At 42.2% G+C, this 72,089-nt stretch overlaps 2 protein-coding genes across 2 annotated transcripts; both read left to right on the forward strand.

Annotated features, from left to right (window-relative positions):
• Window positions 1-649: 649 nt before the first annotated feature.
• Window positions 650-44,490, forward strand: LOC147449596 (Ribosomal protein S24e family protein). The gene is made up of 6 exons (XM_086522019.1): window positions 650-1,018; window positions 42,454-42,586; window positions 42,766-42,862; window positions 43,505-43,567; window positions 43,897-43,997; window positions 44,072-44,490. The coding sequence occupies exons 1-6, from the start codon at window positions 745-747 to the stop codon at window positions 44,226-44,228; spliced, it is 825 nt and encodes a 274-aa protein (XP_086378145.1). The 5' UTR covers window positions 650-744; the 3' UTR covers window positions 44,229-44,490.
• LOC147449597 (uncharacterized) lies at window positions 37,650-41,574 on the forward strand. Its single transcript, XM_086522647.1, has 4 exons — window positions 37,650-39,287; window positions 39,440-40,513; window positions 40,604-40,765; window positions 40,886-41,574. The coding sequence occupies exons 1-4, from the start codon at window positions 38,445-38,447 to the stop codon at window positions 41,342-41,344; spliced, it is 2,538 nt and encodes an 845-aa protein (XP_086378773.1). The 5' UTR covers window positions 37,650-38,444; the 3' UTR covers window positions 41,345-41,574.
• Window positions 44,491-72,089: the final 27,599 nt, after the last annotated feature.

Raw genomic sequence — 72,089 nt, forward strand, 5'->3', positions numbered from 1 at the left:
AGAAAAGGGTTCAAATTTTAAAATTTATAAGAGATTTTCTCATTATATTACTAAAGATTTATTGCCCTCCACCTTTAGGCCAAAATTTTTTGACCATTCACTTTTAGACCTTGCCGTGCTCATTATTTCAGTCCACAACATCCACATGCTCATTGTTCTTCACTCATTGAATACTGAAACAACATAATCACAACGTAGCAGAAGGAAAGCATTCTCAAATAAATGACAACAAATAGATGAAACCAACAATTCTCCCTCTTTTTTTCTCAATTATCTTCAGCTCCAATTTAGTGCACAATGCTCTTGATGAATGTTGAAGTGAAAACCACAAGGTGGCAAACACATTCTTAGAAAATTAACAAGAGAAAGGCCTGCAGGGATTGAGTCAAAGAATACTAATTGAAACATATCATCCTTTTAGTGCAGCCCAAGAGTCTACGTCCGGAAAGAAACCCTCTCTATAGATTCCGGAAATAACCCCTCTCTCCACATTCCTTTAAATTGATTTTTAAGATAGAGACATATTCATTTTTGCTTGCTCTTGTCTAATTCATTTGGCTCAGCAATGCCACTGCATCTAACAAAGCATTCTAATTTTGTCTTTGGTTGAAGGTAACCTTAGAGGCAGCTACGGTTTACACTATGGACCTCTCAAAGGGACCAACTATGCGGACCTAGACGTTTGAATGTTCTGGCAGTTCATTTCATTGTTGTGACAGAAGCGACAGCAGCAATTTGTCGAGAATGTTGGCGAAGAAAGCTCTGCTGAGCAAGAGCACAGACCTTTGCAAGCATCGCAGGCTACTGCTTGCATCGCGCTTCTCCTCCAAAGCTGGCGATGGAGCTCCAAATGTCACCCTTGACGAACGCCCTAAACCTCTCCTTCGCCAAACCAGAAACTACTCCTCCGGTGGGTCCGCTCCCCCTGGGTCCCAAGCTCCTGCAGCTGCCCCCGGCACAGACTACCTCTCTCTTTTCCAACCGGCTACAGCTGGCGGCCTTGCTCCTTTTTCTCCAGGTATGCCTAACTTTCTCCCCACTGCTTCTTGGCGTTCCTCAAGTTCTCACTTTGTGCACACACTCAGGCAATCTTACACCTCTCACATGAAAAATGGGAATGCACTTACATCAAATCAAGTATAATTTACAAGACACAACTCTAACAGTCAAGTGGTTGATGTGAAGTATGCACATGACTGATTGTTTTAGAGATCAATGGGAGTTGAAATCGAATGGAAATTGAAGTATTGATGATTTGAGTTGCTATTACATTCCATGGATTTTCAACCAATGTGCACAACTTGTAAGGGTTTGATTGATTTTTTATCTCAAGTATTGCAGACTGAATGGAGTCCCTTGTTAATTCCTTGCATTGTCAAGTTGAGCCATGCAAACAAGAGTGCGGTCTTATTAATGTCCTCTTACTTCATGCAGTATATAGTAGTAGGAAATGGGACTTTAGTTCTGACATCGTATTTCATGTGCATGTCACAAAAAACAAGTAGTGAGAGACCCTCTATAGGGCAATACATCTCTCCTCAACTTGGCCTGCAGCATCGAAGGGGTGCTCTGCTCTGCTTGAGATCGCATGAGCAAGGGATGCCTTGAGGAAAAATGATAAGCTGGATCTGCTGCCCATCATCGCCATCGGTGTGCTGCCCTCATGCTGGTGAATGCCAAAGGTGGGATGCCAAAAACGTTGGGATGCCCTGTTGAAAAGCCCTAGCTTGGCTACCTGCCGACCGTCCATGGCGACACCATAGGGCTGTCCCAAAGGGCGGCCCCTGCACCGAAGGGCCTGTGCACTACACTCTCCCCATGGTACCCTACCCCCTCCTATATACCAAAAAGCATGCTGGTTGGCCAAGTCTCAGCCAGTCCTCACGACCTTGTAAATTGCAATATAGGAGAAAAATAGGCATAAGGGTGTCAAAAACCAGAAGGGCTAGTGTCACCAGCGTGTGCCTACTATCTATCCTTTTTGTTGATTTCTTTCTTATTATCTATTTACTTTCACTTTTTGGAAACACCCCTCGGGAAATCTAACTGCCCTGCATTGCATAGCTAGTGTGGAACTGTCCAGAGGGAGTCCAGGCCTGAGGGCAAGAGAGCACTAAGGTTGGACAAGGACTATGGTTAGCCAAGTGGGGTCATTGACTAGCCAAAGTGGAATCCTTTGCTACAGAGGCTACATTTTAGTTCTGCATGTGGCCGCAGTGTACAAAGAGGGTCGGATGACCTAGAAAGATACAATGGCAGCATCTCCTAAAATTTAGGGAACTGCTATTTTGGGACTTGAAAATGTGTTGACGTTATTACCTCCGGAATGACAAGGGGAACATTTTCTTACTCTGCCGTGAAGTCAATTGGGCAACCGGTTGGGATATTTTTAGACGGCAACCCCGAAACGGAAAAATGCTTATAAATGTGCCAAGTGGCACCTTCTGGTGCACTTGCCTCATGCAACAAGAAGTGGCGCTGAATTTAGGAGGGGGAGAGCCTCATTTTCAGATTTGTCACAGGTTAAGAGCTATGGAGTGCTTGCTTTCCCTCTTATGCACAGTGCGGTGCCAGGAGTGATGCCCTGCGCGCTACGCACTGCCCTCTCTCTCCCCTTTGGCAGTATGCTATGCCCCTCTAGTGGGCTTTTCATTTGACCAATGTACAGTTGTGTGGGTTCATGCGCGATTGCCGAGGCAAGAGCCTCTTGCACAGGTACTGGATTAGCTAGCGGCTAATCCCCCGCAGGTACAGGTGAATTCGGAGAGGTTTCACGCCAGAAATCTCGTCCGATTCGAAGGGCAAGTAGCCCTACAGGTGCGGGAGCTCGAGGACTTGCTACGGATGCGACCGGCACGTGAAACGGAGCCCGAAACAGTGAATTACAGCCTGCTGTGTATTTTTGCAGGTTTAGGGTTTTGGCCCTAAATGGACCCTAATACCCCCAGGAGGTTCGGGGACGCAAGGGGACCGCTGTATAGGTGATCTGGCGCACTTTCAGGGCTGAAAACAGAGAATTCAGCGTGCTGCAGATTCTCGCCAGGTTTTGCAAAGTGCCCGTATGCGTCAGGAAAGTCAGTCAATGCGTGGGAATACTGACTGTGAAGGGTCCTAATACAGTTATGCTGCCGAAATCAGGCCGGAACAGTTGAAATTCAGCCAAATTTGTGCGGGGCAGCTTGTAGGGATCCACAACATTTATTCCCTCTTTTAAAGAATAAAGAAATACCGAAAGGGGCGCCTAAGTTAGGGTCCAATCTGGTGTCCGTCTACTCATACAGGTGCAATCTAGCAGCCTGTATCCCTCTCCCCTTTGTTGTGTCTTGAAAGTACAGGTAAAATAGACGACTAATAATGGGTGAAAGCTAAATCAAGGTTTAAAGTAAAGTCTACCGCTCTTTTTGGATTGAACAGGCCGGTTTCATGGTTCCATCGACAGGATTAAATCACTTTTTCCCATAGAAGTGAGCCTTGGTCAGTTTGAGATTGAAGACACAGGGGATCATAGACCAGACACAGGGAATTGCAATTATGACTGACAGACCAAATGATGTGACTGAAGAGGTTTCCTCTTCACAGGGTCAACAGACACATGAAGTGGGTGAGTCCTCAAGACCACCACAGACAGATGACGATATATTCAGGACCCAGTTGGCTACTGTTGTGGCTATGTTCACACAAGTAATGCAGAACCCGAGGTTTTAAGCCTTTCTGCAACCTCCTGTTCCGTCTCAGCAAGTTGGGTCACTGGATCATATTCAAAAGCCTGTTAAGGCTCGAGCACAGGTGATTCATACCGCACAGTCAATGGAAACACCTGTACACTTGACGGAGAACATGCAGTCTCCACAACCTATGCCTAAGGTGCAAGAACAGGTGGTTGAGATGCCAGTCTTTCAAGCTGTACCAGTTCAGCCCGCCACCTTTCAGCAGCCTATAGCTGGTTCTAATGGGCAGGGAAGCAACCTACAGGCTATGCAACAGGTCTTCCCACCACCTTCAGTACACCCTGGCTATTTTGGAGGTGGATTGGTATTCCAGAGCATGGCTGGTCATGCACCTGGAAATCAGTTTTACACGCCAAGAACAGTGTTCGGGGGTGCTCAAACAATGATGCCTAACCCCATGTATGGTGTCACAGGCATGCTACCAGGGTTTCAAAGCACTCAGGGCCAATTTGGGATGCCACAGGTAAATTTTGGTATGGCTGGAATTACAAATCAGCAGCCAAATATGGCATTTCCAGGTCAAGTTAATAGCGGCCAAGGAACACAGATGAACCCTAATAGTGTTCCCATGTTTCAGTCACTTCCATATGACAATTTAACGCCGCTGGAGAGGCCAACTCCGTACAAAGAAGGTGGCAAAGGTGTGTCTTTCACGACCTTTACAGGGTTTGATGACAGGAAGAAGGCTCTCTCATTCCTCCAGCAGTTTGACAAGGCCTATGCAGGGGGAAACTTTACAGAGGCTTCAAAGGTCCGCAAGGCAGCCACTTTCTTGACAGGGAATGCGGGACAATGGTGGACAACTTTATTGCTTCAAGGGCAAGCTCCGTCCACATGGATTTACTTCAAGCAGATTTTTGCAGCAGCATGGTTATCTGATGACTTTGAAGCAGATGTCATGACAGAATGGCGCCAGCTAAATGCTGCCACTTGCAGAAATCTGGATGATTACAATCGGAAGTTTTGGAAAGCTCTACTTCCAGTAACTTCCTATAGGTTTGTGCCATTGACAGAACAGATTGAAAAATACTGTTGTGGCCTACCTAAAGGATTGAGAAAGTACTGTACGAAGACAAAAGTCACTACTTTGACGCAGCTCATCGAGGTAGCAAACACTGGCAATGGTTTGCTCAAGGGAGAAGATTGTGAATTTAACATTGGCGTCAAGGCAGGATCAGGCAAGAAAAATTCAGCCAAGAAGCACGTTCCCAATGAGGCTCCTAAAGGGACTCAGGAGTCGGCCAACGCAGGGAAAGACAAAGCTACGGTTGAATCAGAAAAAGGACCTGCAAAGAAATGGAAAAGACGTTTTCCTCGCAAGTCAGAAGAGTAAAAGAAGGTCCTGAGGGACAGAGAACAAATGCTTTATATGTGAGCGCCTGGCCACATTGCTTACAATTGTCCTACAAAGAAAAGGCCAGCTGATTCTGAAGACAAGGAGGACAGGAAAGGAAAGAAGCCCATGGCTGGTCTAGTACCAGATATGGTGGGCGATAAGCCAAATTCAGATGCAAGTGAGCTTTGTAGAGCATGGGGAAAGGTCAGGGATCAAACAGTGCTTATCTTCTTTGATCCAGGTGCCAAAGCCAACTTCATTTTCCTAGAATTGGCTTCAAAGTTGGGAATCAGACCTGAAGAGATGGGGTATACAGCAGAGGCAGGTTTGGCATGTCCTGGCCATACAGAGGCTGGGACACCCATCATTGGAAAGTTGCGTCTACATATCTAGTCCTATGTAGATGCTGAAGAATTTTACATCATGCCACTGGACGGATGTGATGTGTTGCTAGGTATTCCTTGGTTGTTTCGTGTACAGGGAATCATGGATGCCTACAACAAAAAGATCACTGTACAGAGCAGGGGAAAGACTCACATTCTGGATGCAAAGCTTAAAGGGGAGTCTATTCCCACTGTATCAGCTTCTGCTATTACTTCTGTAATGAAAAAGCATCTTTCTGCGTACTTGGTTTTTGCACGTGAAGTGTCAGATTGTGATGAATCAAATTTATCTGTGCTAGATAAAGAAAGGTCAATGTTTTTACAACAGTATAGTGATTGTTTTTCCGATTCATTACCGTCTCAATTACCGCCAGAGAGACCCGAGGACCATGCGATAGATTTGGTGCCAGGCAGTAGCCCACCAAATAAGCCTCCGTACAGGGTTAGTGCGGCTCAGCAGAAAGAGATAATGGGCCAAGTACAGGAGTTGTTAGAAAAGGGGCTGATTCAGCCCAGTTCATCTCCATTGTGTTCTCCAGTGTTGTTGGTGCAGAAAAAGGATGGCTCATGGCGTATGTGCATCGACTACCGTGCACTGAACAAGAATACCATCAAGAATAGGTTCCCTATACCTAGAATTGATGATATTATGGACAAATTAGAAGGAGCAGCTATGTTTAGCAGGATAGATCTAAAGAGTGGGTACCATCAGATTCGCATTAGATCAGAGGATGTACACAAGACTGCTTTTAGAACGACGTTTGGCCTTTACGAATTTTTAGTGATGCCCTTTGGTCTCACAAATGCTCCTGCTACGTTCAATAGGATGATGGACAGAATTTTCCGTCCACACCAGCAGTTTGTTGGTACATTCTTTGATGACATGATAGTCTACTCAAAGAATGAAGAGGAGCATAGGCATCACTTGGCCATTGTGTTCAAAGAGCTACGCAGTCATAGGTTGCTCATCAATGCAAAGAAAAGTGAGTTTTTTCTGGAAGAGATTCACTTTCTGGGACACATTGTCTCAAAGGATGGTGTCAGAATGGATCCTGCAAAAGTTGAAGCGATCAAGTCATGGCCAAATTTGAAGACGGTGCATGATGTCCGAAGCTTTTTGGGACTATGCTCCTATTACAGAAGGTTTATCCGAAATTTTGCTGAGATTGCTTCACCTTTACATGCTCTTCAAAAGAAGGCAATCACCTTTAGATGGACACAAAAAGAGATTTTAGCTTTTAATCTCTTAAAGGAAAAGATGACTTCAGATCCAATCATTGTGTTGCCAGATCTTAGGAAGTCATTTGTGGTCCAGTGCGACGCCTGTGGTAGTAGCATTGGTGCAGTGCTAATGCAAGATGGCAGGGTAGTAGCCTATGAGAGCAGAATTTTGCAAGGGCCAGAGATGACCATGCAGGTCTATGAGAAAGAGTTACTGGCTGTGATTCATGCGCTCTTAAGTTGGAAACACTACCTGCTAGGTACAGATTTCGTTGTCCAGACGGATCATTAGACCTTGCGATACTTCTTGACACAAACAAAGTTATCTGAGAAGCATATGCGATGGGCAAATATCTTGTCCATGTTCCATTTTCAGATTGTGCATGTGGAAGGCAAGAAGAACGTTGTGGCTGATGCCTTGTCAAGGAAGCCACAAATTTCAGCTGTGTCAATTCCTTATTATCATGAACTTGATGATATAACAGTATGCAAATGATGAAGATTTTGCAAGGGTCTTCGAGTAGCTAATGGATGGACAACGTCATGAACACTATCTTCTTAAAGACGGGTTCATGATGATGCATGGCAGTTTGTCTGTCACAAAGCCATTGCGACGCAAAGTTATGGATGAGAGTCATGTCCCACCGTATGCAGGGCATCGTGGTATCGATGCTACAGTTAAAGCGGTTGAGACATTCTTCTACTGGCCTACATTGAGAAGAGATGTGGATGCCTTTGTGCGAGAATGCCTAATATGCCAAAAGGTCAAGTTTGACAGGCAAAAGGCACCAGGGTTATTGCAACCACTACCTATTCCAGATAAACCATGGGAAAGTATTGCTATGGATTTTATCTTTGATCTTCCGAGAACGCAGACAGGAGACGATGGTATTTGGACCATTATTTGCAGATTCAGCAAACAGGCTCATTTTATTCCTGTCAGGAAGAAGATAAAGCCAGATCAGATGGCACGCTTGTTTATGAGCAATATTTTCAAGTATCATGGCATGCCACAGTCGATTGTTAGCGACCGTGATCCACGCATGACAAGTTTATTTTGGAGAGGCTTGTTTGAGAATATGGGCACCACACTCAATTCTCTTCGTCATTTCATCCTCAAACAGATGGGCAGTCAGAAGAGGCAAATTCTACTTTCCTAGATCTGCTGAAGTGTTATGTGTCAGAGCATAAAGGAAAGTGGGAGCAGTATTTGCCATTGGTGGAGTATGCATACAATAATACTGTGCATTTATCAACTGGCAAGGCACCTTTTCAGATAGTTGAAGGTGGCAAGAAAGTTCCTCCCATACTGCATACAAAGGACAAGATATTTGAAGCAGATAAGTATGTTCAGGACATGGATGAAATGTACAAGAAGGTCAAAGTGGCCTTGGAAAAGACTCAGGCAAAGCAAAAGAAAGCAGCTGATTGTCACCGTCATGAAGTGGTATATTCACTTGGTGATTGGGTGCTTTTACGCTTTGAAAAGGCAAGGTTAAAGAAGATGAAGGGCAAGGAAAGACTGTTTCCAAAGCTCAGCATGCGTTACTATGGGCCTTTTCAAGTGTGCGACATAATCAGTGATGTTGCATATAGGCTGAAATTGCATGACAGTTGGAAGATTCACAATGCGTTTCATGTGAGTCTTCTCAGACCCTATGTGGGTGATGTGCCAGAAGATATGCCAGCTGAAGATCAGCCGGAAGTCGAGGAACTTGACGAGATCTTGGTCCCTGAACAGATTTTGGCACACAAAGAAAGGAAAGTGAAAGGCAAGGTTGCTAGGCGTTACTTGGTAAAGTTCAGAAACTATCCACCAATGGATGCTAAGTGGATGGAAGAAGGTGAACTTGCAGAGTCACCAACTGTGTTATCACTTTACTTGGAAGCCTTCGATTTGCAACCTACGTTGACCCCTTGAGTTTCAAAGCTAAATGGATTGTCAGTGTGACAATGGCTTCTGAAACAAATGATGTACATGGTATTTAAAGTGAGCTCAAATGAAATACCTGTTACATGAATGTTAGAGCTGTACAGATTGTCAGTTTGGCAATTGCTCTTATGGAATGTCCAAAAGTTTGGTTAGTGCTATAGAAGTGAGTATTTCTTGTCAGTTTGTCAAGGATACAGTGGTTGCTTCTATTGAAGAGTACATGTGTAACTGCATTCTTAAACTGTCGGTTTGGGTATGCTCGAAAGTGTTACGGGATCCAACGTGTACTATAAGACAGTGGCAAAATGTGCAGCTACCATTTTGTCATTGGAAAGTTAGTGACTCAAAGCAATGGCAGAGTGCGAAGCTACCACTATGTCATTGGGACAGGGTTCACATGTAGGCAATACATGAGTCGACGAGGTGTTGAATACACTAGGGTTGACAATGAGCATGTATGTGTCGTATATGTGTCGACAGGTGTTGAATACATCAGTGTTGACAGTAAGCATGTACGACATAGACGCAAACGAGGACGTTTGAGATTTCAAGAGAGGGGTATGTCACCAGCGTGTGACTACTATCTATCCTTTTTGTTGATTTCTTTCTTATTATCTATTTACTTTCACTTTTTGGAAACACCCCTCGGGAAATCTAACTGCCCTGCATTGCATAGCTAGTGTGGAACTGTCCAGAGGGAGTCCAGGCCTGAGGGCAAGAGAGCACTAAGGTTTGACAAGGACTATGGTTAGCCAAGTGGGGTCATTGACTAGCCAAAGTGGAATCCTTTGCTACAGAGGCTACATTTCAGTTCTGGATGTGGCCGCAGTGTACAAAGAGGGTCGGATGACCTAGAAAGATACAATGGCAGCATCTCCTAAAATTTAGGAAACTGCTATTTTGGGACCTGAAAATGTGTTGACGTCATTACCTCCGGAATGACAAGGGGAACATTTTCTTACTCTGCCGTGAAGTCAACTGGGCAACCGGTTGGGATAATTTTTATACGGCAACCCCAAAACGGGAAAATGCTTATAAATGTGCCAAGTGGCACCTTCTGGTGCACTTGCCTCATGCAACAAGAAGTGGCGCTGAATTTAGGAGGGGGAGAGCCTCATTTTCAGATTTGTCACAGGTTAAGAGCTATGGAGTGCTTGCTTTCCCTCTTATGCACAGTGCGGTGCCAGGAGTGATGCCCTGCACGCTACGCATTGCCCTCTCTCTCCCCTTTGGCAGTATGTTACGCCCCTCTAGTGGGCTTTTCATTTGACCAATGTACAGTTGTGTGGGTTCATGCGCGATTGTCGAGACAAGAGCCTCTTGCAGAGGTACTGGATTAGCTAGCGGCTAATCCCCCGCAGGTACAGGTGAATTCGGAGAGGTTTCACGCCAGAAATCTCGTCTGATTCGAAGGGCAAGTAGCCCTACAGGTGCGGGAGCTCGAGGACTTGCTACGGATGCGACCGGCACGCGAAACGGAGCCCGAAACAGTGAATTACAGCCTGCTGTGTATTTTTGCAGGTTTAGGGTTTTGGCCCTAAACGGACCCTAATACCCCCAGGAGGTTCGGGGACGCAAGGGGACCGTTGTACAGGTGATCTGGCGCATTTTCAGGGCTGAAAATAGAGAATTCAGCGTGCTGCAGATTCTCGCCAGGTTTTGCAAAGTGCCCGTATGCGTCGGGAAAGTCAGTCAATGCGTGGGAATACTGACTGTGAAGGGTCCTAGTACAGTTATGCTGCCGAAATCAGGCCGGAACAGTTGAAATTCAGCCAAATTTGTGTGGGGCAGCTTGTAGGGATCCACAGCATTTATTCCCTCTTTTAAAGAATAAAGAAATACCGAAAGGGGCGCCTAAGTTAGGGGCCAATCTGGTGTCCGTCTACTCATATAGGTGCAATCTAGCAGCCTGTATCCCTCTCCCCTTTGTTGTGTCTTGAAAGTACAGGTAAAATAGACGACTAATAATGGGTGAAAGCTAAATCAAGGTTTAAAGTAAAGTCTACCGCCCTTTTTGGATTGAACAGGCCGGTTTCGGCTAGGGAGAAAATCTGGCAAGGCTGGGGAAAAATGCCCTTAGCCTACAGAAGCTTGTTGGCCATGGAACAAAGCTAAAAACCCGTGCTAAACATGGCTAAACACAACACGACATGAGAAAACTACCTCATACTGACCGGGCATAACGACAAAACAGCCCTCACTCCCTAACACTTGTTGGGACGACTGGACAAATCCTGGGAGATGCTTGAACGCCAACACTGAGGCCGCTCAATATCTTTATTCATCTTCAGCTTCCTATTTAGACAATGGAAACACCGGCGACACTAGAATCTTCCTCTCAAGTAACTCTTGCAACTCCTCGCTACTATGAGTAGACTTTCACAAACGCTCTAAAAGCATCATCCAGGGTAACTATGAATTCTTTTTTAATCTCCACATCATGAGAACTCTCTGCAACATTCTTCTTCTTCTTTGGTGCCATCGTTACGACACTTCCAAGTTCGCAAAGCAGTCCTCTATGGTCAGGCACAAATCAGGATTCAAGGCTACAAGCGACCTCCCATCAGGTATACATGCTGAAATTGGTCCAGAATCAGTTCCCCTCTTCTGCACAAAAGTTTCCAATCGCCTGGCCAAAAGTCTCCAATCGTACTGAGCACAAACCATCGCACTCAAATCACATTGTGGTCTTCAAAACACAGTCCAGATCTTGTCCAATTCCACACTGAAAATCAGCATTACTCCTTTATCATCTACCAGCTGAAAAACGCATGTTCACAAGGGTTCTTCACAACAGAAATGCAACAAACATCGATTAGCTCCCCCCCCCCCCCCCCCTCTCTTGATGCAAAAATGTTGATCCACAAGATTTTTCTCTGACGAAAAAGCAACCGCAACTTTCCCTCTTGCTGACTTAGAAATGCAACCTCCAACAATCCCTCCTTGTGCTCTTGATCCACTAGGCGTAGTGAAGCCAAGGCTCTAATACCATGTCAAAACTGCAGTGGAACATGTTGTGACTAGAGAGAGAGAGAGAGAGAGAGAGAGAGAGAGAGAGAGAGAGAGAGAGAGAGAGAAAACAAGCTCTACGAGTGTCAGGTGTAGTGGAATTGAAATGGTGAAGATCTAGGTTTTACACTTCCACATGGCACAAATCCCTTTTCTTTCTTTCCTTGCGTTAGTGATTCCTTTTAGCTTGAATGATGATAAAGGAACCACCACAGTCCCAAACCCCCCTCCAAGGGCCCCCCTCTCCATTGCTAGAGAGGTGTTTGCTTTAGATTGCACAAAGTCTGGTACAATGGGTCTAGATGCTGTGGTACTTGACGACGACCATGACGTCGGTGTCGGCGACAAGGTGGAGGCTAAGGGCTGAAATCTGAAAACGCTAGGGATGCTAATGAGATCTGGATCATGTGGCGAAGATAATGGGCTGAACTGTCGTTGGTGACGACGACGATGGCTGAAAACTGAAAAACGCTGTCCTTGTTGCGATGGAAAGATTGAATGCGAAGAGGGGATGTTGATTTACTAAGGTACCAGGGTGGAAAGCTGAGGAATTCCAAGCGCTGCTGTTGTCTGAAAACGCTGAAGCCAAAACGCTGGATCCTCTTGAGAAAAACGCCAGTGGAGACTAGGTATTGCGGGCATGGCTTGGTACCACTTGGTGCTACTGTGCTCCTATGTGTTTTTGTTAGATTCTTCATCCCCAGATGCTTCACACACTGTCTACAAGCTTCACACACATCATGTGCATTGGCCCTTGGTTGTGGGTTGGCCACCCGTACACCTGCTGGATAGGGATCTCAGGCACACTTAGGGTTGTTCAACACATTTCCCACTTTAGACCTGTTTTGGTCACATATTCCCCCATTTATATTGGAGGGTCATATTTTTAGGTCATTGGGCTATATTGAGGATTATTGCCCGACCAGCCCCTATTCTCCTATATATAGGAGGGGGGGCACCCTCTTTCTCATTGTATTCTCACACCCTGTAGCCATCTAGATTTATTGGGCTGCCAGCCTTTCCACCATCTGTCTCATGTCATGTCTCTTCTCTCTCTCTCGTGCCATTGTCTCTTTCTCTCTCTCACCTTCCGCTGCACACTCTGACATGGGATGAGAGCTCTAGGCTTGGATCTGCCATTGCCTATACCTGGGAGGACTCTGCAGAGATTTCTATCTTGAAGAATCACCTCTTCCCCATTAGCGTTTTTGGGATCCAACGTTTTTGCTCTCAGCCCTTGCATTTTTGGTGGACGGCATCTTCCTCTGCACCCTTTGCTAGTGCCCTCCCTCCCTCTGCCTCATCGCCACCACCTGCCCTCTCCTTTGTATTAGCGTTTTTCAGCCAGCTTGTGGATCTAGCGTTTTTTGCAGGAAGGCAGCGTGCTGATCTGCATTTTTCAGCCCTAATCCCTAGCGTTTTACTGCAGCCAAAGCTTCTCTACTTATTGATCTTGGACTTTGCCGACGATTCTCCGGCTTCTACCTTGCTGATTTTCAGTCTGTTTTGTGTATTTACAGCCCTCACCTTACACTCTCGACATCCGGTAATTCCATCACCTGGCATTTTGTTCAAACCCTTGCGTTCTGGCGGTGTTCCGAGCTCCCTTTTTGCTGCGTTTTCAGGTTTTTGACAACACCTCTACTTTGCCCCTTTAGCATCCCTTCCGGTTTCCCTTGCCTCTACCGTCACTTACACCCTACTTCGCGGTCATTTGGTGTTCTATCCGGTGCGATTATTCAGATCCTCTTCTCACCTTTGCTTCTTTTTGGTTCTACAATGAGACGTTGTCAAAAAGTAGGCAGTCTTGCCAGGAAGGCACCGGGCCTTTTGCTGTGAGAGTTTGTGAGGAAGCTTAAGGGTTATGAGAAAGAGCTAAGATGTAGATAACATAGCTTTTAGAGCTAAAGAAGAAATGTAGCCAAAGAAGCCGCTCACTTTTCCTTACAAACACACACGTGATGGAGAGATCTCATGAAAGATAGTCAGAACAAAACAAAAATGAAAACATCGAGATTACGATCATATCGTATCATGGGTAAGATAAAAGGGTTAATGGATGAGTTAATGATATTTAATCTTTGTTGTCCAAATAAGCCGCGGATTGCTCTTTGGAACTGTAGCTTTGTGCTTACTATAATGTATATGTTTTGTCTAGCGATTGGGATTAGTTGTGAGTACAAATCCTCTTGATTCATAATAAAATAACCACATTCACATCAAAAGAGAAGTCATAATCAATAATAGGTAGTATGATGGGATCTGGTGAGAGAAGTATTTCGTTGAGCCTTTCAGGACCAAATAGAAACACTATGCGTTGCTGAAAGTGAATCTTTCGACTAATCCAAATGTTGACCCTAATAGATTGCACTGAATGGAATTGAAAGAAATTCCCTCTATGTGGATTATGGTTATTCATCAATGATATACTTAGTATGTTCAAAGATAAAGGTGCGAAAGAAGTGAAAGGAGAAAAAAAAGAGAGTTTCTCTTCCAAGCCCTATTGTTGCCCTTAGGCAATAAGGATATTGCGGGGAGAGAAGTACCTGTAGCAAGGAGATTCTAGAGTTTGTGGAAGAGAATGAGAACCTTAAGAGAGAGAGATGCTTGTGGAAGATGAAGATATGGTTACTAACCTTGTGCTCATAATTGTTTCCCGCAAGAAGGTTGTACTCGTTACATTGACAAGATTGTTGCTTGAATACCTTCCAATGAAACAATTAGGACACAACAAGAGAGATGAAAGGAGGAGTAAAGATAGAATTAGAGATAGATCTAAGTGTGGTGGTGGTAATAAAGATAAATAATGAGAGATAGAGAAGTAGTTAAAGACAAGTATTGGACTAGATATGCAAATGAAAGAAAAACTAGCAACATATATCTTACATGAGAGCAATCGCCACCACTTTAATGGAGAGAGAAGTTGAGGCAAGACTTCAGCCTTTCTTCAAGAGAAAGTGTGGCACTAAGATGAGTGTGACACAATGGAATTGAGCTATTCTTACTCACTCATAACTTACCTCGATGAAGAGAAGGTTGCCCTTTTTATAGGTGAGGGAGCCATGTTTTACATAATCACTTGATTAGGCTAAAGAGTTATCCCAAATCAAATGTTCTTTGGATATTTCTTAAAATGGGCAATATTAGGACTCAAAATATCATGAAATTCAGTATTTTTGGTCGTTGAGGCTCCATGTGGGTGCATGATGTATGTAGGCCCTACCTAGGCAACTTCTTTGTGGCTGCAGCAAGGGGTCCCAACTTGTGTGTCTTGTCCTTCAAGGCATCTTTGAGGTGTCACATTCACATGCTTGTGTCTTTTATCCTCCAAATATCTTATTTTATGGAAAAAGACTAAGATTACCTCTTTTCACTTGATTCGCTTGTTTACCATCTCTTCTTGCAGTGTAGTTGTGAGAGGGTTTTTCACTGGTTTCCTTGTAACTTTTGACCTGTAACTCGGATTGACATGCTTCAAAAGGCAAAATTGGCCTACTAAAAGAGCTTGACCTGGTTTTGGTCTTTTCTCCACGTCCTTAGGTCGGGATTTTCAAATTGGGATGGTCCAAGAAGCTTTGGATCTTCCTTTTCATAAAGTCTTCTAGTAGGCCCTTCCCTCTTGTATATATCCAAGAAGGTATGCATTATTGAAAGGTTATATTATTAAATAAATGTGAAAAGAAGAAAATAATTTATATACGGTAGGGTATAGCTGAGATATTAGAAGAAATATACAAATGCTTTTCTCCCAGACAAAAAGAGGCACAATCATTGATACTTCTCTTGCAGTACTTTCTAATAGTAATGTAAATTTATATTACTTCAAAGGTAATACTAAGGTATGGTAGAAAGCTTTTATTTATGCATATGAGTATTATATAAAGTATACTTATGTGTCAAAAAGTCACAAGATAAATCGTTTAATGCCCGTTCCCACTATTTACGTGCCACAACACGACATCCACCCCCTCTAAACCTGCATATCCTCCGGTATGTGCCACATTGTCTCTTTGTAAGACCACACCTCTTGTACATCTTGCTTGCTTTCTTCTTCACTGGATGATTGCAGAGCTTCATGTTCACTTTGATCTTCAACCGTGTTTTGCTCTTCTTCCTCATCAACATCTTCTAGATCATTGTCTGCTTTTCTCTTAAACATTTTAATCCTTTTTCCTGCAATGGGAATCTTTACTTCTGTACCATTTAGTTCAGACAAGCTGTAAGTAGCATTTTCGTGTACATACGATCCAAACCATCTTTTTGAGAACTTGCGCAGGACTGTGTGCTGGTTATCAAGGCTACTATCATACATTACAACCTAGTCACCTTTGTCAATTGCTTTGCTCTCTTGAGTCGATGTCGCTTATCAAAGTAATCCTTGTTTTTCAACCTTGCACTTTTGAGTCGTTCTTTTGCAGCTTCAATGTCTCCAAGTCTTCTCTCTAGTTGCCTTATACAAAGTGCAAGGAGATCTTCCCTGCTAAGCCCCTCTTGCCAAGGTAGTACATTCCATGTGGGAATTGTATCTTCAATCGGTATCACTGGCTTTTGACCATACATTAGCTCCGTAGGCATGTAGCCAGTTACTGAGCTATGTGTTGTACGATCAGCCCATAAAGCATATGGTAACAGTGTTGGTCACTCACCAACTCTTCCTTCACAAGCCTTGGCCAAAGCTTTGATGATAGGAGGATGTCCTCTTTCACTCTTTCCATTTCTTTCAGGGTTGTAAGCTGTAGTAAGAGAAAGCTTGATTCCTAATCTAGAAAAGAACTCCCTTGCTTCTTCGGCATCCAGTTCACCTCTATCTGCAGTGATTTTTCCCACACAATCATAACGGCAAATCACCTCATCAAGAAGGAATTTGCACACAGCTTCTGTGGTTTTAGCTCTTAATGCTCTTCCTTCAACCTGATTAGTTAGGTCTTCTCGTGCAAGAATCAAGTATCTCATCTGCCAGAGTCCTAAAGGCATTGTGACTAGATCCACAACCCATTTATAGTGCATGGCTAGTGGATATGTAGGATGCAATCCATCACGATGTCGGACATTTGAATACATTTGACAAGTTACACATGACTCTACAAATTGAGATACATCTTTATATATACCCTTCCACCAATATTTTTCTTTCAACTTGGAGAAGATTGCCCACACATCCTTGTGTCCAGCCCATAGACTCTTGCGAAACTCTTGCATGAGCTTTACTTGAGTCTCTTTTTTACATATAACCCGTTGTGGTGTAGCACCCTTTTGTTTAGGATGCTTCCACAAGTAACCATCCCTCAAAAAGTACCCATATGCTTTTGTGCGTATCCTCTTGACTTCTTGTTCAGACCAATCATCCTGTTTTGTGAGAGTACTCAAGTAGCTTCCAATAAGAAGCCAATCACCTTCATAAAGCTCTTTCAAGAATGATTCAAGTAGATTAGTCATGCAGACATTGTTACCTTTGACATGAGAGATAGAATAGAACTTTGTGCCTACATCATCTCCTTCGTCAATCATTTGTGACTCATCTTCATACCTTGCCCTTGATAGCATATCTGCCACTCTATTGTCTTTACCTGCAATGTGCTTAAACTTAGGATTTAAGGACTTAATGTAGACAATCTGCCGCAACATAGCAATGTTTGGTGTTGAGCAGCTTGTAATCATCCCAAAAAGTGGTAGACAATCTGTTTCTACAACCACACATGCACCAATTAGGTACTCTTTCCCACTTTTCAAGGCTGTAACCATACCCCATAACTCTCTCTTTATCTGTGGATACTTTCTTTGGCGAGCACTTAGTACCTTTGTTCCAAATCTTACCACATACCTGTGTCCTTCTTTGTCATCTTGCCCTATTGCCCATCCAATTCTTGTGGGACTGGTGTCTATTGTTACAAATTACTGACCTTTGACACTCATAGTCTATCTTTCTCAAAGTTGTTGCTGACTGGAGCAACTCCTTTAGCTTTTTCATGGATTTTACATGTGCTTCTGTCCATTTAAACTTCTGATTCTTTCTAAGCAGCTGATAAAGAGGATCAGCTACATGTGCATAATGTGGAATCCAAATAACATAGAAGACACATGCTCCTAGAAACCTTCTAACCTCAGTGATGCTAGTGCATGTTTCTTTCATTCTTTGGATGGCATCTACTTTTGATGGACAAGGTTTTCTACCATATGGCCCGCACATGTGCCCCACAATGAGCACTTCTTTGACACCAAACATAGACTTTTTCCTTGACAATGTAAGATTCACTTCTTCCAACGTAGACAAAATTTTATCACAATCAATCACAATCATTTATGTGATTTACCACAAACCTGCGACATTCCTTGAGATCAAAAGCTTCATCTTTTTCACTTTCTTCACATCCTTTGATAGGCAAATCATCAATGAAAGGCATTGTGATTTGAGGAATAAAATCCACAGTAACACGGAACGGGCGGAACTGGGACATTTCGTTCCATAACGGCGTTCCGAGCAAGGCCGGCCGGAGAAACGGCTACGGGAACGGGCGGACGTTCCGGTTTCGGAACGTAACAGCGGAACGGCGTTCCAGCAGGGCGGAACGGGACGGAACGGTCCGGAACGGCCGGACGGAACGTCTGGCGGCAGTTTTTAAAATTCAAATTTGGGTGGCAGTTTTTAAATTTCAAAAACAGGCGGCAGTTTTTGGAGCGCCCACTCATGGGATGGTTCACACTAGAGGTGTGTGTGTGTTTGGGGGGGGGGGGGGGGGGGGGGGGGGTCTTCACTATTTTCTCCTATAAAAGCTAATGCACACCCCTCACAATTTCATAGCCCTCACTCTCCCGCATTGCTACTTGAGTCTTGACGCGCCACTCTCTCCCTCTCACCCTCCCTCTCAAGCTTGAAGCTTGAAGCCACTCTCTCACACCCTCTCTCAAGCTTGAAGCTTCAAGCCTCTCACCCCCTCTCTCAAGCTCGAAGCCACAAGCTCTCAAGGTTGAAGCTTCATCCCTCTCGCAACTTGCAAGCTCCATTCCAATTTCCTTCATTGCATCCCTCTCTCAAGCTCCATCCCTCTCTCAACTTTCAAGCTCCATCCCTCCATCTCTCTCTTGAGTTTCAAGCCTCAAGTCTCAAGCGCCATCAACATGGCACAAGCTTCCGCATCAAATGAAGGTCCCTCGGTTGGTAAGAGAGGAAAGAAGGATGAGCCTTCATGGTGGGATGAGGTGCACTCCGAAGTCTTGGGCAAAGAAGGCGGTGCAAGATCATGGACGTGCAAACTATGTGGATTTCAATGCAAATCCGGGACAAGCAAGGTTCGAGCACATCTCCTTCACATAGTAGGGGAGCAAGTGAAACTTTGCATTAATGTGACGGCCGAGAAGAAGAAGGAGCTTGAGATCAAGGATGCCATCATAAGAGCCAAAGCAAATGATCGACCCAAGCGGAAAGCCATTGACCCCAATCACTTGGTTTTTCCTTCTTCTACCACTCATTCGCACGCTTCCGTTGGAGGTAGTAGTGCGGCGGCTCAATCATCATTTCAAACGAGCACTCCCTCTCATCCCACCCATCGTCAACAAACTCTAGATTCGTCATGGGATCCCAAAAAGAAGGAGGATGTGGATGCCGCCGTTGCCTGCTTTTTTTATCACGATCATATCCCTTTCATAAAGGCTCGGTAAGTTCCAAGTTCTCAATGCTCTTTCATATCATGACCATAACTAGTATGTTTGTTTTTCAATCTACATTGTCTTCTCTTTTGACCTTTGTGACATGTACATTGTATAGGTCGGACTACTTCAAGGCAATGTGCACAAGGATTGGGGATTACGGGCCACGCTACGTGCCACCCACTTCAGAGGCCCTCCGTACTACTCTTCTTGATAGAGAGAAGGCCGTTGTGGAGATGGCAGCCGTAAACATGAAGCGACAATGGGCCAAGTATGGAGTGACACTCATTGCAGATGGATGGAGCGACACAAGGAGGAGATCCATTCATGGGCTTGTGGCTTATTGCAAGGGAGAGATGTACTTTGCCCACTCACATGACGCCACAGAAACAGGGAAATCCGCCGATGTGCTTGTTGGAGAGTGGGCGTCTGCCATAGAGATCATTGGCCCAGAGATGGTGTTGCAGCTTGTCACGGATGGGGAGGCATCAAACAGGGCAGCCGGCGCCATTTTGGAGGGCATGTATCCCCGCATCGAAGTGTCATTTTGTATGGCACATTGTCTCAATAACCTTTTAAAGGATATAGGGCGCCTACCTTGGATTGAGCCTCTCATTACAAGTGCGTCCAAGATAGTGTCCTTCATCAACAATCACAATCTCCTTCGTGCTGCATTCTTCAAGCGGTCAGGGGGCAAGGTTCTCTTGAAGTATTGCGAGACCCGCTTTGCCTACAACTACCTAATGGTTCATCGCCTATGCGAATGTCAGAGTGCAGTGCGGCAGACCCTCATCAGTACGGAGTATACTTCCTCATCCTACGCAGGTTCAGTCGCAGGGATCTTATGTGCAAGCAAGTCAGAGGATCCCCAGTTTTGGGAGTCACTGAAGACTATAGACCAAATGGTACAGCCGGTACTCCACTTGCTTCGAGTAGTTGATGGCATGCAACCTTGCATTGGCAAGGTTTATGAGGCCATGGATCGCATGGTGGAGGCCCTCCAAACACTTGAGCCAAATGCAGATAGGTTTGAGGAGATTAGCTTGCTTTGTCAGAGCAGATGGGACGCCTATGCTTCCCCTTTCCATGGTGCGGCTTTTGTGCTGGATCCAGAGTTTCAAGGTGCAGGACAGGAGCATGATGGGGAGGTGACCAAGCAATGGAACGAGATCTTGACCATGTTTCACCCTGATCGAGAAGAGCGCCGCAAAATCAAGGATCAACTTGCTATGTACAGGGATATGCGAGGATCATTTGGGCTTGCCGATGCCCAAGTTGATCGCACCAAGATCTCCTCAGTTTTGTGGTGGCAGGACTATGGCTGTCACGAGGACGTGGCAGTTATTAACCATGTCACAGAGATGTGGCAACTGCTAACCTTGGTTGTTGGTTTCTTTCCAATGGGGTTTATTTTATTTGTTTAAGACCCTCTTTTTGAAGTAGCAAACGGTCGGACATTGTATGGCCAATGTGAACGGTAGATTCACCCGCAAACGGGAAGGGGTCGGCACTGGAATTCGTATGGTAAGAGGATGTCTAGGCTCAGAGCAAGATCATATAGGTCCCCCCGTCGCACTTAGCAAGTTGGTGGATACTAGGAAGTGAACTCAATTAAGGCGTAAAGTCAAGGTGGGACTACCAACCAAAAGTATCCGACAGTTGGGCCACATTGCATTTTTGGATGCGGTCCCAATGAGGATAGATGGTCAGAAGACCAGTGGGAGCCCAATGGAAGCATCTCCTAAAATTTAGGGAACTGCTATTTTGGGCCACGAAATGTGTTCGCGTCATTACCTTCGGTATGACTAGGGGAACACTTTACAACTCTGCCGCGAAGTCAACTGACGCACCAGTTGAGATATTTTTAGCAGGGAAAGCCCAAACTCGGAAACTGGGCGACGTGTCAGCTTGTGAGCGATTCTGCCACTTTGGGAGGCAAAAACGAGCTGCATATCAACAAAGGGGGCGCCATTTTCAGCCACAGGCGGATTGCAACAGGTACAGAAGCTATGGAATGCTTACCTTGCCCTCTATGTACAGTATGGTGACGGGAGTGATGCCCCGCACGCTACATACTGCTCTCTTTCTCCCCTACGTGCAGTTATGTGATGCCCCACAAGAGGGCTACTCATTTGACTGATGTACAATTGTGTGGGTTCATGCTTTTGTGCTGAGGCAAGAGCCTCCTTGAGCAGGAACAGGGGTAGCTAACTGCTGCTCCAAAGCAGGCACTGGTGAGGGTCATAACCTCACCGTACAGGTGCAAAATCAGCGCTGTGTATGCGCTGTAAATTCACTGTTTTTCAGCCATACGGACGCCAGGATCATTGGGAATCGTGCCCCACTGGCAAAGGACAGTTAGGGGACTGTTTGGGTCTGAAAACAGGGCAAAAACCAGTAAATACAGCGTGCTGAATTTACTGTTTTTGGACAGGAATCAGAGGGTATACGCCAGTGCAAGCGAGTTCCAGCAGGGGAATTGGTTTCGCGCAAGTTTTGGGGCTGTTATGCTGCCGAAATTTGGCCAAATCAAATGGTATCTAGGTGGATACACGTGAAGGATTCCCAGGACCTTACCTTGTAATTTACCCTCCTAAAGAATAAAGAAATACCGAAAGGGGCGCCAATTTTGGGGCCTACAGGTTGTCGGCGTCTGCTCGGAGCATTCTAGCTTCCGAGCCGTGTGTGAGTTGAAGTGTTAATTCCCATTACAGGTTCTCTTTGCAAAGTGCTCTGTGTGTGTGTATAAAGTAAAGAATTTCGGGTGAAAGCCAACGCCTACCGCCCTACGGGCCGGTTACAATGGCTCAGATGGGCCAGAGCTTCAGAGACTAGCTATCGGCATCCTCAGCCAAGCGGTTAGCTCCTCTTGCTTGGAGCAATTGTGGAGTGTTTATAGCCACGTTGCATCCAGGAAGAGAAACCGACTTGCAGTGGAGAAAGCAAATGATCTTGTATTTGTGAGTGCAAACTTGTGTATGCTTTGCAAGTCGGCATCCAAAGTATCAGATCCCTTTCTACAGTGGGAGATGGAGGCAGAGGCGGAGATACTTGGGGAGGGTGGATCTACAGAGGTTTTACATGAAGTGGATGATGCGGACGAGCCTGTTGGGGATGAGGATTGGGATGACATCCATGATCTCCATGACACCACTACAGATTGGCAGGCTGGCTCTTCTGCCACTGGTCCTTGAGCCTTGGCCCTTGACATGTTTCCATTATGGCATTTTGGCATCTATGTATTGAGCTCTTGAGTCCATAGTGGCTAGTCTTTACTCTTGAGCCTCGACTCTTATCTTTTCTCAGTGCTTACCTTTTTGTAGTGCCTTGGCTGGCCTTATAAGCCACACTTGAATTTATACTATATAGTCATAGTCTTTTAAGTTTTTAATCCGTCTTTCTGTCTATTCAACTTTATTGAGCTCTTCAATCTTTGCACTTCCTAGATAATGTTATTTTTGATGCACTTAGTATGTTATGAGGTGTCTACAACCCCGGTAAATTGAATTTACATCCGCAACCACTAACGCGCATCGCGCACAAGCGACATGTTGAAACTTAAAACATGCTTGAACATGATTCTAATTGTCCAAGTAGGTGTTAGAAGCTTGGCTTATAGTTGTTTTCTAACTTATAGGCTGTTTTTAGGCTAATTTCAACGTTTTTTGGTGGACCGTTCCGGCGTTCCCGTTCCGGTCCCCGCCTATACGTTCCGGTACCGTTTCGAAGCCCCCCGTTCCCGTTCCCCGTTCCCGTTCCAAGTAACTTTGATAAAATCACGTAAGACCTTATTCATCCCATTCATCATATGTGTAACCGAGTTGGTTGCTCCTTGTGGCAAGGTACACATCCTTACCAAACCCAAAGGTGTCCTCATGGTTGTCAAGTCTCTGCTTTCAATTGCAAGCTGAAATTGATCATACCCTGAGTAGAGATCCCCCATTGAGTAGATTGCCCTCCCTGCAAATGCCTCTGCAAACTCATCCACAATTGGACCTGTACCTACATTTCTAATTGTCACCTTGTTTACTGGTTGCATATCTTGGATGAAGCGTAGAGAACCATTCTTCTTTGGAACTGTGAACCACCTGTTTGAGTATGGAGCACAAGAAGGCTCCAAGATTCCCATTTTGATTTTCTCATTGAGTAGCTCTACTAACTTTGGCAAATGAGCCTTTGGAACTGGAATAGGCCGCAGATTCCAAGGCACATGATGTATTGTGAAAATTACCATAGGAGCTACAATAGAAGGATCAACACATCCTATCTCATATGGCTCAAATGCAAAAGCCTTACCATGCTTTGAAAGCATTTCTTTGAAGCACTTTGTCTCCTCCTGTGTTAGAAACTCCTCACAACCAATCTGCAACTCTTGAAAAGACTCCTTTGTGAAGGTATGCTCGATCTTTTTAGGATTCCTCAAACTTGGTTGTAAAGAAGCCTGCTCAATCTTTTCCCTGTTGTTGGGTGGTAAGGGTGAAGCTACCGGTTTCACCTTTTTTGCTACACTCTTGTATTTAGTTTCAACATGGACTTCTGGGCCAACTGTTTGGCTTTCTTTAAAGGCTTCTATTACTTGATACATTTCCATAGAGCAAACTTCCACAACTTCATTTTCAAGATGCAAACTAGACCTCATTATAGCATCAAGCTCACCCATAGTATCTACAAAAGAAATTTGTTCACACAAACCCAAAACATTTTCAGTAGGCTTTTAGCAACCCACTCTTTTTCATGCCTATTTGTACATTATGCACATATTGCCTCTCACATCTCTTCAAATCTTCAAGTTTTGTAAAACATACTGATCCATTTCTTGTTACCAAGGAGCTCATTGAGAAAGTTTCACTTATTTTTGGATCAGGCGAGACCCTTTTTCTTTCTGTACCACTGCAATCCCGCTTTAAAATGGTACTTGGCCAAAACCCATCATTTCTCTATGATCATGAAACTCTTTGCTTACCTTTGGTAGAGGATGTTCTCTGAGGTTGTCACGATTTCTTTCATGGTTTACACAAACTGTGAGAAATTGGACAACTCGTTTACCATCTTTGCTGCGTATCCTAGTATATGCTGAACCATCGTCCATTACCTTTGTTTCCATTCGAACTCCCACAATGTAGGGTTGTCCAAGGATGAGATGATATGAAGATGTATCCTGTACAAAGAAGTTTTAGTCAATCTTTACATCACCTATTGTCACCTTCACACCTGGACATGCTGCATACAATTCATCGGATGAATTGTTTGTCACTTTTACCATCCAGCCATGATCTGTGTCCATTGGCCATTTTCACTTGTTGTAGAGACTCTTTGACATTATGTTTATTTCTGAACCATGGTCAATCAAGGCAACAAATGGCTCTTCAAGATCACCTACCTTGACCAAAGTTTCTGTAGTAGCCCTTGCCTAGTGACTTCGTGAATAATAGCTCTTAGGAATATCTTCAACTTCTTCATCATCATTTGAGAAATGCACTTGCTTCACTCTCCCACTAGATTGGTAGCATACTACCACAGCTCCATCATCCTGCTTATTTTGCAGATGTATCCCTTGTGTCTTCGAGGTTTCCGCTTCAACCTGTGGACGAGAAACTTCAGCAAGGGTTTGCCTCTTCCTCTTGATGATGTCAATGATCTCCTCATGGAATTCACGCTTTGGAATGCCAAGAACTTCTCCCAGAGTAAACTCAATCTTGCTATTCAAGATCCTTTCCTTCAAGACTTTCTTTAAATCTGTAGCAACCTCAATATCAGATTGTAGTTTATAAGTTGGGCCTTTTGTCTTACCTTTTGTTGGCTCTTTCTTCTTTCCTGTTGTAGACTCCTCCATGAGTACTTCAGGTGGAGATGCTCCTTGTGTCAAGGGTGTTTGAGAAGGCATTGAGTCGCTTCTTTTCCCACTTTTAGAAGCTCTTTTTGATGGTCCTTCATCAGCATTCTCATGTCTGCGCTTCTCTTCTACAATTGCCTCATTTTGTTGGCATTTTGTAATGTAGGCATGTACTGACAATAAGTCCACTGGATCATTCCATCCTGTTTCTAGACGTATGCAATCACCTGCTTCATGTAGAATCTCTTTTGTAAGCTTTCCCTTTTTAGCTAATTGCATGACATTTGGCCAAATTTGACCATGATGGTCAATCACCTCTTCATCACAAAAATGCTCAATTTTTACTCCATAAGTAGCTGCCTCAACTGAAGAGCTGGCACGGTTAGTTGCAATATCTTCAACTAAGGTTTTCATTCTCCCCTTCCCAAAGTTAGTTCTCAAGGGTAGACCTCTCTCTCTTAAGTGGATTTTACCATCCTTAAAAAAGACAACATCTTTTGACAAAGCATCACTAAAATCATCACAATCCCTTCTTACATGGTCTGTACTATCACACCAAATACATCTATTAACAAACCCTTCTTTGGGCTGTTGTCTTTGCCTAGGAAGTGGCCCTGATGGTAGGCCTTTTTCTTCAAGCTTTGCAAGCTTCACCTTTAAGTCACGCATTCCCTTCACAAGTTCATCTAGCATAGACTCATCAAACTTAGGAGCTATATAAGTAGGCTTTACCATTTTGTCAGAACTTGAGGTTGAAGGACTTGTAGTGTTTACTGCCACCTTGTCCCTTTTTCTTTGTCGTTTGGCAAGCAACGAGACAGCACCTTCAACTTCATTCCAGTCGGTCTTTAGTCCTTGCTCAGCATCTTTATCTTCAAGAAGAAGCTCCAAATTTTCTTGAAACTCTTTACTTGCGGCTTGTAAGAAAAGATCTGTCGTCTCTGCATTTAGTGTGGCCCTTTCTATCCTAGTGAGTTGTGCATAGCACCGCTCAAATTCCTTAAGTAGCTCTTTTATTGATAGTCCTTGCTTTGGCTTGACTATCCATTCTAAGAATATTCTTTTGGTCACTCTCTCCGAGTCCTCCATGAAATATTCCTCCTTTAAAGCTACTTTGAGTTTTTCCCAATTTCTCCCATGCCCATCTTTAATTGCCCTAACATACTCCCTAATTTCTGGAGCAACAACTAACTCAAAGCTTTGAATCATCTCACCTTCTGACACGCGATGCAGCTCCATCTCCTTCACATACTCGCGTAAGTACTTGGTTACATCTTTGCTTTTGAACTGATCCATTCTGTTGACGACCGCTGGTATCGCCTATGTTGCTGAAATGTCCCTTCTTTCAGTAGCATGTTGTTGTTGCATGAACATTGCAAATGCTTGAAACATTTGCATTGTTGCTGGGTCAAAATGCATACCCTGTTGCTCAGCATGATCACCCATGGTTACCCACAAACTCTCACCCTTGCAGATTCGCGTCGGGTTCACCAAAAATATGTCAAGAAGTAGGCGGTCTTGCCAGGAAGGCACCGGGCCTTTTGTTGTGAGAGTTTGTGAGGAAGCTCAAGGATTATGAAAAAGAGCTAAGATGTAGATAACATAGCTTCTAGAGCTAAAGAAGAAATGTAGCCAAAGAAGCCGCTCACTTTTCCTTACAAACACACACGTGATGGAGAGATCTCATGAAAGATAGTCAGAACAAAACAAAAATGAAAACATCGAGATTACGATCATATCGTATCATGGGTAAGATAAAAGGGTTAATGGATGAGTTAATGATATTTAATCTTTGTTGTCCAAATAAGCCGCGGATTGCTCTTTGGAACTGTAGCTTTGTGCTTACTATAATGTATATGTTTTGTCTAGCGATTGGGATTAGTTGTGAGTACAAATCCTCTTGATTCATAATAAAATAACCACATTCACATCAAAAGAGAAGTCATAATCAATAATAGGTAGTATGATGGGATCTGGTGAGAGAAGTATTTCGTTGAGCCTTTCAGGACCAAATAGAAACACTATGCGTTGCTGAAAGTGAATCTTTCGACTAATCCAAATGTTGACCCTAATAGATTGCACTGAATGGAATTGAAAGAAATTCCCTCTATGTGGATTATGGTTATTCATCAATGATATACTTAGTATGTTCAAAGATAAAGGTGCGAAAGAAGTGAAAGGAGAAAAAAAAGAGAGTTTCTCTTCCAAGCCCTATTGTTGCCCTTAGGCAATAAGGATATTGCGGGGAGAGAAGTACCTGTAGCAAGGAGATTCTAGAGTTTGTGGAAGAGAATGAAAACCTTAAGAGAGAGAGATGCTTGTGGAAGATGAAGATATGGTTACTAACCTTGTGCTCATAATTGTTTCCCGCAAGAAGGTTGTACTCGTTACATTGACAAGATTGTTGCTTGAATACCTTCCAATGAAACAATTAGGACACAACAAGAGAGATGAAAGGAGGAGTAAAGATAGAATTAGAGATAGATCTAAGTGTGGTGGTGGTAATAAAGATAAATAATGAGAGATAGAGAAGTAGTTAAAGACAAGTATTGGACTAGATATGCAAATGAAAGAAAAACTAGCAACATATATCTTACATGAGAGCAATCGCCACCACTTTAATGGAGAGAGAAGTTGAGGCAAGACTTCAGCCTTTCTTCAAGAGAAAGTGTGGCACTAAGATGAGTGTGACACAATGGAATTGAGCTATTCTTACTCACTCATAACTTACCTCGATGAAGAGAAGGTTGCCCTTTTTATAGGTGAGGGAGCCATGTTTTACATAATCACTTGATTAGGCTAAAGAGTTATCCTAAATCAAATGTTCTTTGGATATTTCTTAAAATGGGCAATATTAGGACTCAAAATATCATGAAATTCAGTATTTTTGGTCGTTGAGGCTCCATGTGGGTGCATGATGTATGTAGGCCCTACCTAGGCAACTTCTTTGTGGCTGCAGCAAGGGGTCCCAACTTGTGTGTCTTGTCCTTCAAGGCATCTTTGAGGTGTCACATTCACATGCTTGTGTCTTTTATCCTCCAAATATCTTATTTTATGGAAAAAGACTAAGATTACCTCTTTTCACTTGATTCGCCTGTTTACCATCTCTTCTTGCAGTGTAGTTGTGAGAGGGTTTTTCACTGGTTTCCTTGTGACTTTTGACCTGTAACTCGGATTGACATGCTTCAAAAGGCAAAATTGGCCTACTAAAAGAGCTTGACCTGGATTTGGTCTTTTCTCCACGTCCTTAGGTTGGGATTTTCAAATTGGGATGGTCTAAGAAGCTTTGGATCTTCCTTTTCATAAGGTCTTCTAGTAGGCCCTTCCCTCTTGTATGTATCCAAGAAGGTATGCATTATTGAAAGGTTATATTATTAAATAAATGTGAAAAGAAGAAAATAATTTATATACGGTAGGGTATAGCTGAGATATTAGAAGAAATATACAAATGCTTTTCTCCCAAACAAAAAGAGGCACAATCATTGATACTTCTCTTGCAGTACTTTCTAATAGTAATGTACATTTATATTACTTCAAAGGTAATACTAAGGTATGATAGAAAGCTTTTATTTATGCATATGAGTATTATATGAAGTATACTTATGCGTCAAAAGTCACAAGATAAATCGTTTAATGCCCGTTCCCACTATATACGTGCCACAACACGACAACGTGGACTCAGATATAGGTTTTGGCACAATGGACGGATCTCCCTCGACATTGCAGATCTTCCCTCCTCAAGGCTCTCTTGCCCTCGGGAAGATGCAAGGGATTGGATTGGTACTGGTACTTATGTGGACGTGGCTTGTGTTTTCCACTGCTACTACTAACTCAGTAACCCTCCCTCCCTCTCTCTTGACTGTTGTCTCTCTATTTGGGATTGCCCTATCCACCTCCTTCATTGGTTCTCTGTACGATAGAGCCGTGCCTCTTGGTATGTCAGACACTTCTTTTGGACTTGTACTCCTAGATGTGAGTATCCTTTGGCATTTGGATGCCTGCATGGTCTCGTCCGATACACTGCTTCATGGTGGTTGTTTTGCCTTGCCTCTCCATGGTAGAGATTCTTCCTTGCTTCTGCTTGGTTTTGTGGCTCCTCCACTTGCAGTTTGGATGTACCTATGCACTACATACACGGTGAAGACCTCCCGTATGATCCTTGCTTTGCTGGTCTATTCCGAGGCTATGACTTCTACAACACCGGTCATTCTTCCCGATGCATCCTCTCAACGTCCTTTACCTCACCACATTCCATTACCTTCCTAGGAGGGGAGTTCTCCTATGTTGCGTGTCTTCACGACTTGCACTTGCAGACTCTCTTGGATTTTTTTGTCCAAACCCCGGTGGTGGATGTGCTCCCACAGGTTGACTTCCCCCAAGATCTCCTCCGACTCTTTTGTCCGATATTGTGTGTCTGCCATGGAAAGACAGATCATATTGTAGCTTATATACCCTCAAGACGACTCTTCTCCCGGAAGATTGCAGATATTGTGGTCTATACAAGGATGGATTGCTTATCCTGTCATCTTGTCTACTTTGGTGGACGATGCCTTCCCTATTGAGCCTCTTCGTCCTGCTCTTCCTCCCTCTTCTGCTAGAGCTTCTTTGACTTGGATATTGTTATGTCCCTCTCTTAGGAGAGGGGATCTAGCCCAGACGCCGTTGGGATGGGCGTCCAGTGTCCAGGCGGCAGTAGTGTGAACACGATCAGTGTGGTCGGCCATTATTATAAAAGGGAGGCCAAGGCCTCATTTGCAATTATCGACCCCCATTGTTAGAGTGCCAGTGGTTAGCCCGCGAGGCTAGCACCTCGAGGAGGTGAGGCCGGGTGGTATGGGACGCTCGGTCTTACAGGTGCACGCCTACGTCCTCGGACGCTGGCTCCAGCATGGGGGAGCTGCCCGATGGTGGCTATGGTTGGGTGGTTCGTCCGACGCGTGTCTGTAGGCGGTTAGTATAGCCGGGAGATCCACTCCTTGTGTTCGTTTCATGGTATTAGAGCCGGCTTGGCTACAGAATGTGTCACAAACGGGAGCGCATCGCAATATAGAATATACTCTGATAAATAGAATTTATCACTTAATATTGAAGCCAGAGGATATAGAGAGAAATAGATAGAGAGAGAGATAGAGAGAGAGAAGATCGACACAGTACTGGGGACCAGAAGATGGGCTGGTCCCCCCTCCCCCCGGTAATAGTATCTTTATTACTGAGGAGAAGTCTATACAAGCACTTGAAGCGAACGTATTACTACGTTCGTTCTAGAATAAGACTTGATGGTTCCCGGAAGCATCGGCTTCCTATTCCTAGGGTAAGACCCTATTCCAAGGAACTTCCGTTCTTTATTCCAAATCCTCGAGAACTAAGGTTCTCACCTCTGGATCTCACCTTCCAGACTTGGGGCATAACATCCCTGCAACTCTCTTTTCCAACTCTGTTTCCAGAGTCCTCTTTCCGCAAAACAACTCTGATTTCCCGGACACGAAGTCCTTACTTGGGAATCCCAACTTTTGGATCACATTTTGAGAGACTACTTCTCTCCGATCCGTGGATCTACTTCCCAAACTTGGGTACGAAACCCTTGGGTTGATTTACTCTAGTCAGCGAAACGGCGAAACGCGTTTCGGCCATGGTGAAATGCCTGAAACGCCTGAAACGTTTCAGCATACAGGTGAAAAGCCTCTGCTGAAACGCCTAAAATTATAAGGGGTTTTTAACATGCGCACACCTATTTTTATATATATATATATATATATATATATATAATACTATATACACCCAAAATTGGCGTTTCAGTCATACGTTTCACCGAGGCTCCTCTCTTGGGTGAAACGTTTGGGGTGAAACGTCCCCGTTTCGGGGTGAAACGTTTCGGGTCTGAAACGTTTCGCGGTTACGTTGGCTCTAGTTCCTCAGAGTGCTTTTCTCCTGCAGAGGCTCATGCCTTCCTCTGCTCCTACTCCCTCACTAAGAGGAAGTACAGCTGCAAACAAATACTTAGAGATCATAACATGAAAATAGTTACCTTCAAAGTCTCGACGCTCGAAACGCAACTCGGTTCTGGAGAAGCAATTCCCCGGAAGAGATCACAACAAAGAAAATCCTCTCTTCCAATCCTACACACAAAAGAGGTGTGTTCTCGGGTTCCTTCTCGTAAATCAGCCCCGTCTACGACATTTATGGACTGAAAACAGAGAAAAACAGCAACTTGTCGCGATGGAAACACGCTCCGTAGGCACTTCTTCGCGAGAGAACTCACGCAGTGGGTCTTGGCGACATCTGGTACACTTGGGGCAGCCATGGGCATCACCGGCAACATCTTCTTTGCGGATGAAATTTGCAAGAGCATCTTCTTCTTACAAGAACTGATCTCCTCCTCTGAGTGAGGGCATGTGATGCTTTTGTAGCTCCCTGGCCACGGCAAAGATAACAGAGCATTGGCTGCTCGCGTCGAGATCGCGGCCGTTTTTTCGTTTTTTTTTGTTGTTGCTCTGTTCTGCCAGAAAAAGAGAGAAAAATCGTTGGTTGGTTTAAACTGCTTTATTTAATCATAGGCTGCCCACTTATTAAGTGGGCGGCCGGTCTCCTTTAAAAATGGTATGAATCTGTCCAAAAACTCAATAAAACCTTATAAGTTAAAAACAATGCTTTCACAACACTTCCCAGGCGTCCCTGGATGCAATCACATGCATAGTTGCAATGCAGACATAGACTTCCTTGTGGGAAAGCATTTGCTTTCCCGAAAAGCGATCCTGCTTTCTCAAAAAGCATCTGTTTTTCCTCAAAGTTTCCTCTAAGCCCATCTTCATTCAAGTGCTTGCTTTTTCTTGTGCACAATTCTAACACAGTTCGGAATTTCCTCTTGACTATGGATATCCCCTTTCCGATGCACCTGTCACCCACCTTGTGACGCATCAGGAACACCCATCACCTAGTCCTTTCCTACCAAACTCACGGTGCAATCTTCTTCACGATGCTCTATGTCACCCATTCTATGTCGCATCAGAGATGCCCATTCTCGGATGGTCGGATATTTCCCGATGCTCCGTGTCACCCATCCGATGTGACACATCAGAAGTACCCGTTCCTGAAGATATTCCAGTTCAGTGCTCCCATCATTACTTTGAATGACGCACGAGGAACACTCTGTACTCAAATGTCTCCAGTGAGAAAAACCCTTTAACTTAAAATTCCAATAATTCAACATTTCTCTTTTAGCCAAGTACGGTGTCATTTGCTCTCAACTATTTAGATTTTCTCGTCTTTGTTCTAGTAAATCTACTTTTGTTGTTCAATCTTGTCATCTTATTTCTTTACTAGTTGAAAAAGGATACTCATTCAAAAGAATCATGAAAAAAGTTCGTTCATTTTTGCATCGTAGTAAGTTTATTTTCAGTGTTTCTTCCTTTGGAATGTTCAAGATAATCAGTAGTAAATTCAATAGAAGTGGGGAGCTAAAAAGCCCACTTATTTTTTGACTTAATAACACCTTATGTTGTTGTTTTGATCTTTAGCGCTTCTAGTATTTTCACTATAGCTTGACAATTGCTAGCCTTTATCATGGCCGAGTATGCCCATCACCTCCGAAGGGTGATAGAAACTCAGCTCGTTGGTTTTGTAGAGTACGTTCAAAGCATGAATGACCTCTATATAAACCTGCACCTACTCTTGGGCACTGACGACGTGAGTAGGGATGTCATAGCTGTTGTCCAAGCTATGCATGATAAATGTGATAATCTTATTCTTCCTGTTTGGACAAGCAGTGAAGTTGAGATCACATATTGTGAAGTTTGGTTCTTTGCTCTTCGTAGGTTTGTAGTAGTATTCATTTTTCGATTTCATATTTAGCTTACCTGAGGACTTAAGAATGTGTTCGGTTATAGGTTGTTGTGTGAAGTTTGATTTCTAGGATTAAGTTTTTAAGATGTCTTATCCTTTTTTTGCTTAAAGTTGAGTACTTGTTTTAAGCCAAGTAAGTTGCGTCAACTTATTTTACGCATGCCTTTTCTGAAAACATTTTTAAGTTAATAATTTATCTAGTTTTGTTTCGAAGCAATCAAAGTGATTTAGTTAGTTAGTTTGTTTGTTTTTGTTTTTCTTTTCTTTTCGTGTGTCCCTTGCTTTTATAGTTTTATGAGTGCTTTATTCCCTCTTATAATTCGTGAGTTCAGACTATTCTGAACTTATGAAGGTATATTATTTTTTCTTTGTGTTCCAAGCGAGAAAACCCTCTCACTTATAAATCCAATAATTTGTTTAGAATTATTTTTCTGTTAGATAAAGCCAATGTAGCAACATAATGGACCGTGTGCACACCTATAGACTAGTTCGAGTTGGATATTTCATGCAATTTTTGATGAAATAATTACTCAATGGATCATTTCCTTCTCATGAGCTTGATGCAGGTGATACATTGCTCAGTTTTACTGATTTTGTGATGAAAATCAGGCTTTCACTTATATATTTGCTGATTTCAGTTGCAAATTATTCATTTTGAGTACTCTGTTAATGCTTCCACTGGTTTTTGTATTAGAACCAGACTTTACAGAGGGAAAAAAGAGAGAGATCGTTGGTCAATCTCTGTAAACTTTGAGAGAGAGAGAGAGAGAGAGAGAGAGAGAGAGAGAGAGAGAGAGAGAGAGAGAGATTTACCTCTTTCTTCTGCTTGCACAGTTTGAGCCTGCAGAGGAGGTACAGGGGAGAGCGAGTGAGAGGATGTGTTGCTCCTCCATACTGGCTCCGAATTGGCACATCTTTTGCGTGTTGGGCACGAGTAGGCACGCGTGGTCTGCTACTCCCTTTCTCTCCATGCGGCAGCTTATGGCTGAGTTTCTTTTTTTTTCCGCTGTATCTGCCTAGCGTTGGATTCTTTTTTTACGCTAAGTGCCTTGACTCATTGAGTATTGTTTTTTTAAAGTGGCTAGGCCCTTTTATGTGTGGCACCTTAAATTGTTTAAAGGTAAGTATGAAACCTGTAGGCTATTAAAAAAAACCACTTATAGAGAGTGAGTTTTTACAGCAAAATTCAGTTTTCGGTCCTCTGCCTCTCCCGCTGCTCCTCTCTCTCACCTGCTCGCACTCCCGCGCTCCCGCCGCCACTTGCTTGGCTCCGGATGCGTACACCGATGCGTAGCGTTCTTCGGAGCTCAACTTTTCGTGATCGAAAAGTGCTGAAAAGGCCCAGTTTCTCGTGAAACTTCTAGTTTTTCACGCACTTTGCCATGGATTCCTCCAGCTCGGATGTGCAGCGTGACGACGTGCCAGGTAATGTTCAAATTCTGTTCACGCATGCTCTATACACATGGATTACAAGTGCCTTCTAGAGCTTCGACCAGCGTGTTGCCGCACTGGAAAACGCGAACGTTCAGACGAACATTCGCTTGGCCTCTCTCGAAGGGGTCGTGCAAGGGCTTAGTTCGTGACTTACCGCTTTGGAAAATACGGCTCAATCGACGACTGTGCGAATTTCCGAGAGCGAAACCCATCTCCAGCAATTGCGAACGTAGATTGCTGCTTTTGGGCGTTCACAGGGTGGTCCAACTGCCACAATTCCGTACAATACTACAAATTTCTCAAGAGAGGAGAAAGAATGTATGGAATTGGCTGTAAATAACTGGCTGCATCAATGGACCACGTATTTTGACCTTCATGGGGAGCATGATGAACAGAGGATTCAGACGATTCGTCTCTATCTGCGCAATGAGGCGCTTACCTGGTGGCGCGACATGACAGAGAAGCCTACGACGTGGGCTGACTTCTATGTGAAATTCAAGAGGGATTTCGCCTAAATGGATCCTTTGTAAGCTTATGCCAAACTGCAGAGTCTTTCGATGAAAGCTCTGTCTATTGATAAGTATACAACGGCTTTCAAAGAAGCGCTCACCTTCTGTAACATGGCTTCTATGCACGTTGTGCACATGTACCTACTGGGATTACATGAAGATTACTGTTGGGCCTTAATCAAGGACAAAGCCCCGACTAACGTCAAGGATGCAGTGGCAAAGGCCAAGACGTTCCATTTGATAAATGGAGCGAACTGTGAGAAGAAAAGAACTTCAGACCATCAAGCCGGTGAGGGTGCTTCGAGGAAGCGACCCCGATTCCAGCAAAAATCCAAATCATTGCTGAGATCTTCTCAGGAAAAGAAGAAAGAAAAAAATGCTTTAGTTGAAGAAGGGGGCTTGCTTCGGATGTGGCCAGACATGTCACCAAATCAAGGATTGCCCCAAGAAGAAGACAAAGAAACCGCAAGGTAGTCATTCGATTCAAATTCACGAGATCTCAGGTAACTCTCATGTCATTCAAGTTGAAATCCATCATTTAGCGCACAGTTCATGCACAAATTGTACTTTTAGCACCAAAGTGTTTAATAAGCACGATCTTCTCTGTTTCCCTGGGAAGATCAATGGTCACGACGTGTTCGTACTGCTTGATAATGGAAGATCACACAATTTTGTGGATACAAAATTGGTGCAGAAACTGAGCCTGCCGACGCGGGATAGTGACCATGAGTATCGCGTGAAGATGGCTCGTGGCGAGGATACGGATGTATGGAATCGGATGGTTCCAGATTTATCGCTCGAGCTAGCTGATTGCAAAGAGAACGTGGATTTCCACATCATGCGCCTGGACAGAGCAGATGTCATTTTAGGAATTCCATGGTTTTATGATAAACAAGACTCATTGTATATAGACTACGTACATCACTCTCTTGTTTTTGTTAAGCAGGACATGCCTCATGTATCTGTGTTGCTTTGTAATCAGATTTATGGATTTCCATATCATGCGCCTGGACAGAGCAGATGTCATTTTAGGAATTCCATGGTTTTATGATAAACAAGACTCATTGTATAGAGACTATGTACATCACTTTTTGTTAAGCAGGACATGCCTCATGTATCTGTGTTGCTTTGTAATCAGATTTTTGTAAATAATGGTTTTGGAATACTAGTTGTTACTGCTTTGGAAATGTATCAAGATACAAAGTTTTCTGATGTCGACTTTTATCAATGTCTACCATTTGCTTGGTTTGATTCATTAGTGCTTGGTACTTCTGTCACTGAATTTCGTAAAAATGTTCCATGTTCTTCTGTTGAACTTGGGGATTCCGACGAATCCAACTTTATCCAAGAAATCATGACTGATTTCAAGGATGTTTTCCTGACGATCTACCTCCTGGCTTGCTGCCTTCGAGAGGAGTAGATCATGGCATTGAGTTGGTGGCTTCTAGTCAGTCCTTCTCAAAGCAACTCTATCGGTTTAGTAAAACTGAGGAGGACGAGATTCAGCGGCAGGTGAAAGATTATCTCGACAGAGGTTTTATTCGGCCAAGTAAATCTTCGTTGGAAGCGCCAGTGTTACTTTCTCGAAAGAAGGATAACACTATGCGCTTCTGCGTGGATTACAAAGGGTTGAATAATCTCACTATTAAGAACAAGTATCCGCTCCCACGTATAGACGATCTGATAGATCGGCTCCATGGAGCGTTGTATTTTACAAAGATAGACCTGCGATCAGGCTATCATTAAATAGGGATCAAACTGGAAGATATTCCCAAGGACAGGTTTCGATACGCGTTATGGTCAGTATGAGTTTCTGGTCTTGCCTTTTGGTTTGACCAATGCTCCAGCCACGTTTCAGCAGATGATGAATGATCTGTTGAGACCATTTTTAGGCAGCTTCGTTGTTGTATTTCTCAATGATATCTTGATCTACAGTCGAAGTTTGTCTGAGCACATAGCTCATATACGCGCTGTTCTCGAAGTACTGAGAACCGAGAAGCTTTATGCTAAGGCCTCTAAGTGCGAATTCTTCAAGAAAGAGCTTTTGTATTTGGGTCACATCATTACTCGCGATGGAATTCGCATTGACCTTGAAAAGTTAGATAACGTGCGACGTTGGCCCATTTTGAGGAATGTGCGCCAAGTAAAGTCCTTTTTAGGCTTTACAGGATTCTCAAAGCTGATGATCCACAACAAAAGATTCAAATTTATCAAGGATTACTCTAAAGTTGCTGCTCCGCTTACGCAACTTTTAAAAGGAGGGGTGAAAGGGCCGAAGACTTCGGGTCCTCACCGTAAAGGTAACCCCCCTGTTGTCTGGAATGAGCGTCTCTATTAGAGCTTTCAGACACTAAAGCACTTGGTGACTACTGCGCCAATATTGCACATTGTGGATCCTAGCAAACCGTTTGTGGTTGAAACGGATGCTAGTGATTATGCCATTGGTGTGGCATTTAACCAGGATGGACATCCTGTTGCGTTTGAAAGTAAGAAACTTTCTGACACTGAGATGCGTTATCCAACGTATGAGAAGGAGCTTTACGCTGTAGTCCACGCCTTGAGGAAATGGCGACACTACTTGTATGGCTCTACGTTTGTTGCATGGACGGATCATCACTCCTTGCGCTATGTCTGTGATCAGGGTGATCTCAGAGGCTGGAACCTCAGTGTGGGTCGAGATACGTTGTGTAGATATTGTGACAATCGACTAGATCTCGATGTATGCTTTTACAAGGGTATATTAACTAGGACACTACAGAATTTGCAATTAATTTTGCACAATGGGCCTTGATTTATGGATATGTTAATTAACTAAATTCTATATTCTGAAAATGGGCTTGGATGGCATGGATAAATGAATATTGTGAATGACGACGTTAGTGGGGATGTCGTGGTATTTAGTCATCACTATGCATGATAAAGCTGATGGTTATATTGTCTGTGGGTGACTACCATGGGTCTATACCAGGGTAGTTTTCGTACGTCGAACGGAACCTCTCGTTCCGTCCGGCCGGACCCGTCCCGTCCCGTGCATTCCGTTCGTTCCGTCCGGCCTGTTTTTTTCGGCAGTTTATGACCGTTGGCAGCATTTTGACCGTTTTGCAACGTCTAGTTTATAGGCCTTTTGGAGCCGTTTGCGGGCAGTTTTGAAGCCAAATGCCATGCTTATTGCCCATGGGCCATTGGCACATTGCCATGCTTATTGCCCAAGGGCCAATGCCCATTGCTCAAATGTCAAGCCTCACATGCTCTTCCTCTCCTATTTAAGCAACCCTTCCCCTTTGTTATCCAACACAACCTACAACTACAAGCTACAAGCTTTAGCCCTAAGCCTCTCAATGCTCTACCCTCTCATCTCCATGTGCTTCCATTGAAGCTTCAAGCTCTCAAGCTCTCGGGTCTCCATTGGGTCTACCATCTCTCTCCTTCAAGGTCCCTTGGGTGACACCGTGACGGGTCTCTCCTTCAAGCTTCCTTGGGTCTCTCTCTCTCTCTCTCTCTCTCTCTCTCTCTCTCTCTCTAATCTATTGATACATCGTACATCATACTAGTAGCTACTAGCTACATACTACATAATGCCGCCTCCTCTTCATGAAGCCTTTGAGAAGCATTGCCGATATTTTGAGCGGGTGGGGGGCAAGCAAAACTCTTGCAAGTGGTGGTGCAAATATTGCCCAAAAGCTATGACCTCTTCCGTCACCCGTCTCATCATCCACTTGACAAAGATAGGAGGACAAGCGGGGCCATGTCCTAATATCCCCGAAGATATCCTTGCGGAATGCAAGAGAAAGTATCTTCCATTGAAGACACGCAAGGGTAGAGTCACCTCGGATGAGTTCGTGTCGCCGGATGTTGATAGCTCCGATTCGGAGGAAGAGGCCTCTCCAACTATGTCCATGGCTACCGGTGCCACCGCGGCCTCATGTGATGGTAGTGCCTCCTCCAAGAAGTCCAAGGGGTCTTCAAGTGATGGTGGCCGGCCTCCGAAGACGGCAAAGCAAACTTCTCTTGCGAAATCGGTGGGTGGATGCTCCGGCCCCTTGTCTTTCCTCAAGGAGAGACAAAGAATCGCGGAAATAGAGATTGCCCGCACGGTGATTGAATGCAATCTCTCCTTCAACATTCTTCGGTTGGAGCGATGGAAGAGGATGATCATAGCAATTGCGGCGGTTGGTCCATGCGAAGGGTGGACGGGTGTGTCATACCATGACATGAGAACAAAGAAGCTTGATGAAGAGAGGGCAAGGATTGACAAGTCACTTGAGCCCGTACGTGCGGGTTGGGCAAAGTATGGATGCTCTATCCTCTCCGACGGATGGAGCGACCGCAAGAAGAGGGGCATCATCAACATTCTTGTTTCTTGTCCTCTTGGCACGTACTTCTTACGGGCGGTGGATGCGGGTTCGAGAGGGAAGAAAGTGACCGGGGCATTCATTTGGAAGCACATTCGCCAAGCCATTCTTGAGGTAAAACCGTAAATCGAGCCTTTATGTCTTGAGCAATTGCCAATGAGTCCTATGTTTTAATTTTTAAGTTTTAACTCTTCTTGTCACAAATGCCTCTTGTGTAGGTTGGTGCGGAGCATGTCGTGCAAGTGATTACCGACAATGCTTCAAATTGCAAGGCAATGAGTAAGAGGCTAGAGAAGGAATTTCCATCCATAGTATGGACTCCATGTGCCTCTCATTGCCTTGACCTTCTCTTTGAAGACATAGGGGAGCTAGGTTGGGTGAAAGATATCCTCAACCAAGCACTCTCCATCATCAATTTCATCAATGGCAAAGTGAGGGTGCTTGCCATTTACCGCACCTACTCCGACCTTGAGTTGAAGAAGCCATCGGCCACTCGCTTTGCCGCCATGTGGCTACTTTTAGAGCGGCTCTATGATGTGCAAAACAAAATACAAAAGACCATGGTCTCCGATGAGTTTAAGGAGTGGATGAATGGAGAGTCCGCCGCTTCCCAACAAGATGCAAAAGCCATCCAACGGCTTTGCTTGCGGGAGGAGTTTTGGCAAGAAATTAAGGGTCTTGTCGTTGCGATCTTGCCCTTGTACAAGGCTCTCCGCATGACCGACATGGAAGGGGCAACTATTGGGCTTCTATGGCACTTCATGGAGGAAGCTTACAAGGAGATTGAGAAGTCTACAATCCTAGATGGGGCTCCCGATGGAACACGGTATAACTACATATTTATTATTACATATGTCATTCTCTATATATTTAAATTCTACATGCTTGTTTCTCTACTTAGTACATTTCCTCTCTCTTCTTGTAGTGATTACCTCGAGGACTCTCCCAAGGGAGACGACATTCTCCTCCTAATCACAAAGCGGTGGGATTGGATGAAGAGACCTATCCATTACTTTGCGGCTCTCTTGCATCCGGCTTACAAGAAGCCCGAACTCTTTGCAAATCAAGAGCTTATTGAGGAGCGCAACAATTACCTCTTTAAGGTGCTAAAAGAAGAGGACATTGGAGCATTTCTCCAAGAGGTAATCAACTATAGCGACCAACGAGGCACCGCATTTACTTCCAACTTGTGTTGGAAGCGGCAATCCTTGGTGAAGCCTTTATTTTGGTGGGAGAGCTATGGCTATCAATTGCCTACTCTCAAACGACTTGCTTTGAGGGTTCTTGGCCAAGTAAGCAACAAGCCTCAACCTTTTACATTTTATGCTTAATCTCTTCAACTATTGTCTCTTATAGCTTATGCCTCTCTTGATGTGTTTTAGGATTGCTCATCGGGAGCATGTGAGCGTAATTGGTCCGCATACTCCCTCATCCACACCAAAATCCGAAACAAGCTCTCAACGAAGCAATTAGAGCGACTTATCTATTGTCGCTCCAATTTACGCATGTTGCGCTCTATGCATGAGATGCCTATGGCTCGACAGGTATAAATTATAAATTATAATCACTACTCACTCCATTTTCTATACTCTAGAGTCTAGTCTTTAATTAGTTTGAATATACTAATTATGTTTTCATTGTCCAATGTTGTAAATGTCAAATAGGTCAACGTGGATGAGCTCACACTTACCATTGACACTCTAAAGAGTGTCAATAAAGAGCAAGCCCCTGAGGAGCAAATGATTTTTCGTGAGCTCTACTTGGAGCTTGAGGAGATTGATCGCCGGGTTTCTCGCACACGATCACGCAAGAAGGTCGTCATCCATGGAGTTACATCGGCTACAAGAGACAGAGATGCCAGGGCTACAAGAGGTAGAGGCAAAGCATCAACAACACCCACGGAGGCTCCTAGGACCTATGTGCGGCGAGGCTCCGGAAGCGGCTCTTGTGCGGCGGCCATCACTATGGAGGATAGAGAGCCTCGAGAGCCAGAGTATGATGATGAAGGCAACCTCATTAGTGATGGAGATTATGAGCCGTCATCCTTCGACTCTTGTGAGGAAGAGGATGATGTTGATGAGCAAGGCTCAGAAGAGGAAGATGATGAGAGCACTAGTGACTAGTGACTTTACTATTTAGTCTCTCCGACTCTCTCTATTATGGTGTGTCACTTTTTGAGTACTTTGTAGCCCTTGCCACTTGGTCCCCCCACTTTTTTGTATCCCTTGCCACTTTTTGAGTACTTTGTAGCCCTTGCCACTTGGTCTCTACTTATCAAATTTCAATGATCATTTTGGTTTATGTAATGCTCATTCTCTTTAGTCTTTGAGTCTTGACTCTTTACATTGTACTATGTACTATGTAGTATTGTAACTACTAACTTGTAATCTATACAAATGTCAAGTCTCTATAAGTAAGTATTAAGGCCTAAGCCTTAGGCCCTTAGACTTGAGAATTATTTGTTTTTTTAAATTTGAACGTACATAACGTCATCGTACATCATAATTTTTTTTAGTTCGTTTAGTACCGCACATCATCGTACGCGTACAAAACGTACGGGACCGTACGAGACTACTATGGTCTATACCTTGCACTTAAAGGTCCTTTAAGGGTGAATCTGGGCTTATCCTAGATTCATCTAGGTATATTTTTCAGTCGTATAGCGGACATGCAGACTTCACATTGTGAAATTTTCGGTCCGAGGTACGACCAGTTGATACTATGCTAATTCTTTCTATCTTTTGTGGTGCGCGGGCCCTATCAACTATCTCATTTTTGTGCTAATTTTTCCGATTTAATGCTTCTTTTAGTGCTAGGCTTCATTATGACTGAGTCTGCGCTTGATCTCCGGAGTCATGGCAGAAACTCAGTACGCTGAACTTTGTGTTGATGTATGCTCGTGTGTGTGCATGTGGTGTGTTGTGTTTGGGAGCATATGTTAGTACCTAGTTCGGCACCCACTATTGGGCACTGACGACGTTAGTGGGGATGTCGTGATGTTTAGTCAATACTATGCATGATGGAGCTATCGTTATATTGTCTTGTGGGTGACTACCATGGGTCTATACCTAGCATTTTCCTTTAAAAGGTGAATCTGGCTTATCCTGGATTCATCTAAGTATATGAATATTGTCAATAAATTGGCTTCAATTTTGTTTGACCTTGTTTTGCTTATGAAGAAGTCGTTGTAGTGTTTATTGCTGATCTTCTGACTTCATCAATTCGTCTGCAGGAAGTGTCCTGAAAATCTATCCTCTACCTCGTTATGTATTGAAGGAGGACATAGTCCATCATTTGGAGGGGGTCAATGTGAAACCAGAGAATGTAAAGTTTGTCTACACACCTCACTTCAGGCCAGACTATGCGTAAGGGCAAGTCCGAGGTTTTTCATTCTAGAAAGTTCTTGGCATATGTTCTTAAGGCCTACAGACTGGTCTGTTGATTTGTATGTACAATTGTTGTTTTCAATTTAAGCTGTTGTTTTTTATTCCATTTCCTGCACGGGGATTTTGTCATCTTGTTTGAAGACTCAATGAAATTGCAGGCAGTTCAATGTTGAGTCTACTTCTGCCCAGAAGAGCATCATGAGACGGCTGCAGGAAAGAGGCCGTTTAGGCTATCGTATCTTGAGAGCAGAAATGGTAAGCAGAATTTAGTGATGTTCTTGCTGAGTGGGCAGGAATATGTACTGCTTCTTTGTATGCTGGGCGACTTGTGTCTATATCTGCATGGGACCACTTGTATTGCTTTTGAGTCTTATACTAACCGGCATGGTGAGGACTTCTGACATAATAACTCAGTTGTTGGAGCATGAAATATGCCAGTATTCTGAATGTCATACTGCCTCCCCTAATTGGGAACTCAATCTAGCAGCCCTACCCAAAAGGCAGGAATATAAGTGAAAAATATCTCCCAGATATGCTTCTTGCCTGGGCGGTCTTTCCAATAATAGAGACATCTGTCGATAAGCCTGAGGGATTGTCGTAGATAATCAAGGTATGCTGTTTGCATACATGGAGTATTTGGCAAGAGCTGCCCCTGTGGAACAGTGGAATTAGTAGGTCCTTAAATTGGCCGAGTTGGTCCTGTTATTTTTTGTGTTCTTTCTAGCTACCTCACTGCTGATAGGGGAGTCTCAAGGGAAACTTAAAACATGATTAATAAATTATAAAGCTCGTTTTATTTGAGCTCTATCAGATGACATGATATATTACTTCTCGCAACCTTTTTTTTGATTTTTTTTTTGGGTTTGATGGGAATCACCTTATGCTATTTCGCTGCAGTCACAACCAATGCCGTGGACTGTTGTTGATGCAGCACTCAAAGACTCTCCACGAGGAAGAACGGTATTCTTCGTCTTCCCCTTCCTCTGCCAGCTGCATTAAATATAAATGAGTATGCATTTTTTAACGAATGTTATACATGATGTATTATTGTATTGCTATTCTGAATAATATACATCACCTGCTATTAGAAAATTAATTTTGTATTTTCAAGGTATGTTATAATTTAATATGCATCAATACGTATAAATACCACCTATTAATGTATTACTTTAAAAAATTATTTCTTGAAATTGTATTTGAAATGATTTTGCACAATTTGATCATTGTTCGTGCTCAATTCCAATCAGTCACATTCACGATGGATGAAAATGTGGAAATTGTGTTGACAGCTTCTCATGTACAATGCGAGTATAAACACGGATTATGAAGATGTTGAGCGTTTTTTTAGTGGATACAATTTTGATCCAAGCTATATCCGCTTCATAAGAGTGTAAGATAAAGATACATCTGTGCATGCATATGGTTTAAGTGGCAAGAAGGCATAAGAAACCGTCGTTATTTCAGGACTCCCAATGAGAATCAGAATCGGAATGTAAGGCGGCCAATTTCTCTTCATGTGGCCGTTGGGTTCACAACAAAGCTGGAAGCTCTCCGGGCAATGAGAGAGAAGATGGGAGATTTCTGTTCTAATGTTGCAATCAATTTAAGGTTAATTCAGTAGTCTCATGGGGGTTCCAATTTATTTCCTCTGATAGGCGCTTGGTCATCAAAAGTTCGTGAATAAACTTAGTAGTCGCTACTCACTCTTAAGCAACTTTGCTTTTGCACATCAAATATTGCAGCATAGTGAACATGTGAAAAGTTTCCTTTCAATTGTCAGCAGAGCTTTCAAAGGTGTATGCTGGCTTGTTTATTTTATGGGAGTGAAGCTGTACTGATAGTTAGGATTGGGCTTGAATATGCTGATGTGGTTGAGAGATGAATATGCTGATGTCTTAATGGTTGAACGTCTCTCATGTCTTAGTTATGGTTGAACCTCTCTCATATGGGCACCGTCCTGAGTAGCCGGCCATTGACCAAAAGTTGTGTTTTATATCGGGCAATTTCCTGTCATCGTCGTCGCAGCTGTGCCAAGAAACTTTGCACCTTCAATTCTTGTTATTAATGTCTGACTTGTAGGGCTATTAGTTTCTTCTTCGGGGTTTTCGTTAGCCGCAGGTAATTGGAAAGCAGGACAATATGTTTTTGCACACTTACACAATGATGTTTTTGTGCATGTGATGCTCATGGTTTATCCGTGTGCGTGCGTGCGCGCACGTGTTGTTGCCAAAGAAAAAGCTGTGCTGTTAAAAATTTGATAATTAGAACAAATTCTTGATCCTTCCAGTGGAAATGGAAACTCATTGCAGATGTCTTTTATGTGCTCTTATCCATCATCTGCTAAAGTCATTTGTCCCTAGGGGCATCAATTTTCTAGTATCTGTGTCTGGGAGAGCCTTCTCCTTGGCTTTCCTAATTTTGTATCACTCCTTTAGTTTAAGCCTCGCCTCCGATGGCTGTCCTTTTAGCTGATTTGTCCTGATCACATGCTGTGGGCGTATGGTTTTATGCCTCGTTATTTTATTGAACACCATTGCTTTTGTGTGGGTTTTTTTTTTTTTTGAGGAACAATCCCAAGTGACCCCAAAGATGTATCCGACAAGTCTTGTGTTCAAAACTTGTTATTGAAGAGGCAATTGGCATAACAAATCTACCACACTTGGGTGATAGAAGAGTTGTTCCAATTTCCATAGACCTTAAGGTCTATGGACGAGCGTCAAACTCAAGACTTGTTCAAGAGGGAAAAATTCAGGATTCTCTCTCTCCCTCTCTCTCTCTCTCTCTCACACACACACACACACACACACACACACACACACACACACACACACACACACACACACACACACACACACACACACTCTCTCTTACCTTTCATTTATGTATTTAAGATGACTTGCAAAGTAGGCCAAATTAAGTATATAAGATCTTGTTTGGCTACTCATTCTTTAAATCAAAGGCAAGCCAACTTAAATGTGTAAACAGTTTTTATGCTTTTGTGTTTTTTGAAAACTTTTTTTCAACCAGAGATGATTACCGTCTCAAAAAACTTCCGAACCTTGGAAAGAAGAATCTCACTCCTCATCTTGGAATGAAAAATCTCATTTGGTGTGGGATCATTCTTTTCGTTGACTTCGATAGCAATAAGTTGATGCTCTCTCCAACTTCTCGATACACACAAACCTTCAAGCATTCTTAAGTTACATTTTTGCCAAACGTTCTATGAAAATACATCCAACATATTACATGTAAATTAACATATGGAGAATCACCAATTGATTAATGTGAATTCATGGGAGAACTTTGTTGCATTGTGCACATTACATTTCAAGTTTTGGCACATGTAACGCTTATGGAAAATGCTTAGGGAACTTGACGCTCTGTGCTACTTTATGATGGTGAAGATAAGTAGGCATAATAGATGGCCGATCGAGGGGGGGGATAGGAGAAGAAGAGAAATTCTTTAAAAACTAAAAGAAAAGGTTTTACCATCTGTTAAATGTTTGGTCCATAAGCCTTGAAATAGTTGTATGAGGCCTTTTGATTGCTCATGTGGAAGCGTAAAGGTCTGTTGCACGGTGAAGTAAGGGTCAAGATGTAGGGGTTGAAGTGATCAGGAGTAGGTCGAGTAAAACCGTGTCACTAGATCCAAGGGTAAAGCAAGGGTTCAAAGATGTAGGGGTTGAAGTGACTAGGGTGGATAAGAGAGTGAACCAGCCATAATTAAGAGATAAAACCATAATTTTTGTTATTGAAAAAACGATTATATTATGTTCCCCTGTGCACGAAATGGATACGTATTTTGGGTTCACTCAAACAATGACATCATGGGCAACTGATAGAAATCACCCTTTCTTTGTAGGAATGCTTTTTAGACTTCAACACATGGCATAAATGATGCATATATACTATAAGCGCTCATGTTCCAAGTGGGAGTTCCATACGGATAACTTTTGAGTGCTCAATGCAACGTGGCACAATTGAATACACTTCGAGTCCTCCGATCAAAACTTCCGATCAAAGTTTTGAAGGTTGCTCATTGCTGCCATGTAGGCCCTAGCGCTCGAAATCTATTATCACTTGTGGGAATTCACATAAAGAAGAGGCATATGACATAATCCCTCCGCAAACAAAGCTAATGGTTTCTAAACCTTCAAAAAAAGGTGAATGAGAAATCTATGGTTCACTAAAACCTAAGCTTAGAGTGAGTGCAAAGCTGTGAGGGAGCAAGCTTGATGCTGTCCTAAAAACCTAAATATGAATTGACCAATACAATAGGGTGAACATGTGGTTAATCAACTCCAAAATGAGTAGAAAACTCATTTGTAGAACTTTATATCGTGAGTTGGTTTCAAAAAGATGTTCATGGCAATAGGTGGTTGCATATGTAGTTTTCATGTCAAAATCTAGCTTTCTATCACTTGGATGTAATAAGATAGGTTAGACCAAAGCATTGAGACGAAGAAGAGGATATATCAAAGCTTGGTATGGACACAAAGCTGCCTTGCTCTCTCTCTCTCTCTCTCTCTCTCTCTCTCTCTCTCTCTCTCTCTCTCAGACACACACACACACACACACACACACACACACACACACACACACACACACACACACACACACACCGGTAAGTATGCTATAGAATATTGACCTATCTTACACTTTGAAATATCTATCCTGATAGCGGGAAAAAGAGCAGTGCAATCGGGTGGCCTCTGTACTCGTGCACACTCCACAAACCATGCCTCATGCAAATAAGCAAAGAACAAAACAAAGGGGGACACCACCCTAAATTAAGAGGTTTAGGGACCTCACACATAGTGCACATAGGCAAGTGAGACTTCTGGCATTATGATGGCATCAAAACATATGGCAAAACACATAAAAACGAAGCTTAGGGACCTTATGTAGCATATATATACACAAGACATCAGCTTAACAATACAACGGCATCTGATCATACATAACAAGGATATAGAGAAGCAAGCCAAGGATGGCATAATCCCTTGTCAAAAACAATCAACCCAGCAAGTAGGTATGATCCTACTAGCAACACATCAATACCTTAGAGAATGATGGCGAGGATGGTGGCCATGGAGCATGAGAGAAGACTCCTTATTTAGGTTTTAGGGCTAGTAATGTAGCATACTAGAGGGAGAGAGAGAGAGGGAGAGAGAGAGAGGGAGAGAGAGTAGAGCTCCATCCATAGCTCCTCGTTGTGAGCAAAGTCGTCATAGCTTCGTTGCTTGGTGAAGTGGGTGAAGTGTTGGTTTTTAGTGAGAGAAGGCCTCCTTATATAGGTTTCTGAGAGGGTTTAGGATTAGGGATAAACATGCTTAAATCCGCTGATTGGGGTTACTTTTTGCTTAGGGTGGTCAACAGATTGAAGTCACCTGATATGTCACCATCAAGATATTCTCTAGAGTGATGTGAGAGGGGAGGGTAAATGCTGATTTTTCTGATTGTGACACATGGGGATAAGGCCTTGACCAACATTTAAGAGCAGGTAAGGTGGCTGTTGAAACTGGAGGTTCTGCACATGTCAGGAGGGGACCTGCGGGAGGGAGGTGGCAGCTGGGTCCTCATGAATATCAAATTCTCAAAAAATCCTCAACCATGGCTTCTTTTGACACGTGTTCTTTGAAAAAATCAGCATGTCTCTTTTCAACTCAAAAGTCTTTATTCCTGTTGACTCACCTTTACCATAAGATTTTCCCCTTTTCTCCTCCTGTAACTGTATTGTTGATGCCCAATCATTGCTTCTAGTAACAGTGAACTGTTACCTACCAAATACTTATGGTGCAATAAAAAATATTTACCATGGGTAAAAAAAGTTACTGTAGGTAAAAAGTGATTTGTATTTACCATGTAGGTGAAAAATATTTACTGTAGGTAAAAAATATTTACTGTGGCAAAAAATATTTACTGTCGGTAAAAAAGTGAAAACGGAGTTTGCTGTGCTGTGAGTCCACACGAACATCTTCGTGTAAATTTCACTAGAAATTCACACCTAGAATGGGCTATTCTGTAAGATATAGGTTGTAAGCATGCATAAGAGCTCGTTCCCACGTATCTTCTGTCCATGGCACTTTTTACTCTTTGGTGCTTGTGAAGTAGATTTTTCTTCTCTTTCGAGATCCCTTTGACTAAAGTATCCTCATCTCCCCAACAACTGACTGTGCCTTTATTGCATCTTCAGAAGGGATCCTAAAAACCATGCATCATATAGCCCTCCCCCTTAAGCTAGAGGTATTTGATGCCTCTAGCTGTAGGTTGTGCTACAATAGGGTTCTCTTGAATACTTACCCACCTGGTACTAATTGAATTTGCCATGTTACTGCTTTCTTGGTTGATGCACCCTGTTTAGTCCTTTCTGATGAATAATTGTATCCATCCATGACTAACAACTGGTCTCCTAGACCTTTGAAAGCCATACCCCATCCATTGTCAATATCCGCTTTCATTGGTAGCATTCTCTTTTTTTCTTTTTTTCTTCTCTTTTTTTCCTTAAAAAAAAAAAAAAAAAACGACTATGTACATGATTGTTACCTTAGTTGGAGCTCGAATATGATGAGCTCTCCTCTGAACCATCCTTAGCATTGATTTCATCAGCATATGGCTGTGAAAGACGACATTGGTAGGCCTTCAATCGTCAACCATTTACCAGGGTCTGATGTACCTTACCATCTAGGTCACCTAGTTGGTAACTACCATTTGAGAACCTCTGTATCACTACAAAAGGGCCTTCCCACTTAAGCAAGAACTTATAATCCTTCCTGCGATCAAAGAGATTGTCGTATCTGAGCACTAAAGAACCTTCCTTGATACCTTTCTTGACAAGGTTGCGATTGAACTTCTTTCGTTTCTTCTCTGCCTGGGCTGCATAGTACTTCACTGCTGACTCTCGATCTAACCCTAACCTCTCCAAATCGATGATTCTTCCTTCCACCTGCTTCTCTTGACTATCCTCTTGATGTGCTTTTAGAACTCGGAGGCTCGCTAGCTCCACTTCTATAGGCAATAGTGCCTCTTACCCGTAAACCAAGTGAAAAGGTGTATACCCCAAGGATGTTTTAAAGGATGTTCCGTAGGCCCAAAGTGTTGCATCTAGGTGTTTGTCCCATGCCTTAGGATGTAAATGCACTTGCTTAGTGATGATTTTACATATAAGACCATTTACCTTTTCCACAAGACCATTGCACTGAGGGTAGTATGGTGTAGAGTGCCTGCGCTTGATTTTTAACTTGCTCATCAATTGCCCGACTAAATCAGCTCGAAATCCCGGTCCCCTATCCGAGAGAATCTCCAAAGGTGTGCCAAAACGGCAACAAAGGCATTCAAAAATGAAATCACTCACGTCCTTGGCTGTGATGCGCTTTGTGGGACGAGCTTCTGCCCATCTGGTCATGTACTCCACCCCCATAATGATGTATTCCTTCCCTGATTGAGTGCAAGGTAGTGGCCCTATTGCATCTATCCCCCATTTTTCAAATGGCCCATAGGTTTTGATTGGATGCTGATTTTCATGGGTAAGACACCTTGGTCCAGCTTTTTGGCAAACCTCACATGTGCGGCACCAATGTTATACATCTCGATGGAGGCTTGGCCACGTGAACCCTGCTTGTAAAATCTTTCTACTAGTAATCTCTTGTGCAAAGTGGCCACCACACACACCTTCATGACAACTAAACAAAATATCCTTTATCTCTTGGGATGCAGGAACTCTCCTTAAGACAACATCTTTCCCTCTACAATACAAGTCCTCCTTCACTAAGCTATAGCTGGTAGCCTTTTTTGCCAACCACCTACGTTCACTTTTACTCATACCAAAGAGTGCTTCACAATGCTCAAGAAAGTAAAGTAAATCATGCAGCTCCTCCTTTCCCTGGTATAAAGGACTTTTCACAAGGATAGCACCTACTATGAGAGTTTGTAGTTCTTCACCTGCTAAGGCATCCGCTTCTCGATTTTGATCTCTAGGTACAAAGTGCACTCGAACTTCTTTAAAACCCTTCAACAAGGCCTTTGCTTCCCTCATCTTAACAGATAATTTGTCATTTTTACAGGCCCATACACCAACCATTTGCTTAACAATCAACATGGAGTCACCAAAAACATTTAGCTTTGTGATGCCCTGAGAAAGACAACATTGCAACCCTAAAACAAGGGCATGGTACTCTACCTCATTGTTAGAATGAACCTCTTTTAGATGAAACCCTTTTGCAAAGATCTTCTCCTTCTCTGGACTTAATATTACTATGCCTGCTGATGCCTTGTCTTTGGTCCTCTTGTAAGCCCCATCAAAATACAGACTGTGTGCTCCCAGTAGAACTTCAGGCTCCGGGATAGGCGGTACCTTACTAGGTGCCTCTTTCTTGGCCTTCTCATAACACCTTTGTGTGAGGACATCTGCCAAACAAGCACGGGTGGAATCCTCTACTTGTAGTGTGTAGTCAAACTCTTGAAGCTGCACCACCCACTTTGCTATTCTTTGAGACAATTCCATGTGTTGTAGGGCATATGGAAAACCTCCTCAATTGTGATCACCACAAATTGTCTTGGAAGTAAGTAAGCCCGAAACTTCTCCACTGCAAACTTAAGAGCTAGCACCAATTGCTCAGTTGCGCTGAAACCCTTTTCAGCAGTTGTCATCACTCTACTAGAGAAGTAGACTGGTCTCATGAGAGATGTCTTTGGGTCTTTTTGCATCAAGACAGCTCCTAGAGCTTCTGGACCTACACTAGGATTTACATAGAATAATTCACCCCATGTGGGTTGTAGGACAACAGGCAATGAGCTCAAAATGGTTTTAACTTCTTGAAAGCACCTTTCACCCTCCTCACTCCATGTCAATGTAGTGTGTTTAGTGAGCTGCTGCAAGGGATAGATTGCCTGAGAAAGGAGATGTATGAATCGTCCCATGTAGCGAACCTTTTGAATAAAGGAGACTAGTTGCTTCACGTTTGAAGGAGTAGGTAAAGCTAACAATGTCTTTACCTTTTCAGGGTCAGCCTCAATACCATCTTGAGACACAACATGGCCTAGTAGAGTGACCTTGCTCTCACCTATGTGGCACTTGTCTTTATTCAATTGCCCACCCAATTGGGTCAGACGGGTGAAACCTTCATCAACCTTGGACATATGTACTTCCCTAGAGCTGTAAATGCAAAAATCATCAATGAAGACTCGTATGGACTTACCAAAGTAAGGTTGAAACACCAAGTTCATAAACCTCTGGAAAGTAGCTGGGGCATTAGTTAAACCAAAAGGCATAACTCTATAAGCAAAACACCCCCAAGGTGTTATGAAGGTAGTCTTTCTTTGGTCTTCATCTGCAATTCTGATTTGGAAGTAGCCTGAGTACCCATCACACACTGTGTACCTTTCATGACCAGCCACTTCATTTAGTATTTCATCTTGAAAAGGCAAAGGAAAATGGTCCCTTTTTGTGGCTGCGTTTAGAGGCTTGTAATCCACACATACCCTCCACTTCCCATTTTTCTTTGGTGCTACAACAACTGGAGACACCCACTCAGAATCTTCCATTGGGTAGATAAATCCTGTCTTGAGTAATCTTTTTACTTCTTTTAAGAGTGCATCTTGTTGCACTAGCCCTAATCTCCTTAGCCTTTGCACCATTGGTTTGGCACCTTCCTTTAATTGGCTATGGTGTTGGGTTACCGTCACTCCTTTAATGTGCTCGTAATCAGTTATAAAGAGGCCAACATGCTTCTTTAGTACCTGCAAATAGGGTTCTCTCTCTTCTTCTAGTAGGTCCTTAGCTAGCATCTCCTCTAAGCCTGTGGCTTCTTCTTTGTTTAGAGAGTCTTGACCACCTTCTCCTTCTGGGTTTCGCAGTATTATACCCATGACTTCCAAAGAGCTAGCATCCTCCTCAGATGACTCATCCTCAGATGAAGAGCAGTTTCTTGTGCTCCATTCATCCATAGAAGTCTCCATCTCTAGGTCTTGTTGTCTACCCTGCTTCATGTCATACACAATTTTTTGTTGCTTTCCACCTACCTTATGATTTGGTCGCAACTCAAGGGAACCTGTCTCCCAATCTTGCCTAGCTTTCATAGCCATAAGACAAGGTCTTCCAAGGATTAGCGGATAGCCCTCCCCCTTAGTTGGGATCACATAAGCATCAATTGAGATTGCACACCAAAAGCTGAAACCTTCACTCCATTAACCTTTCCCACACAAGCCACCCTTACATTATTTTCCATCTTAGCTTGTAAGGAAGTTTGCTCGTTTACTTCCAAACCCAACCTGTGCATTAATTTCTCTGTCATAACACAAATCTCGGCTCCACCATCTACGTACACATTGGAGACTCGCCGACTCTTAATCTCTGCATCAATGACTGGCACGATATCCTTCATGCCTCTTGCACTAATAGACCCAACTGACTTTGCCTTAGCCCTCCTGGTGCTGACCATCTTAGACCAGGTTCTATGCATCTTTGGGGAAAGGTGGAGGAGTTGCTGCCATGAAATCTTTGGTCCTTGCTTACTCACATTTGCTACCAGGTCGTAAGGTATGGATCCTACCCCAAGTGGAAAGTCTTCTACTCCTATGTGCCTCCTTGACCTACTCTTCCTTTTCTTGTCTCCTATCACTTGGGAGGAACCCTCATTCCCTTTATCCGGCTCTGAAGCTTCCATTTCATCAGTTCTTTGTCTCCTAACTCTCTTTATTGGCATGGCAACAACTTCCTCCATTTGTTCTTTCCCTTTATCCGTACCATTGTCAAGACTTATGACAGAGACAGCCCTGTCCTCCCCTCCCGATGGTAGTGGAGGGATCTCTGCTGGTGCTTGTGGTGGTGGTGGAGGGGGTCTCAATATTTGGATTGGTGGAGCCACGTGTGCATTTTGTCCATTTAGTGGCCTAGCTCGAGGAGGAGTGACTTGCTGGCGAGGAGGCCGCCTTTGATTACCATTTCCTTGATAGCGTCGTGGATGGGGGCAATAATACATGCCGTGACCTATCTCTCCACAGTTGTAGCAAATGTACTCACGTGCTTGCCTTTGTCCTTCTTGTCTATTTCGTTCATTTCCTGGCTGGGGAGCCCTTACACCTTGAACCAGATTGATGGACAGGCTCTCTAGTTGATTGGTGATTTGTTGAATTAATTCTTGTTGAGAGGGCTCTTGGTCTGTTGCTCCTGTTCCTACTACTACCCTTGCCGTAGGTTGAGCTAGCGGTGGAGGCTCCATTCCCCCTTGTAGTTGAGCTTGGAATTTTAACTTCCTATCCTTCTCCCTTGCATAAGTCATAGCTTTATCAAAGGTATCTGGGAATTTATCTTTTACCTTTTCTCGAAGGATGGGGTAAAGCCCTGCCAGGAAACAGTCCTTCTTTAGGCATTCTGGCGCCCTTTCTCCTTCACCTAGTGATGCACACCATTTCTCCCACAGGTTGGAAAACTTTCCTTCATAGCTTCTATAGTCATTGGGTGATGTTTGGCGTAGCTCTAAGAGCTGTCTCCATATCTCCTCTGGAGGCTCATGGCGGCGAAATTCTTCGATGAAGGCCATCTTTAAGGACTCCCAGTCTCTTCTTTCTTCAGGTGCCAAAGTTTGATACCATAATTTTGCACCTTCCCTCAAGACCAAAGGAAAGGCCCTTAACTTAGTAGCTTCGTCATCCCTTCCCGATACCAGAAAGGCCATTTCCAAATTATCCAAAAAGTCTGGAACAACCTCCCCAGGCTTACCATAAAAATTAGGGAAGGCCATAAGTGAGAGAGTAAACAATTACACAAACAGCTCCAATTTATTTTAAAATAGAGTATGGTAATTACAATTTGGAGCTTTAGCACAACTTAGCTCAAAATAGGATGAAGATCGACACATCAAAGGAATGGTAATAGTCTAGTAAGGGCAGAATGACAGGATGAGGAGAGCGCAAGATTTCCCCAAGTCTGTCGGCTCCAAACAACAGGGCTATTCTTTGCTGATAAAAGATTTTTCTATCAATGCAAATATTCACACGGATATGACGCACAAAATGGAAAGGAAACATGCGGGGATCATCATTCTCATTATTGGCATCCATACTTACACACAAGAGCCTAGCTTAGTTGCACCACCTTGGGACCAATGAGCCTGATCAGCCACAGAAGGTCAGCACCTCGGATCACTTCGACTCTTCCTGATGCATCTGTGAAGACGTAAGGCGTGATGGCAACACTTTGTACAATGCTGAGCCTTTTAGCAAGCAACAATTGGATGCTATTACCATAATCAGCATGACGAATGAAAGTGACACCATTAATGTGCAGCACATCATCAACTAAGATAGTTTCCTTAGATTGAGATAACTTCTTGAAAATTAGCAGCAAAGGTAGGGCAGGGAGGCTTTTCACCCGGTCTCCAAAGCACTTTGGACAATATCCAAAGTAATCTTCACGCGGACAGGAGGTTGGCTTGGGATTGGTGGTGTCTGGATTCACAAAGTGCACTGGGAGCACTCGCAGACGGGCGGCAATCTTGTAGGCAAGCCTTCACCTCTTTGCTTTAGGAGGATTTAGGGGTGAGAGTCGTGGTTGCAAGTTGGAGGTTGAAGTTGGTTGCTCACTAGCCTTTTTCTTGCGTGTAGTGGTCATGTAATCCCTTATTAATGAGATTAAGCCAAATGTTACCTTACGCTTGAGCACGCGCTGCGGCCTTGGGCCACTTAGGTGTAGAGGTGATCTTCCTCCTCTTAGTCGGCTCCTCAGGAAAGAGAGGTCTGGTGATGATTTCTCTTTCCTTAATCTGTGTCACAGTACCTTCGTGTATGTTGATGTAGAATATTTCAAGTTCGTGTGCGTTGGAGGTTTCTGGAGCACTCATAGGTTGAGAGGAGAGGTATATCAAGCTCTTCTTCTCACTCTCCTTCGTTGGCGACGATCACGAACAAGGCATGTAGAAGAACTTACTTCTTGAATTTCAATGACACTGCAACCTGGTAACAAGACCTCGATGAAAGCTTTTAAGGCCTCTAAAGTCTCCTCCTCTTCTGTTCTCCAATTTGCAAACTCCTCACGCCATTCGTCCATGTTGTAGATTGCACATCTTCCTTGCTTGTGGACTGAAGGTCTGTGTAGCCTTCCTCAGTGGGGGCACCAAAATGATAGCGGGAAAAAGAGCAGTGCAATCGGGTGGCCTCTGTACTCGTGCACACTCCACAAACCACGCCTCATGCAAACAAGCAAAGAACAAAACAAAGGGGGCACCACCCTAAATTAAGAGATTTAGGGACCTCACACAGTGCACATAGGCAAGTGAGACTTCTGGCATTATGATGGCATCAAAACATATGGCAAAACACATAGAAACGAAGCTTAGGGACCTTATGTAGCATATATATACACAAGACATCAGCTTAACAATACAACGGCATCTGATCATACATAACAAGGATATAGAGAAGCAAGCCAAGGATGGCATAATCCCTTGTCAAAAACAATCAACCCAGCAAGTAGGGATGATCCTACTAGCAACACATCAATACCTTAGAGAATGATGGCGAGGATGGTGGCCATGGAGCATGAGAGAAGACTCCTTATTTAGGTTTTAGGGCTAGTAATGTAGCATACTAGAGGGAGAGAGAGAGAGAGGGAGAGAGAGTAGAGCTCCATCCATAGCTCCTCGTTGTAAGCAAGGTCGTCATAGCTTCGTTGCTTGGTGCAGTGGGTGAAGTGTTGGTTTTGAGTGAGAGAAGGCCTCCTTATATAGGTTTCTGAGAGGGTTTAGGATTAGGGATAAACATGCTTAAATCCGCTGATTGGGGTTACTTTTTGCTTAGGGTGGTCAACAGATTGAGGTCACCTGATATGTCACCATCAAGATATTCTCTAGAGTGATGTGAGAGGGGAGGGTAAATGCTGATTTTTCTGATTGTGACACATGGGGATAAGGCCTTGACCAACATTTAAGAGCAGGTAAGGTGGCTATTGAAACTGGAGGTTCTGCACATGTCAGGGGGGGACCTGCGGGGGGGAGGTGGCAGCTGGGTCCTCCTGAATATCAAATTCTCAAAAAATCCTCAACCATGGCTTCTTTTGACATGTGTTCTTTGAAAAAATCAGCATGTCTCTTTTCAACTCAAAAGTCTTCATCCCTGTTGACTCACCTTTACCATAAGATTTTCCCCTTTTCTTCTCCTGTAACTGCATTGTTGATGCCCAATCACTGCTTCTAGTAACAGTGAACTGTTACCTACCAAATACTTATGGTGCAGTAAAAAATATTTACCATGGGCAAAAAAAGTTACTGTAGGTAAAAAGTGATTTGTATTTACCATGTAGGTGAAAAATATTTAATGTAGGTAAAAAATATTTACTGTCGGTAAAAAAGTGAAAACGGAGTATGCTGTGCTATGAGTCCACACGAACATCCTCGTGTAAATTTCACTAGAAATTCACACCTAGAATGGGCTATTCTGTAAGATATAGGTTGTAGGCATGCATAAGAGCTCGTTCCCACGTATCTTCTGTCCATGGCACTTTTTACTCTTTGGTGCTTGTGAAGTAGATTTTTCTTCTCTTTCGAGATCCCTTGGACTAGAGTATCCTCATCTCCCCAACAACTGACTGTGCCTTTATTGCATCTTCAGAAGGGGTCCTAAAAACCATGCATCATATCCCAATAAGATAAGCTATTTTTTATCCAACTAATCTTTTAAAAAGGTTACAAACTGTTTTTGGATGGTCTGCCAATAGATATTATAGCGGGGATTGATGGCTAAAAACACTGCTACCCCCCTCTCTGAGGATACCTCTCTCTTTGGACCATTTAAACTTGTAAATAAGGTTGTCAAACATCTCCTCATGTGACTAGCCCTACCAAAATAATTAAAAAAAACCCCACTCCATATATGCTCTAAGCTATAAACCCTGCTAGACCTAATCCTAGCCTAAATATGTATAGAAACCCATGATGAGGTGAGCTAACCTACACTATTGCTTATTCCAACATACTTAAACTTTGCCATTACCTTTGGGTTTTGTATGGAACTCCACCATAAAAAATGCCAAGGTTATTGGGTTCATGTGAACCACCCCTATGATATTTTTTCAAAAGGGGATTTTCCATTGTACATATTGGTACATAGCCTTATGAAGGTTATTCTCCCAATCATAATGGTCATTAACCCCTCCCTGCCCTCGATGTTTTGTTGTAGCCTCAGTTTCCGTCTCTCTCTCTCTCCCTCTCTCTCTCTCTCTCTCTCTCTCTCTCTCTCTCTCTCTCTCTCTCTCTCTCTCTCTCTCTCTCTCTCTCTCTCTCTCTCTCTCTCTCTCTCTCGCACCGATGCTATTTACATGCTTGTGTGCACTATAGGTGTATACTGCAGCCTGCATACTTGGTCCCTATGCCGATCTTGTCAGCAAACTCCGCGGTGGTCTCTGCCTGTTTGCAGATGGAGGTTCCCCTATTTAAAGGTGAGGGAAGCTCTTCCCCTCACTTAGATTTGATCGCATTGTTTGTTCCTGGGAAAGAGAGTTTCAGGGCATTTTTTGTTGTCTAGCATATTGTGTGGTTGGATTGTTGAACTACTTGCATCTATGGAGCTTGTCGAGCAAGGCCCGGCCTCTCAGGTTGGAGCTTAGCCATGTGTTTTTTTTTTTGCAAGACACTTCTTTGGTTTATCCCTGCCTTAATCGATTACGTTTTATTAACCCATCACTTTGGTATCAATGGAAATGCTCTACTGTCTGATGCTGAACGGGTTTTTTTCTCTCCTCATAAACTATGTTTTTTACTGCCTGGGATGATCAATAATGAGGTTCTTTGACCGATGTGAATAGACTTCTTCCTGGTCTAATTATTGCATACTATTCATATTTCAAATGGTTAACTTTGACGTTGATTTCACTTTAATGTCATGACTAGCAATGGTACATTGATATTGGATAAATATATTTAAAAAAGGAGAAACACTTTAGCTGTTTTTTTAAAAGCTTTGATTGCCATGAGAGTGATTGAGCAAGTGTAAGTTCCTTCTCATGGTATTAATGATTAAAGAAAACTTTATGTGCTTAGGTTTCATGCTATCATACTCCGTTGATTTAACTTGTTACCATGCACCTTTTTTTGGAAAAAAAAAGGGTGGGGACTAAAGTGACTATGGAAGTTGATTGCTTTCTTGATTGATAATATGCTACTTGGTTTGGGTTGGGCGAACAACCTTAAAAACCAAAACTTTGCGTTGCTTCTCATAAAAAGTGGTCATGAAGTACCTTAAAATCCTTCAAACCTACTACACTCATTGTGTATTTGATGTGTATAAAGATTCTTCATATCACTATTTTTTCTCAAGCTTAATCGATGTTGCTTATTTGTGTTATGATTAGGAATTTTTTTAATTCATAAAACCACATTAAAAAAAAAAACCTTCACAAATTCTTTTTTCTGACTCGTACAAAGTTGCTCACATTTGTCTTTCTTTCTGTGTTTTAAAATGGCAAGCGTGACTGCTTCGGGTTTTTTACATAGAACTAATTTGAGGATTGATTAAACTGGGAATTTTCTTCTCTATATTATTAGCTTAATTCTGTAATACACTCAGTAGGGTTGTCCATTATTGTACATAAATGGTTATGTTTGCCGTTAAAAAGTTGACTTCGGAAGTCATTGAGCACTCAAAAGTATTGTCTGATTTGTAGATTCATACAACTTATAAACTTAGACGTTTGAATGCTTGAAGTGGCTTTACAAGAAAAAGCTTCATAAACAGAAAGCTCTTTGGGACAAACATGGGGATGAGACACTTGGATCAGTAGGGGTAATGGCCTTCTGATCGGAACTTAATCTAATTAAATCAATATTTATAAGAGTCCTTTAAAAATTGGGATACTTAGTAACCTTATTTATAACCTATAAATCTCACTTGGATCTAAAAGGAGTGATGACGTTTTTCATATTACAAGTTAAAACAAATCTAAAAATAATTAAAAGAGATACACCTTGCACCTAATTTGATGAGCAATGACTTTAACATTGTAAAAAAGACAAGTGATAGGCTCATATCAATTGCCTTTTGAGAATGGATATTCACAACTATTTTTTTGGATAGTAGGTATAAGTTGAAAAAGGTTTTTAGTAGGACATGGATAACAACTAATAGGGTTCGTCGAAACCTGTAATACATATTGAAGGCTAACAAATCTGTTTTCTTTTTTATATGGATGCAGGTGAGGACTCTATCTTTACTTAGGATCTTTTTGTCTTATCTATTGTCCGTCATTGATGTACCGGACCCTTTTTACTCTAGAGACAACTATTCCTGATTACCCTTTGTACAAAAACACTTGAATGATACCTCATTTTCACTTTAATGTGCAAAAATGAATAAAAAACTGAGTCATTTTTCTGGTACGTCTTGTCCCTTGTCTAAAGCCAGTTGTCTTTTGAATTGTTATGTTCTTTTGTGTATAAGTATTAATTTAAAAATAGCAACACGCATGTCCTAAACATAAGGTTCTCCCAGATTTTTGGAAGCCTGACCAAGACACTGGCTTTAGAGATTTATAGGCCTATAGGGATTTGGTGGACCCACTGTCTATAATTCCTGTTTAGGTTGACTATTGTTAGGTGGTCCATCTTAGGCTATAATTTCGGATTCCTACTCACGGCTATCATGGTCTTTGGACTTTGCCGGTTTTAGGTTTGCAGGTTAATTTTTGTTGCTAGCTCCCTTGTTCTTCGATGTATAAGCAACTTGGATGCACCACAACTTATCAATGATTGTGTCCAAGCAGCTGACAAAAAGTCATCTATCCTACATATGCTTTCCTTCAATGATTGGGTCAAAATTTTGGCTACTCTCGACAAAGATAGTACTGATGGAGTAGCTATGATTTCTCAATATATCTCCCAACTACTTGTATTAGCCTTAAAATACAATCAAGATCTTCCTCAATTTTTTTGCGTTGGTACTAAACTTGCTAATTTCCTTAAAAATTGTGTAGGCCTTAATCTTGCTTTCATTAGTACCCCTGCTACCCCTATTGTCCCACACACTGGTGGCTTCTTTTGTAAAGACAATGCTACTCTAGAAGCTATTAAAGAATTCCAAAATGGTATGTGCACCCTCAATGACTCAACCCTTCTAGAGATGGTTCCAAAAGTCTCTAAAGATTTCCTTTTTCCACCGGTCAAGCAAATTGAAGTAGAATCTTTTGGAGTGGACCATCAACTGTGGATTCTTATCAACAAAGATTTTTCAGCACCCATACTCAATGAAACTTGGGTCTATCTTGCCAACCTACCTGCATCTACTGTTGAAGATTGCATACTCAAAATATTACAAGGTGGACAACTTTTGGACAAAGGGAAGCTCATTAAGGCCCCTTTTAACTTCAATATTATTGATCAGACTAAATGTGCCTCTAATGCTGGCCTTTACATTTGCACAAAGGGTAATATGGAGTTTGCCAAGAGCAATCCGTACTTCTATAGAGAGTCTATCTGGAATGCCTTTTGACCTTACTTAAAATGTGCTTGCAAATTCCTTGACATAAAGGCTTCTTGTGATTTTAGCATTATGTGGTTTGATCATGCTATTTGGTACATGCTATTTGGTACATTCTCAATCATTTGACACAACTTTTTTCTGAAAAACTTTACAGACTTTCATTTATCTCTAATTTTATCTTGGCTTGGTGGGCAAGCTAAATCCCTTGTAGCTGCTCAAATTTCTTTCAATGCCTTTCAAAGCTTGATGCTTGACATTCTCAAAGAACTTAAATCTAAGGAGCCCGACACATACCTCACTACCTATGCCAGCTACAAAGGTGTCAAAATTGCTACTGGATTACTCAAACCTTGCATTGAGGATGATGATTCTCCATCTCTCAAAAGACCTAACTCACTATCTACCCTCAGCAATTCTTTTACATCCTTCTTAACACTTGGCACTTCTACTAGCTTTAATAGAGGAAAGTCTCGTAGTTCCACTAGAGGTAAAGGAAGAAACACTCCTATTCAACATCTCCTTGATATGTAAGCCATTTTGATATGCAGGTAAGGCCCTTGCAAGAGAAAGAGTACTTCTAGCAAATCTTCGACGGTAGATCATATCTATGTACACTGTTTATACCATAATGAACTTCTCAATTGGTTTCACCCAAATCTATCTTTTGTGAACGTTTTAATTTAATTTTTGGGAACCATAACTTGTTAAAAAATGTCATGATAGGATGGACATATCATCAGCCTATCAAGAATCTAATTTATAACAATGAGTTTTTTTGGAACAATGCTATTACAGAATGTTCTTGTAAAGAGTATGATGTTTTTCGTAAAGACTTTGGTGATTTAGGTAAACATGTTTTCACTTGTGATCTTAGAGTTATTAATAATCCTACAGTTTAGGAAATCATCGATAAGGGTCTAAACCACATTTTGATTTTTCCAAAAAACCCGTACCTTGCCCTTTCAGCTTTACTTAGCTTCTTGGGTGAGCTAATCAATACTCTCTGGCTGGAGAAGATAGTCCTACTAGGCTTAACCAATCTGGTTAAACAATGTTTTTTTCCAAAAAGTTACTCTCGTGTCACATAACCGGTTATCTACTGATAGCACGTGGATCACACCTAATATTAGCTTAAATCTTCAAATTTTTTTAGAAAAGTGGTTTATTGTTGGTCTAGATAAAGCCGCAAATTGTCCTGATTTTATATGCAAAAACCTTGCGTGGAGGGTCGCTCACTCACGACTGGCTGGGGACGAGTTTACTCTACTTAACTTGTCTCCTAATGATGCCACTAATATCATCACTAGTCATTACAAAAATGTTGGCTATTCTCTTGAGGTAAGCAAGATACCTGTGTTATTCCCAACCTATAAACACCCCAAACATAAATTTTGATGGATTTTGGATGCTTCAAATGGTATCTTTACAAGTATTGCTAAGGACATTACTCTATGTTTAGATCTCATATTAACTGAGTTTGAATTAGTATGTGCAAAAAAATAGAAAGTTTGTTTGGATTTTCTTAAGATTCATTACAACCCATATTGCTTGTAAAGAACTTCACAGAAGTCACACTCAACCTCCCTAAACAAATTTTCCATCTTTTCTCTGCTGATATCACTCAATGTTAGGAAAACATTCCCCTCAATGGCGATATTGGGTTAAAAAACATTTTGAAAAAAAGATAAAAATCACATTTAAAAATGCCAATCTGAGAGATCTCTCTTGCAAATAAACCCAAATGGATTAAAAAGGCTAACACAACACTTACTGCTCACTTTGGAGAGTGTAAGTTATGTGACTTTATTTCATGGCTTCTTGATAATTGCACTGTACAATTTTGTGGCAGATGCTACAACCAATGCTTGGATATTCCTATGGGCTTTGCCGCTCCCCCCTTATGTGTAGCCTATACTTAGTTACTTTGAGTGTACAAATGGTTTCTTAAAACCATGGAGAACAAAAGTATAAACCACAGGCTGTCCCACTTCACTCACACCTATAGGTATATGGATGATATTCTTAGCCTTAATAATAGGTCTTTTCACAATGATATCACATCTATATATCCAAGTGCCTCAAAATTGAACCAACTTTGGGAAAGGGTTTCAATACTCCTTATGGATTCTTTTCCACCTCTATACAATTCTTGAACATCCCAATTTTTCTACATAGTCCCTAAAACGGTAACTTTGATCTCCGTTTCATTTGGAAGAGGGATAACCTAAATATCTCCTCTACAGAGTTCATAAAAAAGAAAAGAAATCGACCACCTAAAGCTGCATTGAATTCCTGTATAAGTCTACTTTACATGATAGTATATTCCTTTTCAGATAGCTTCATTGCTTGAGAGGCAATCAATCGCCTTATTAACAAATATTTCCTTAATGGGGTTTCAAAAGGGCCGACCTAATTAAAACTATCACAAAAGCTATTTCAAAAAATAAGTGGCCTAACTTAAGACTCAATCATACTAAATTCATCACATTAATTGGGCTGTAGGCCTATACTCAATGGGCCTACTGCCGACTCATTGAATATGGTGCGGGTGGACACACACACACACACACACACACACACACACACACACACACACACACACACACACACACACACACACACACACACACACACACACACACAATTTTATTGTAGCAGAGAACTCAAGTATTTTTATTATTTGGTAGCCTTGGAGCCTCTTTCTTGATGGTTAAAATAGAGTACAATATAAATCGAAAAGGTTGCAGGCCTTTCGTACTCTCACAATCCCTCCTTTTACGTACAAATATTATGGTCATAGCCCTTAAATCCACATTGTATAATAACCCATGATGGGCGCTTAACACAAAATCAAACTTCTTTGAGTGTCTCCTTGGCTTTCCAACAACACACTATTACTTGGATATGAGGTTGAATACTAGCTAAGTTGTAGCATTTTTGCTATATTCCTCTGTTGCAAGATGACAACTTATAAGATTGGTGCAGCTACATGTGTCTTGATGCATAATGTAGGCAATCCATAAATACCTACTCTTTCACAAACCTTGTGTGTACTATTTAATACTATCAGTATGCTTTCCACCTAAACTAACCTACCCTGACTAAACTTGAATTCCTAGGATCCGCTTGCGTGCCAGCCTCTTTCTTTTTTCACATCACATGTCAAACCCTCTGGCATTCTTGCGCTCACCTATCTCAGTATAATCGTTCACATACTCCCCCCCTTATTGCGTACTCACACACACAGTGGGTTACACACGATTGCAGGTATGCTTTAGCCTCCTCTCACACACGCGCACATGTTTGATGTTTCTCTACCGTTTATATGTAGCAGACAACTTCTCTCCTTTCTCCCTCTTTTTCTAATTTTTTGCATCGTTTCCTATCCTTGGTTCGTTACCCACGTCGAGCACCTTCTCTCTCTCTCTCTCTCACACACACACACACACACACACACACACACTCTCTCTCTCTCTCTCTCTCTCTCTCTCTCACACTCACACACACACACACACACACACACACACACACACACACACACACACACACACACACACACACACACACACACACACACACACACACACACACACACACACACACACACTATGGTACTTACCTTTGTGATTCTGTGGCACAAATAACTATTTTGTTAAACTAGCTTCCTAGTTTACCTTATAGGTATCCATTGTGGGATATTGCCCTTATAAGTATAATAGGTTAAAAAGAAAAAACCCTTAGCTTGCAAATTGAGTGGTTTACTACCCTCTCTAAACCCTATAGTGAAGGCGCTGTGGTAGTATTTTCCATAAAAAAACCGCATCACAGGCAGCCGTGCTTGATCAGATCCCCAAGAGGGGCTTGCTCCACTCAATACTACCTACACGCTACACATATTCTACGATGGCAGCCTTCCTCCTTCTTCTATTTAAGAGGTGAGGGTGCACTCTGCCCTCACTTAGCCTTGTGTGAGTTTTGCTTGCGTAAAATGTGAGGACTGTTTATATTTTTTTCTACTGCACCTACAATGGAGCTTGCAACAGCTACAACACAGGTTGGTTACCATGTTTGGTCTCACTAATTTCGTTACATTCATTTTTTTGAGATTATTGTTATGGTATTGCTCTGTGTATGGGTAGATTGACTCGACTTGATAGAGCATGCTATGAGTTGGTGAATCAATAAAAACCATGGTGTGGGATGGCATTGCTTTGGTAAACACCACTAAGGAGTATTGTTAACTAATATTGCCCCGGTTTTTATTGGCTATGCATAGCATCATATGGTTAATGATTGATTCTTTGGGCTTAACTTACTGATATTTTGGCTGTGTTGAGAAAACTGTTTATTTACTTGTGATAATGGGGTATTACCACCTAATTGGATCATGCAATTTTTTTTTTCTTTGCAGATTGTACAAAATTAAAAGAAGGGGAAGGGTATAACCGGGTGATTACTGGTTTTAGACACATGACAATGCTTGGAAACAACTTAAAATATGGGGACATAACCTGCTGTATTTTTTGATAAAAACCACTTTATGGTTGCTTTACTCTAATAATTAATGGCACTAACTAAAGGTTTTTTTTGGGTAAACCCCTCAGCTGGGTTTAGGTTCTTTATAGATAAACACACATTAGCCTAAGGTAAGGATGCACTTAACAAAGATGTTTTGGAAAGGTTGTACTTAAATGATCTGGCTGGTAATTGATACCACTTTACACATTAAGCTATTCGGTTAACTCTGTGATAACTAGCTCACTGGTTTGGTAAAAGCTCTACCCAATGTGAAGGTATATATCCCGCATTATAGCTTTGGGTACAACCCGGAGGGGTTTTTTCTTGCACATGGATGTGTCGCTATCATTATAGTAAGATACTTTGGGATGGGGGTGTTCCCTGGATGACTATTGGCTTGTATGATTAGTATTGTCATTGTAATTTGTTGACGTGAAAAAATTGTCGCTTTTTTGAAACTGGTATAAACACCTATGGTTGGACCTATGGTTGGGTGTACTTTGGGGATCCTGTTTTGCCGTACATTGCTTGCTAAAACACGCTGTCTTCGATCCTATGAGGTTTTTTCCCTAGTTACACTGCATATTGGCACCCGTTTTTGATAAGACGATATAATGCAAAACTCAATTTACATTCACCACTTGATGGGAGTTTGTGACTTACTGTAAATAGGAAGGATCGGATTACGTTGTAAACTATATCAAATTTTGAATTGATTCTACAACGAGTCTATACTCGTTTATAGTATGTTTAAAACTTCTACAGAGATGGAGCTCCATTAATTTACTCAAAGTTGTTTTGTGCTAGGTAACTTACCATATGAAGTAATAGGGGGTATGGCCCCCTATGATAAGACTAAATTACTATTTTTTTTGAGTTAAACCTTATATATAAAAGAACATAAGTACTTTGGACTAAGCTAGAATGTTTAAAAAAGTGTTAAAAAAAGGATAACAATTGGTATAGTCTAGTGATACCTGTAAAACACATCCAAGACTAACATATCTGTTGTCTTGTTTGGATGGATGCAGGTAAGGACTCTATCTTATCTTGGAAGGTTTTTTTGGCTTTTAGCAATTGTCCAATATAGGATTATACCTACACCTATTGCAAGGGAAGGACCTCTTGATATCTATATACTGGAATGAGACTTCATTCATACAAACATTACACAAAGATACTTCTAAGATTGAGTTGTTTTCGTACTTATCATTTCTCTTTCTTTGAATCCAGCTGTCTTTTGAATGTAAAAGTTCAATTATGTCTTATTATTTATGATAAAACAACTACACACACGTCCTAAACATAAGGTTTTTCCATTCTTATGGAGAAACTAGGATGCTGGCTTTAGAAACTACTTCTGAAACTTAGTTCTAAGATGGACCCACTGTCTATAGTCCCTTGTTTGGTTGACTGGTGTTAGGTGGTCCTTCATAGACTATTTTTTGGTCTCCTACTCACGGCTATTATAGTCTTTGACTTTGTCGCTTTAAGGATTCCACGCCCAATCTACTGTTACCAATCCTACTTATGTTTATATATTTTCTTATAGGACCAGGAACACTCTAGAATGATAGCCCGCATGAGAGTAAAACACAACCCTATGAATCGTACAAAGATTCTAGAAGAGATTAAGTTGTACCTTAATGAACATAACCCTACAAATACCTTGGCAGTTAAAACCCGACCTTTTCTGGCTAGGAAAGGCAAATATTGTATTACTTGCTACAAAAAGTAGTCTTAACCTCACTAACTTTTTTGGTATATTGCAGACCCTTGCTCTCTCGCAAGGATTGGAATTGACATCTAAACCCCTCTCGGTGGCTACTTCTCTTGTCCTCAGATGAATTAATATCTTGGATGCTTCTCAACTAATCTATGATTTGGCACTTACCTCAGACAAAAAAATGTCTTACATATGTTATCTTTTAATGATTGGGTCAAAGTTTTGGCTACCCTAGACAAGGATTCCAAGGAGGGTGTGAATTTTATTTCCCAATACATAGCACAACTTCCCATTCTCTCTTTACAATACCAACATGAGCTTGCCCTATTCTCTTCTCCAGGGGCAGTTTTGTCTAACTTTTTGAAGAAACTATGCGGCCTCCATCCATCTTTTATTAGTACCCCTGCTATCCCTTCTATCCCTCAAACTGGTGGCATCTTTTGTAGGGATAGTGATACACTTGAAGCCAACAAAGAATTCCAGAGTAATCTTTGCTCCCTCAAAGACTCTAATCTCTTAGAAATGGTACCAAAAATCTCTAAAAGTTTTTCCTTTCCTACATGTTAGGTAGATTGAAATTGAATCTTTTAGGGTAGACCATCAACTTTGGGTCTTACCTAACAAAGCATTTCTAGCACCAATTCTAAGTGAAACCTGGGTTTACCTTGCTAATCTCCCCGCCTCTACTGTAGAAGACGAAAAACTTAAGATCCTGAAAGGAGGACAATTCCATGACAAAGGGGAACTCATAAAAGCCTCCTTCAACCTCAATCTCATTGACCCTTCCAAATGCCCCTCCAATATTGGCCTCTACATCCGTACAAAGGGTAACATGGAGTTTGCCAAAAGCAACTCAAATTTCTACACAGAATCCATTTGGAATGTTTTTTGACCCTATGTTAAATGTGCGTGCAAATTTCTTGACCCTAAAGCCTCTTGAAATCTAGCATAATGTGGTTTGATCATGCCATTTGGTATATTCCCAACCATTTTGACTTACTTTTCCCTAATAAACCCTTGAACTTTCACCTTTCCCTTATTTGCTCTTGGTTGGGCGGCCAAGCAAAATAGATAGTGAATGCTCAGATTGCCTTTAATATCTTTTGTAGACTAATGTTGGATATCTTGAAGGAATTAAAATCTGATGAACCCGGAATCTATCTTACCACTTATTCTCATTACAAAGGAGTAACGATCATCACTAGCTTACTCAAACCATGCATTGATGATGATGATTCCCCTTCTCTGAAAAGACCCAATTCTCTTGCTACTCCCAACTCTTTTACATATTTTTTGACACCTAGTTCTTCCTCTAATAGAGGGAAGTCTCGTAGCTACACTAGAGGAAGAGATAGAAACTCCGCAATCAGGAACTTTCTTGAAATGTAATAATTGATAAACATGCAGGATGCTGCGAGCCCATGTGGAAGGAGGTTTCTCAACAAAAAGCTCAAGGACATGACTCTATTTACGTCCAATCTCTTTTCCATAATGTACTTCTCGACTGGATACAACCAAAAATATTTTTTTGTGAGTGCTTTGACCTGCTTTTGGGTAGTCATAAACTACTAGACAATGTACTAATTGGTTGGAAGTATCAACAACCCATGAAAAACTTGGTCTACAATAATGATTTTCTTTGGCAGGAATCCATTCCCGCATGTATCTGCAATCAGTTTATCACATTTTGTAAAAGCTTTGATACATATGGGATGCATGTTTGTACTTGCGATCTTAGCATTATTGAAAAATAACAAAGTAAGAAGAATCTTGGCCAATGGGCTTAATCACATACCTAACTTTATCGAAAACCCATATCTCACTCTATTAGCTTTACTTAGCTGCGTAACTGACCTTGTCAGTTCTCTCCAACTGGAGAAGACAGTCCTATCGGACTTAACAAAAGTGGTGGAAGAAAGTTTTTTTCAAAAAATCTCATAAATACCTAGTAAATGGTTATCTACTGATAACTCTTGGATAACACCACAACTTGCTCACGATTTTCAAAAATTAGCTAAGAATTGGTTCATAGTTGGGCTAGATAAAAGCTCTAACTATCCCACCCTTATTTGTAAAAACCTAGCTTGGAAAGCTGCTCATTTTAGGGTTTTCGGGAAGGAATTCTCTAGAATTAACACATCCCTACAAACTGTTACCAAAAACATCTTGAGACACTTACAAAGTTTAGGTTATGTTGTACAACACTAAACTACTAGTACTTTTTCCCACCTATAAAATTCATAAACATAAATTCAGATGGATATCAGATGCCTCCAATAGCATCTTTAAAGGTTTCACCAAAGATATCACTCTTTGTCTTGATCTTATATTAGCTGAGTTTGAACTTATCTGTGCCTCGAGTGCTCGATTTCTCAGATAAGTCCAAACTCAGATATTAAAATACTAATAAAAAAATATTTCCGTAATGGCTTTAGTAGGTACGGCATAGTTAATAAAATTTTACAAACTCTTACCCAACATAACTGGCCTGGGTTATAATTTAACCATAATATTCTCATCTCTCTAATAAGGTAGTAGGCCCATTCTTAATGGGCCTACTATCGACCCATTGTGTATGGTGCTTGGGACAGGGCGGGTACACACACACACACACACACACACACACACACACACACACACACACACACACACACACACACACACACACACACACACACACACACACACACACACACACACACACACACACACACACACACACATAGTGGTACTTACATTTGTGATTCTGTAGCACAAATAACTATTCTGTTAAACTAGATTCCTAGTTTACCTTATAGGTATCTGTGGTGGGGTATTGCCCTTATAAGTATAGTAGGTTTTTTCTATAAAAACCCTTAGCTTGCAAATTAAGAGGTTTACTACCCTCCCTAAAACCTGCTGTGAAGGCATTCTGGTGGTATTTTCCATAACAAAACCGCATCACAGGCGGTCGTGGTTGATCAAATCCCCAGGAGGGGCTCGTTCCACTCAATACTAGCTACACGCTATACATATTCAAGGATGGCGGCCTTCCTCCTTCTATTTACGAGGTGAGGGCACACTCTGCCCCTCACTTAGCCTTGTGTGAGTTTTGCTTGCATAAAGTGTGAGGATTGTTTATATTTTTTTCTACTGCACCTACAATGGAGCTTGCAACAGCTACAACACAGGTTGGCTACCATGTTTGGTCTCACTGATTTCCTAACATTCATTTTTTTGAGATTATTGTTATGGTATTGCTCTGTGTATCGGTAGATTGACTCAGCTTGATAGAGCATGCTAAGAGTTGGTTAACCGGTAAAAACCATGGTGTGGGATGGCATTGCTTTGGTAAACACCACTAAGGAGTATTGTTAACTAATATTGCCTGGGCTTTTACTCGTTATGCATAGCATCATATGGTTAATGATCGATTCTTTGGGCTTAACTTATTGATATTCTGGCTACGCTAAGAAAACTGTTTATTTACTTATGACAATGGGGTATTACCACTTAGCTGGACTAGGCAAAATATTTTTTTTTGCAGACTGTACAATATAAAATTTAAAAAAGGGGAAGGGTATAACCCTGGGATTACTAGTTTCAGTCACATGACAATGCTTGGAAACATCTTCAAATATAGGGGCATAACATGCTGCATTTTTTTTGATAAAAACCACTTTATGGTTGCTTTACTCTAACAATTAATGGCACTAACTAAAGTTTTTTTTCGGCTAAACCCCTCAGCTGGGTTTCGGTTCTTTATAGATAAACACACATTAGCCTAAGGTAAGGAATGCACTTAGCAAAGATGTTTTGGAAAGGTTGCATTGAAATGATCTGGCTGGTAATTGATACGGCTTTACACTTTAAGCTATTCAGTTAACTCTATGATAACTGGCTCACTGGTTTAGTAAAAGCTCTACCCACTGTGAAGGTAAGTATCCCACATTATAGCTTTGGGTACAACCCGGAGGGGTTTTTTCTTGCACATGGATGTGTTGCTATCATTATAGTAAGATGCTTTGGGATGGGGGTGTTCCCTGGATAACTATTGGCTTTTATGATTAGTACTGTCGCGGTAATTCATTGACGTGAAAAAATTGTTGCTTTTTTGAAACTGGTATAAACACCTATGGTTGGGTGTACTTTGGGGATCCTATTTTTCCGTATATTGCCTGCTAAAACACGCTGTCTTGGGTGACCCTATGGGGTTTTTTCCTCAGTTACACTACATATTGGCACCTATTTTTGATAAGACGAGATAATGCAAAACTCTATTTACATTCACCACTTGATGGGAGTTTCTGACTTATAGTAAATAGGAAGGATCAGACTACGTTGTAAACTATATCAGTTCTGACTTTATTCTACAATGGGTCTATACTTGTTTATAGCATGTTTAAAGCTTCTTCATAGATGGAGCTCCATTAATTTACTCAAGGTTGTTTTGTGCTAGGTAACTTACCATATGAAGTAATAGGGAGTATGGCCCTCTATGCCAAGACTAAAATACTTTTTTTTTTGAGTTAAACCTTATATATAAAAGAACATAAGTACTTTGGACTAAGCTAGAATGTTTAAAAAAATATTAGAAGATGGACATGGATAACAATTGGTATAGCCTATTGATACCTGTAAAACACATCCAAGGCTAACATATCTGTTGTCTTGTTTGGATGGATGCAGGTAAGGACTCTATCTTATCTTGGAAGGTTTTTTTGGCTTTTAGCAATTTTCCAATACAGGATTAGACATAAACCTATTGCAAGGGAAGTACTTCTAATATCTATA

This window comes from Adiantum capillus-veneris, chromosome 10 (assembly GCF_014529385.1).
Source record: "Adiantum capillus-veneris isolate H3 chromosome 10, ASM1452938v2, whole genome shotgun sequence".
Lineage (NCBI taxonomy): Eukaryota > Viridiplantae > Streptophyta > Polypodiopsida > Polypodiales > Pteridaceae > Adiantum > Adiantum capillus-veneris.

Excerpts from the sequence above, each read along its gene's own strand:
- LOC147449597 (XM_086522647.1), top strand. The coding sequence starts at position 38,445 with ATGCCGCCTCCTCTTCATGAAGCCTTTGAGAAGCATTGCCGATATTTT. Across the intron at positions 40,514-40,603 it reads CTTTGAGGGTTCTTGGCCAA|GATTGCTCATCGGGAGCATG; the intron begins GTAAGCAACAAG and ends GATGTGTTTTAG. Across the intron at positions 40,766-40,885 it reads AGATGCCTATGGCTCGACAG|GTCAACGTGGATGAGCTCAC; the intron begins GTATAAATTATA and ends AATGTCAAATAG.
- LOC147449596 (XM_086522019.1), top strand. The coding sequence starts at position 745 with ATGTTGGCGAAGAAAGCTCTGCTGAGCAAGAGCACAGACCTTTGCAAG. Across the intron at positions 42,587-42,765 it reads CACTTCAGGCCAGACTATGC|GCAGTTCAATGTTGAGTCTA; the intron begins GTAAGGGCAAGT and ends ATGAAATTGCAG. Across the intron at positions 43,998-44,071 it reads TATATCCGCTTCATAAGAGT|GACTCCCAATGAGAATCAGA; the intron begins GTAAGATAAAGA and ends TCGTTATTTCAG.